The sequence below is a fragment of the Akebia trifoliata genome, chromosome 12, assembly GCF_017979445.1.
Source record: "Akebia trifoliata isolate Shusen 1 chromosome 12, ASM1797944v1, whole genome shotgun sequence".
Classification (NCBI taxonomy): Eukaryota; Viridiplantae; Streptophyta; class Magnoliopsida; order Ranunculales; family Lardizabalaceae; genus Akebia; species Akebia trifoliata.
In genome coordinates, this window is record NC_141386.1 from 35,086,591 (window position 1) to 35,158,679 (window position 72,089).

At 35.4% G+C, this 72,089-nt stretch overlaps 6 protein-coding genes and 1 non-coding gene across 7 annotated transcripts in view; 5 read left to right on the top strand and 2 right to left on the bottom strand.

The window, feature by feature from the left end:
- Positions 1-8,163: 8,163 nt before the first annotated feature.
- On the bottom strand, positions 8,164-10,299 carry ABCG8 (ABC-2 type transporter family protein). Its single transcript, XM_086419366.1, has one exon. It carries the CDS (start codon positions 10,162-10,164, stop codon positions 8,359-8,361), a length of 1,806 nt encoding a protein of 601 aa, XP_086275492.1. The 5' UTR covers positions 10,165-10,299; the 3' UTR covers positions 8,164-8,358.
- Positions 10,300-23,331: 13,032 nt separating this feature from the next.
- On the top strand, positions 23,332-36,298 carry LOC147389875 (RING-H2 finger protein ATL67-like). The gene is made up of 3 exons (XM_086417993.1): positions 23,332-24,079; positions 29,475-29,560; positions 36,158-36,298. Exons 1-2 carry the CDS (start codon positions 23,451-23,453, stop codon positions 29,482-29,484), a joined length of 639 nt encoding a protein of 212 aa, XP_086274119.1. The 5' UTR covers positions 23,332-23,450; the 3' UTR covers positions 29,485-29,560; positions 36,158-36,298.
- Positions 25,460-29,417, top strand: LOC147389876 (S-adenosyl-L-methionine-dependent methyltransferases superfamily protein). The gene has a single exon (XM_086417991.1). The coding sequence runs from the start codon at positions 26,450-26,452 to the stop codon at positions 27,818-27,820; it is 1,371 nt and encodes a 456-aa protein (XP_086274117.1). The 5' UTR covers positions 25,460-26,449; the 3' UTR covers positions 27,821-29,417.
- LOC147389877 (reticulon-like protein B2) lies at positions 35,501-37,411 on the top strand. The gene is made up of 5 exons (XM_086417992.1): positions 35,501-35,857; positions 36,158-36,338; positions 36,451-36,592; positions 36,826-36,895; positions 36,979-37,411. Exons 1-5 carry the CDS (start codon positions 35,656-35,658, stop codon positions 37,146-37,148), a joined length of 765 nt encoding a protein of 254 aa, XP_086274118.1. The 5' UTR covers positions 35,501-35,655; the 3' UTR covers positions 37,149-37,411.
- Positions 37,412-41,142: 3,731 nt separating this feature from the next.
- Positions 41,143-41,299, top strand: LOC147389878 (small nucleolar RNA snoR145). Its single transcript, XR_015171084.1, has one exon. It is a non-coding gene; the product is annotated as a small nucleolar RNA snoR145 (small nucleolar RNA).
- A 1,618-nt stretch (positions 41,300-42,917) lies between these two features.
- LOC147389879 (uncharacterized) lies at positions 42,918-52,567 on the bottom strand. Its single transcript, XM_086417990.1, is given in 17 exon segments — positions 42,918-43,503; positions 43,874-44,002; positions 44,091-44,159; positions 44,301-44,439; positions 44,539-45,107; positions 45,316-45,441; positions 45,548-45,635; positions 45,724-46,153; positions 46,156-46,219; positions 46,411-46,475; positions 47,109-47,206; positions 47,298-47,340; positions 48,168-48,261; positions 48,531-48,566; positions 48,646-48,734; positions 48,841-48,962; positions 51,647-52,567. Coding segments are annotated over 17 exon segments (2,493 nt in total). The 5' UTR covers positions 51,865-52,567; the 3' UTR covers positions 42,918-43,389.
- Positions 52,568-68,521: 15,954 nt separating this feature from the next.
- The window catches only part of LOC147389880 (U11/U12 small nuclear ribonucleoprotein), an 8,347-nt gene continuing 4,779 nt past the window's right edge, over positions 68,522-72,089 (top strand). The window contains 3 exon segments of the mRNA XM_086418577.1: positions 68,522-68,750; positions 70,151-70,234; positions 71,952-72,089. The exon segment at positions 71,952-72,089 is cut by the window's right edge and continues 43 nt beyond it. Coding sequence (XP_086274703.1) covers positions 71,978-72,089 — 112 coding nt within the window. The 5' untranslated portion in view covers positions 68,522-68,750; positions 70,151-70,234; positions 71,952-71,977.

Consider the following 72,089-nt stretch of genomic DNA (forward strand, 5'->3'; position numbering starts at 1 on the left):
ATATTTAACAAAAATTTGATATCAAAGATCTCGGTAGATTGAAATACTTTCTTGGGATTGAAGTAGCTTACTCCAAGAAGGATCTCTTCATTTCGTAGAGAAAATATCTTTTAGATCTATTAAAGGAAATTGGAAAACTGAGTGTCAAGCCTATAGATACACCAGTTGATTTTAATAGAAAACTTAATCAGTTTGATGGAGTACCTCTTAATGATGTTGAGTACCTCTTAATGATGTTGGGTATTTTCAAGAGTTTTGTAAGCCAATTCATGCATGCTCCTAGAACATGTCACATGGAAGCTGTAGAAAGAATTCTCAAATATCTAAAAACATTTCTTGGGAGAGGTGTATCGATGAAGCCAAACGGTAATGTTAATATTGAAGGCTATTCTAATGCCGATTGGGCTAGAAGCCCATAAGATAGAAAGTCTACTATTGGGTATTGCACTATGGTTGGAGGAAACTTGATTACTTAAAAAAGCAAAAAATAATGCTTTGTGGGAAGATCTAGTGCAGAAGCCGAATACAGAGTAATGGCAACAACTTCAAGTGAACTAATTTGGTTAAAGTCTTTTTTACAAGACATGGGATTCAATGAAAATGTTTTGTCACAAAATAGTTGTTGTGCACATAACTTCTAATCTTGTCTTTCATGAGCGAACGAAACACATTGAAGTTGATTGTCACTTTACTCGTAACAAAGTTCAAGCAAATATTGTCAAGATTAACTTGCTGACATTTTTACTAAGGCCCTCACAAAGAATCAATTCCATCAGATTCTGTCCAATATGGGCTCCATTTAGGGGTGTCAATGGATAGTCGAAAATTTGAATCCAATTCGACTTATTATCCAAAAATTTTGGTTATCGAATTCGAATTCGGATAGCTTTATATATTCAAATCCTTATCGGATACAGATTCAGATATTAACATTTCGAATTTGATAATATCTTATTCAAAATAATATATGATATATATTATTTTATTTGATTAAATTTTTATATAAATAATATAATATATAATAAGTTTTTTTTTTTTAATAATGAAAAATCAGTTGGATAAGGAAAAATAATATTTTTTTTATATACAAATTATTCGAATTCTAATAGGATATTATCCGATATCCAATAAGATAATCGGATTCGAATTCAGAGAGAGTTTTATAATATCTATCGGATTTGAATTTGAATTCAGATATCACATAAAAATTTCGGATTTGGATATTGCTATATGCAAACCGATAAGCATCCATTGACAGCCCTAACTCCATTGACATATTCGCTCCAACTTGAGGGGAGTGTTGAAGATGACGTGATGAAGCAATTACATGAAGCTGTATTTTAGTTGATGTCAAAAACTTATTCCTGATCTTGAAGACCACAATGGAGGCTTTTCTGATATGGATAAAATTCCTATTTGTTAGGGATTTCAAGTTGCAGATCTACTAGTAATTTAATTTCTAATTGTCTAGTTTTTACCTTTCCTATTTTTTCAATATTGTATAAATATTCATACAATGTGATTCAAACACAATGTGAAAAAAAACTCATATTCGATGGCCCAAGGCCCTTTAATTTCATAAAATTCGATTATCAAAGTATTTTTTTTCAACAGGCCAAGGCCGTCAAATTAATGAAGGATGGGAGAAATTCGATTGTTTTAAGCTATTGAATCTGAGGAACACAAACAATTTTGAGGGCCCTTAGTGGTCACAATATCGTTTCTAAAATTCGTGGGCTTTGACCCAACGAATTTTCTTGTCAAATTTTCTAGTTTTTAGATAGTGAAAGGACCTAATTAGTGTCCTCCATGGAGAGGTATACCTGTCAAAGAGTATGAATTTGAAAACACAAGGATATCTCCAATATCAAATTGGAGGGACACCTGTCAATCGCGTAAACCCGTTTCTAAAAATGTTGATCACTCCAGAAATTGGGCGTTGGAGTTCCATAGAAGAACTATTCATGTTGAATCCATGAGAAGCGGATTGGAGTTGTAAATGCGTAAGAGTTGGTTTGTGAGATCGAAACAAGACAAAGAGACGCAAAGAAACAAAGGTTGGTCATTGAATCGAGTTTATTAGTTGAGCTATCTAGTCGTGCGTGGGTAACTTTTCTATAGCCCCATTAACTCTTAGTGCATGTTAGTAGATGTCGTTCAATCTTTGACGTATTTATTTTAAATCCACAGTTAAGAGAATGTATCATGAAATTTAATCATCATCATCATCTGTTTTTTATTTTTTTTTTCTATTATAATTTCAAGCCAGGAACTTTTGATATACATTTTTAAGACAAATAATTGGAAATTTTATAGTCTATTATATACACTTATCATTACTATTTTAACGAGAGAAGGCAGAGTAGAAGTGGTTCGATACCAAATTTTGGATCCCACAATGCCACTGCCTTTCATTTAAATTTGATATAATCAAAGTCATTTTAATCAAAACAAAGAAAATTGCAACACACGACATGACCCTAGAGAATAATGTTGATTAGTATAAAAATTACAAAAATATCCTTTTTTTTATATTATATATATTTAAAACCCCTTTAATCAATGTTTTAATTACACATAAGCCCTTTTGTGACATGTGCATTTGCACATGCCATTTTCTAGTCTTTGTATAGGTCTTTTATAATTATTAAATTATATATAGCAAGGAATGAGCCAAACTGACCAACCCGATTTGGGTTGGGTTCGAGTTGAGTATTTTGTCAGGTTAGGCGGAGGCATGAGTTGGAGTTTGTAGAGTTTGGGTCGGGCTCAGGTTAATCAATACCCAATCCAATAAGTTCGAATAGCATCCTAAATGACAAATTTGAGAGTCCAACTTAAAATCAATTGACAATAAGTGGAGAGACCAAAGAGCTTATAAGAAGAGAGACAAGGTAATGAGTGTCCGATATGGGACTAAACTCAACACGCCCTTGCACGTGTGGGCCGGATTGGGCCAAAACATGTGAAGATATGAATTGGGTGACGTGAAGGATGGGAAGACCCTCTCTGATACCATGATAAATTTGGGGGTCCAACTCAAAATCAATTGGCACTGGGTAGAGAGGCCCAATGAGTGTCTGATGTGGGACTAAACTCAACACTTTTAATGAGGAAAAAATCACAAATTTTCTAAATAACAATATTTGATACTAACTGTTTTGTAAGAATTTGTTTTCTCATTGCAGTTGTTGGTTTAATGGAGAGCATCAAATCCTATTGCAATCCCTAGAAATAAAGTTTTTATCTCTAGGAAATCATTGTTTTTCCTCCTATGTACCCTAACCGTTTGATTGATGGAGAGCTTCAACCGTGGTAGAGAACTTATTAGCCTTCTCAAATCTCTAAAAATGCTTTCCTATGTCACTGCATTTGACACTGTGCTGATGTGGAGCTGCTCAGAGTCATAGATGGTTTTCCTCTAGATGTAAGCAGTGTCCTGGGCAGTCACTCTAGCAGCATTGTTCTTGACGCTACCATCAAACAATAAAAACACTTCCCTTTCTACCTTAATAAGATTTTAACTCTTACCAAGGTTCTTGGGTTCAAATGGATTACTACATTAACAATCCAACCCAACAGCCCTAAGATTTCATGGGAAAACACAGATTTCAAAAATAATAAGAAAAAGTCGTGCTGGAGTAACATAAAAATTCACATCATTTCACACATTACTGATGTCGAGGTACCCACATAACAATACATGCTCTCACTTGTATCTTCATGAAAAGCACTACCTATGATTCCATACACACATCTACTTCAGGAATGTGTGAAATATTGTCAATTTTAATGTCACTTCAGCATTTTTCGAAACAGTACTAGGGATCCAATCACGTGTCTCATTGCTAAACAAGGTTAGGTGGCACTCTATCTTATGTCGGACTCTATCTTATGTCGAGCAGCATTATTAGTGACCCACTGTATGAATATGTGGTCTATCCCTTGGTGAATCTACACATAAAGGATCAGTTTGATTGGTGATGTGCATCTATTGATTATAGTATTGTCTTAAGAATGATTATTTCTAATAGTTGGAATTAAATTATTTTTCTTTTTCAGGAGCTTAGATCTAATGGATACAAGTTATCAAATACTATAATTTTTGGTACGTAGGTTAATCAAGAGATGGAACACCTATCTATATGGTTAGTAGGTCCCGAAAATTGCATGTGCCTTAAAATGGGGCACCACCTAACCCTAGTTAGGAATGGGAAACATGTTCTTGAGGAGCACAGATCTACGGTTTTCAAATTTGTCACGTCACGTAGTCAATCGAGTATGCCACGTGGGGTAGTAAGATTATCATGACTCTTTTTTTTTTATCAATGGTTATTATAGAATTTGTCCTCATGACCCTGTGGTATTGGATCTTGTTCTCATCTTACTTGATTTGTCAACAACAAATTTACACCCATCTAAGCCGTAAGACCTTTTAAGTGATTTGGATTCTCATGAGTGCTCGATGTGACTTGACTCGTAGTCGAGTCGAAGCGTTATGTTTCTATGTTTTGGTAGTTATGGGTTGTTCTCTGTAGCGCAGTGCGCTACTAGAGGACAAAAAAGGGAGCGCTTATGGGTTCGTGAGCGCGGAAGAAGTGGAGAAACGAGTTGGAATGTTAATTGACTCAAAAGATGGGAGAGCACTCAGAGAGTGGACTCAGTTGGCTAAAGATAAAGCAATGACTGCGTTGAGGGAAGGTGGGTCGTCTCATGCCGCGTTGGATGAATTGGTTGAGTCTTGGATGAGTTAATTATTGGCCTATGTCTAATTATTGGTCTATTGTTTTCATCAACGAAATTAAGAAGGAAAATTGTTTGGTGATCGGTTTTATTCATTAATTTGAAGCTTTAAGCTGTATTTGGATTGAGAGAAATGGAGAGAAGAGAAAATAAAATAAATAGGTTTCTCTCCATTTCTCCTGATAGGATTGTTAAGTGGGGAGAGAAGAGAAAAAAATTAGAGAGAATAGTAGAGAAAAAAATATGAATTTTCTATCTCTCCAAAAATGAAGAGAAGAGGAGAGAAAGTCTTTAAAAATATTTTATAGTGCCAACTCTACTCCTAAACCTTTTTTTTAAGACATTTGAAAATTTTAAAATTATCCCAAATTCCCTCCAGTCAATCCAAACATGGTGAAGAGAAATTGAGTTTCTCTTCTCTTCTCTTAATGAGTTTCTCTTCCTTCCATCCAAAAACAACCTTAGCATAAAACACTGGGCAATGAGTTGTAATCGGTTAAACAATAAAGATTATGCTTCATAAAAGAAAGCATTGAATTGATCACTAAAATTTGATTAACCAATCAGTGATTGTGGGGCCATGGTGATTGGTGCATGGGTCCCACCATTAAAATGTTATTATTAGCACAAACCTCACTCCTCCACTAGGGCCCCATGGTCACATTTGGTGTAGGATACCACATTCATTTTACTCAATTGTCTGTTTATGCATGGTGTCCCAAAAGCAAGATTCCTCATCAGGACACGTCACTTGCTCTATAGGACTATCTTTTAACTAATGATTGTCCCCCTTTTTTTCAGACTCCCACCATACGCACCCTGATTTTTGGTAGTTACAGAATCATAAATCTTTTTCATTTGTATCCCGAGGCAAATGATCTACGATTCTAAGATGGGGGGTATCTAGAAAAAAAAAAGTTAAATTATCACAACTTACACACACACAAACACACACAAAAAACCAACTTTATTAGAACAATAGCAAAACATAGCTTTCCTAGCCAAAGACTTAAAAACATAGAACGTACGTCATAGATTATTGTGTTGCTTGTTTATTTTCTATTTGTTTGTTTATCGTATTGAATCCAAGATACCAAACTTTAATCCACACAAGAGCTCATGTTGCACCTAATAAATAAATTGGCAACTCAAGCTTAACCAAGAAACAAAGGGTCATCCTCTCATATTGAGTTCAATGGAGCTCATGTCCAAGGAGAATCGAAGAGTGAGATGGAGGCCATTTGGTGGAAGAAGTCGCCAATGGAATAAATAAAAGGAGAGTACGATGAAGGAGATAAAGGCCACCATGATTAATGATTACCACTAGCACTCGCCCAAAATCCTTGAAGAAGACTTAAAAAAGATTGTGATGTCTTCATAACAATAAGGTGCTAGTGCAGGTGTTAGCTAGCTTAATTGATAAAGTTTTTGGGTGATGATATCAAAGATTTGGGTTCATATCCCACCAGTAAGTTATTGAATTCATTAAAAACATGTTTACCTATAAATAATAATAATAATAATAGGGCTTCAAAAACAAAAGTTGGTATGGCATGGAAGAAAATTTCAAATTTATAATAGGACCAATTCTGAAGGCTCCCCAATGGTATGAATGTCAAAAAGTTGGGATCTATATCTTGCATATGTAGGCTCAAACAATTTACTAGTCGAACCTAAATGATGGATCCATTGCCCAACAAATCCAAATAATTGTGTTCGAATTTGCCTTTGGCATAGATGATTTTAAATCTCACCTGATATAAAGGTGACTTGTCCGATACATCTCGGTATCGTCCACCAACAAGATAGATAGACAAGTCAAATGTATGCCACGAGAATTAAAAATCTTGGTTCGTTTGTCTCATTATTGAGTTAGACGAACTCAAATGTATCGAAAAATTCATTCGACACGACTTGATCTCGATAATGGACAAGACTTAAAAATCTCAATACTTATTTCAGTTCAAATTATGTTTTTTAAAACCAATTTAAATAATTTTTATAAATCTAAATATTTTTATTTTAAATAATATTTATATAGTATAAAATGAATATTAACCATTTCAAGCATCGATATTATTTGATGTAGATTGCAATCATTTCCTCCTACTCTACGAATCAGTTCACGTGTTAGAAAAATATCAACCCGTGAGTCTGCACTGATTTCAATCGAAGAAACAAACAAAACAGGATCCGACAACTACATTGAATAAGGACTGGCACCTTGGTTAGATCAATGAGACATGCATGGAGAAGGACAAACCTAGGCCCTACAGTCTAAAAATTGCCACCTGACACATATTGGGTGCTAGGGAGCTATTGATTACGACAACAGTCATGGGTTAAGCCTATGCATAAAAATAATAATAAAATATTTGTGAGTGGAAAATTAAGAGAATTGCTATTGCTTGACGCATTAATTTTTATGTAAATCACCAAAATTTTTATGTAAATCACCAAAGAATTACACACAATTTGTCTTTAACTATGTGATTGTTAGTAAAAGTTCCCATGGCAATGGGACCTATCAAAATTGATTACTATATTTAGCAGTCACGATAATCTGACTATCTTATGTGGCGAATTCAATCAACTATCTAACTTGACAAGTTCGAAAATCATTGATCTATGCTCTTCAGTATATATGATTTTCTTAGGATACATTTTTTTAATTTATGGAGAAGTGTAATTATGTATATTGAGAAGCGTAAATCTTTGATTGTGAATTTTTCACGTCAAGGTAGTTGATTGAGTTTGTCACATGGGATAGTTAGATTATGACAATTTGTTTATATATGTTCAATAAAATTAATTATTAAAAATTTAAAAAATATCGACAATATTACATGTGTTGACACAACTATCATATAATATTGATAAAATATTATCAAATTGTCAATTTTAAGTGATAACTTTGTCAACATTACAGAAATACCAAAAATTTTTGTAATTATTAGAGAATTTTACATTTTTATAATTATCACAAAATTTCAAAATATTGTTCATAAAAATACCATTAAATAATGATAATAAATTTTCTTTTTTAATTGATCACAAGGAAAAAAAAAAAAAAGAATACATTTCTTGAAATATTTATGAAAAAAAACCATTGTCAGTAAAAATGACTAACGCCCCATTTGAAGGAGTAATCCTTATTCCTTAAGATAGTTTTTAAATTAGCCAAACACATTTTTAAAACTTTCCAATATTGCATGCATGGCTGAGATCAATCTAAATCTTTGTGTTCCTTATTTCCAACAGAAAGAGAGAGGAGATGGAGAGTTTGCCAATGCTTTTGTCGGCCCAAAGAGTCTGCCACGTAGCATTCAGGGTCATGCCCAACGTTGCTGTCATGGTTTATGAGGATAATTAAGAATATGGAAACAAAAAAACAAATTAGAATAAAATCCGTTAACAAAATTAACACAAATATCTTATTTTAATTTATTGAACTTTTCAAATATTCATCAAAAAGAGGAAAAAGAGAAAGGACATCAAACCAAATGAAACCTCAACACCCATTACACGAGCTTCAAAGCTTGCTAAACCCATGGAATCAAGTACCCATTAAAGAAAATTTAAAGATGGGATGGGGGATAATAATCACATAAGACTTCATTTCTTCGATTTTGATGCTCTTCTGATCAGAACCATCAAACAAAGAACGCGATAGAACACAAAAAACCCAATCAAAATATATATATTGGTCCACCTTTGCCTCTCATGGAGTCCTTTCTTCACCAACACATCACCACCAGTGATCATACACTCCTTGTTCTCTTCGAACCATATCAAACACCTTGAATGAAGGCAAGAATACTCATTGATGAGAAGAGAATCGAGAGCATACTTGTACATTGAGAAGAAGTGCATGAAGAGCCAATACTTAGGCATGCTATCTTGTGAGATGAAGTAGCCAGAGAAGAGAAAGAAAGCGCCGAGAAATATTGTTACAAGCGACGTACCCGTGACGTAATTCGGAGCAAGAGAGCTCAAGAACAACACAAAAGAATTAGCCATGAGAAGCACAATCCATATAACTAATACAAAGTAAGCAAAAGCTTGCCAAGTAGCACAAAGACCCACCAAGAAGTAAACAGAAAGAGAGTAAATTAGTGCGATTGATAGCAAGTAAGGAAAGAAAACTAGTGTGTTGGCTATAAGATGAGATGAGAGCCTGTAAACACCACTTGAAGTTTCTCTTAGTAGAATTGGTCTCTCATTAATGAAGATTGGTAGAGTTTCAGTTGTTGAAGAGAGAAGAAAAGTTAGAGTGAAGGCAAAGAGACCGAATCTCTTCTCCATTCCTTGCTTGTCAAACCCAACATGAATGTAAATAGTACCCAAGACAACACCTACTAAAAAAGCTTCTAAAGTGTTTGTTAAGAGAAGTTGTTTTGTTCTATAGATTATCTTCCAAAACCTGCAGGAAAGAATGAAGATTTCATGGATTCTTGAACTCTTATATCTGATCTCTCTTGTATCATCATCTGATGGAGATCTCGAGGAAGTTTTTTTATGATGACGATGAGGGAGTGATTGTGGTGCAATGGGTTTATCCTCATGAAGCTGATTTAATATCTCCAAGGAGTATTCTAGGGCATTGAGTTGTGGAGGGACTGTGAATCCATTGGAGAGTAAGAATGACTGAAGGGAAGAAAGTGAACCATGGTGTACAACCATGCCTTTTGATAGTAGGAGAACATTATCAATGGTGGAAAGGATTTTGAAGCTAGGTTGGTGTATGGAGAGGACTATAGTCCGCTGGCGGGACTCAGCGATCGATCGGAGAGTCTGCATTACGTTATAGGCCGATGTGCTATCGAGACCTGACGTGGGCTCGTCGAGAAGTAACACAGCCGGGTCATGGAGAAGGCTAAGGCCTATTGATACACGTCGACGTTCACCACCCGATAGGCCACACGCAAGGCGGGTGTTGGCAAGGTGGGACAGGCGGAGTTCGGTGAGGAGAGAATCCACAATTGAGGAAATTTGAGTGGTGGTGGGGATGAGGAGGCGTGCGGCAAAGATGAAGGTCTCGGAGACTGTTAGTAATGGGAGGGATGCATCGTGTTGAGGTACATATGCCGAGAGTTTTCGGTATGAGGAAGGGTTGAGAGGGGAGTAATTGAGGAGAAGAGACCCATTTGTGGGGGAAGTACGTGCCGCCAATATGTCGAGGAGGGTTGATTTTCCGGCACCACTGGGTCCGACAAGGGCGAGGATCTGCGAGGGGTAGGCAGTGAAGGAGACGTCTTTGAGGATGCAAGTGGGTGTAGATGAAGTGCAAGGTTTGAAGAGAAAGGTGGTGGTGCACTTAGTGTACGATATTGAAGATGCTGTAAGTTTATAGGTTTTTAGATGATGAGGTGGGGGTGGTCGAGGAGGATGAGGAGATGGTGGTGGTGATTGATCTTCCATGAAGGTGTTGGTTTGGGTGAGGTGAGACGAATTGGAGTGAAGAGAGAGTGATAATGAGAGAAGTTTTAGTGATTTGTTCCATGACTTTAGAATGTAATGCTGTGGAGGATAAGACCACAACAAGTATAGGATTTAAAAAGTGTGGGTGTACATGCACCAAAATAGTTCTATTAAATTACACCTATAAAATAAACACCTCAAAATTAATGAATTTAGCAGATTCCATGCATTCCCAATTAAAACAATATCTAAATCTAAATATATTTGGCCTAACTTATTTTCAATTTCTTTTTTCATCCAGGGTGCCAAGTTTGATCAATTGGTATCTTGTTGTCGTATGTAATAAAAATCAATAATAACTCCATTTAACAATCGAAGGGTTGGTGAGATGCCTAATACCATGTCTCAAGAAGTGGAGGTCTTGAGTTCGAATCCACCCTGAGGAGCCACCTTCTAGAATATCCCCCACAAATTACTTAGTGCATGTGGAAGGGGAGATTGCATGTGCCTCGAGGATTAGTCAAGTGTTCTAAAAAGTATAAATACTTAGATTTTCATAATAATTATAATAACTTCATTTAGAGTGAATATGTAAATTCAAAACTCTAAAACTATGATAAAAAGACAAAATAGAGCATAAACTAAGAGAGTTAGATTATATACAAACACACTTGAATTAATAAAAGACATGAATTTAAAGAATTGAGTTTAGGAACATCCCACATTCAATTGACCTACAATCTTTTTGGGATAAGACTTTGTTGATGATGATCTAAGGTGTCACTTGCATCCATAGGATGATACCATGTGGCCGGCTAGATGAAAATTGTACCCTCAAATGTCTTCTTGCATGTTTTGTCAAATGCTAAGTTTTCTTAACTTATTGTTGCTCATCTATTAGAGTTATCACATTATTCACAAATGCGATCATTTCTAATTTCTTTCACACATCCATCTTAGCATCTCTTTCCAATCCAAATTGTGTCGTAAGTACAATTAATCTTACTATTTACCTTACAATTTTTTCCTTTTAATCTCTAAATTTTGTAAGTAAAGTTAAATTATCTTATTAAGATTACGTGAAGAAAGAGATAAATTTGACAAACCTTGATGTCGAATTTACCTCTTTTAATTTTCATGTAGTACATGACATCCAATTTATAACATTTAGATGGAAAATTATACTTTTTTAAATTATATTGCAAGTTGGCTACAACTCACTTCGATGTGTCCCAAATTAGAGAAACTTGTGCTTTACGCATATCCAAGTAACATTTCCATTCATTAATAGTAGTGGAATTTTGTCAACTTAGAGAAAAAAGAATCACGTGTGTGCCAAAGATAGGAATCTCATGCACCAAAGTCACGAGCTCACTGTACGTACCCTCTAATCTTCTATATCCCTCCACTCTAATGAGAAATCGAGTGATTCTCTTTTTGAAAATTTTGTCTTTGTTTGAGAAAGAGCAAAATCCTCTTCACTCCACGACGAGTATTTTATGGATGAACATCCGTGATTCTTCCCCCCCCATTATATAATACTGTTTGTTTTATGGAGAGAGAGAGATAGAATTAATGTCAGGATAGTTGAAAGAGATAAACCACTGAGCCGGATCTGGATTTGGAGCCGGATCGGATTTAATCAACCCATATGAAATCTTGGACAGAGTTCATTCATACCTACCAGTATGGGGTCCATTTCTTTCCATGCATCTAAGTGAAATGTGATGTTTCATACTGAAAACAACTTTTATAGAGTCGAGTGAGGTTGGACAATGATGTGTGAGGAACAGCTGAGATAGGAACACAATTTAGAAAACATCAATTTTGGACCTAAGAAGGGGTTTATATATATCCAATAGAAAATAATATTAATAATAATAACAATAATTGGAGAGGGTAAAGGTTGTAACTCATCTAAACTTACACATGTCTAGATCCTGTTGAAAGTCAGAGAATATCAGAATGACATCCGCTCTAAGTAAGTGGTACGCAAGCAGCCCAACCCTACTCAGCTACAGATCAAGGTGAAGCTAGATGTTTGCTCTGACAACAAATCTAGGAATGATAGATCTTGATACATCCAGGGCAAAGTTTGATTAGCATGCATAGATCTTGATATATCCTTTGACCTCTTAATTTGAATTATAGATCCCAAGAATCTAGGAATAATTGTCAAAGTAAAATCTATTCCTTCTTAAATGATCAAGTTTCCTTTTGGATAAGGGGTTTTTCATGATCAGATCCCTTGATTGAAGGAATCAATGAGAGAATTCCTATTATGAGGGGATTGATGAAAATCTTATAAGAGGAAGAGAGATCGAGATGGGAAGGTTCTTTTGGCGACTGGCAAATTTGAGAACTAATTATTTCTTTTTTTTTTTAATCTAACTTGGGCATCATAAAATTATTGGCTGGTACCACCAAACGAATGGACAAGCAAAGAGTATTCATCAGAGTTGCAGAGTAGAGTTGATAGAGGTAAACCCAGAATCGTCTCTACAATAACAATTTTACCAAATCTGATATTACAATTAAATCTAATCCTAAACTTTAATTATTTAATTTGATCTTCAAATATGATTGATGTATCACAATACATTGTATTACATTGTTTTCTATAATACACTAAAGGTATGTTTGATTGCACATGGAAAATAGGGTGGAAAATCAATTTCTATGGAAAATGACATTTTTCAACTGTTTAATTGCACATAGAAATGGAAATTCATTTTCCACCCCAATAAAAAAGTCTACCAAAACATGAATTTCACTTTCCCACCTATATGGGTGGAAAAGTGAAATTCATCCATATTTTCCATCGCCCATTCTTCCCCACTCATATCTTCTTCTTTCCTACGACCACCATTACACTAACCTCGTTGTAATCGTTATCACCGTCGCCATGTCTATCATCACCATCTATGGCCACTTTCTCTCTCACTCTCTCTCTCTCTTTCTTCTTTTCCATCCCTCACCCACTACGTGAAAATTTTCAAAATTCGACGATCCAAAATCGTCGAATTATGGGACCATTCGACAGTCTCGACCGTCGAATTGGCCCATCGAATTTGGCCTTGTCGAAAAAATATTCGACAGTTAAAAATCATAGAATTTAGGGATATAGCGACGGTCTCCGACCGTCGCTATAGAGGAAAAACCTGTCACAAGTACATACTTATAGCGACAGCTGCTATTGGCCGTCACTATAGGGTATTTTATTGAAAAAATATTATATATATTTATATATAAGCCTTTAGCTACGGTCGCCGACCGTCGCTATAGGGTATTCCTTTTAAAAAAACACATTAGGTCCCCAGCTAGAACTCGCCTAATCTGGAACTCGCTGGAGGTAATACATTTTCACGTTTCAAATCCCTGTATATTATACCTGTGTAAAAACAATGATTTTCCATGAAATACTCATGTTTGTTTGATGACATAAATGGGATAATATCAGCATGTTTTTAACAATCAACAAAATTGAAAATTGATTCTATCAATCACTAGTGTTTCATCATGAACTGTCCCACAAATTCATCATCTAACTTCATCTCCTTCTCATCATCATAGTTGTTGTTGATGTTATCAGCCAAAAGGAACTGTACCATAGTGAGGCTAGTGCTCGACTTCCTAGCAATGAAATCTGCATAGGACAGCGCTTCCCGAGATTCTGCTCCACCCATGAAAATAACAGCAACATGGTTCATTGAGGAGGCCAAGGAATGGGGCAGAACATTCATGTGTGGGTTTTGATCAACAAGGATTCCAACCGAACAAGGTGCATTGGCTAGGAGGCTAGAATTCACCATGTGAGATGCATTATATTGAGTATAGTCTCTCCATCCTGGCTTGTGGAAGGGAACAATAATGAGTGATGCCTTTTTTTCTAGTGCAAGTTCACAAATATCACGGTACATCGTGTTGAAAGGGGACACAGCTGTGAATGCCTGAATGCTGCCATAGTGATTATGTGTTTGCTCATAGATCTTCGAGGCCTTTACCATGAAGTTGGAGCGGGCATACTGGAAGATCTAAGATGGCTGTCATGAGTTATAAACATGGCATTTGCACCATTGAGTTCAACAAGGTGGAGAGCATACACTGAGATTGGGCTATCTTTGTTTGAATGAGAGGCTTGAAGGAAGTTGATAAGTCCAGGGATACTCTCTTGTTCGTGAATGCAAGCAACTGCACATTCCTGCTCCTTTGTCAGTGCTCTTCACTGTTCTATCATCACAATATATGTTCACATTCATTAACTCCAAAACTGACTTCGGTGTTAGATCCTTCACAAGATGATGATGATGATGATGTATGAATCGATCATAGTAACCCATGGAGTCGATGGTACCTAATTCAAGGCTGGTGTGACCGATGCATGTTCTAACAGCCGTTCGATCTTTCTACAAGAGAAATTGCTCACACCAATGGACTTACATATCCCCATATCCAAATGTTTCTCCATTCCAGCGCATGTTGACTCCATGTCCAACTCTTCGAAGTCTTCTTCATCAGGCACAGCATATGAAGCCCATTCCTTCAATTTGGCTGGCCAGTGTACAAGGTACAATACATTCATATTAGTAAATCAAAAAAAAAAAAAAACAGGATCCAGAAGTTATAATACATTCATATTAACGTCGGAAACAATGAGACAAACATTTACTTGACAAAAAACCATCACACGTAAACAACTACTAATCATCGCTTGCCTAGCCAAATTAAAGACGTAGTGAATTGCCCTCTAAACAATTCCTCTTGTTCCTTGCAAATTAAATGATATATCATAATGGTAAATATAGGCTTATTTTGGGATAAATAAAGTACACAAAGAAAGTACACAAATCTCAAAGAGCGAAATCCCAAAAAAACCTCTACATGAGTATCTATTTTATTATTATATATGCATTTTAGATATTTCTTAAAGAAATTATATAACTACTAATTCATTAGTTTCAAAAGCAATGTATTAACCACCAAATGGAGTCTCTTGTTCTGTTTTATTGTTATATATACATGTATATTTCCTTTCCATTAGAGATACATATATACATATGTACAATGACTATAATTCTAGTGTGAAGTGGGTGGTCGTCATTGTGACCTCTTTACTCTTCTTCAGAGCACCTGGGTCAGCTATACTTTTGCCATTCATTGTGATCTATGCCATAAGTTTTACTCTAAGAACAGAAGATTAAGGCCTAGCATTGAAATATGATAACAAAGGACTCAAAACAGGTCAAGTGAGTCTTGGTTGGTGTGGGAAGGGAACAAGTTATCAAGTGTTTTAGACTTTCAATGTTATAAATGAATAGTAAGGACCTTAAGCATATCTCAAACTCATAAAAACCAAATTCGGACTTTGTCTGAACCTATTTGGATCTCCTACAGGTGGGGGCTGGGTACATGACTCATCATCTCTATATGCACACCACCCAAACAATTCTAATCCTCTAATCCAAAGCCTCTTATGAACCAAAGCCTCTTATGAACGTAGATCTATAATTAATTATCAACGTAAATAGTCTAAAAGGATAATTCACCTCAATTAGCTACAGTTTAAAATTCATACATATTGGACAATCCCAACTCTGAGGTTTGAACCCATGACCTCAAAGTTTTTTCACAATGTGTCAACCAAACTATAACTCACAATTCAAACATGCTCATATGCATACCTGAATCAATTGATGCCATTGCAAGCCTGTACTACTACAACACCAGCAACATCACCAAAGAGAATACAGGTTCCTTTACCTGTTCAACAAACATATTGGGAAAGAGAATCAACATCAATTACTAAAACATTTTTAAACCCACCGCCTCTTATATGACAAGTAGCTGAGACTAGGCACAGCACTAACCCACTACATACAACTGTAATGTCATAGGCCAAAGGACTTGTTTTACTACCCAGTGATCTCTGGATCTGAGGAGCACTGCCAAAAAGATCCTCTGGCGTAGATGTACACATAAGGATTAGGTCCACTTTATCATGATCAACTTGAGCCATCTGAAGAGCCTTTATGCACTTGTCTTCAATATTCAAGATAGCAAACTATAGACATGAGGGAGTAAACTTGAAACCATCCACAAATAGAACTGCAGGGGCCAAGAGGATGAACGACATTATATTTTTATTGAGAAGAGATTTATATATGTCTGCCCTTGCCCTTGGTCTGCAACATTCATGGCTTGGGTTCTTATGACAGAGTGTCAAATGCAGATAATACAAGGAAGAAATAATAAATATAAGTAACAGTTTATGAGATATACTTTGATAACTGGAATTGCAGAGTTCAAGATTGGAAGATCCATAAATAAGAAGCCACGTGAACATGGAAATATTTTCCACACTTCTATAAGAAAAAACCACTTCCACCAATATCTAAGACATACAATTCAAATAGTAAACACCTTGAACTAATTAAAACCCAGTGAGCTTTTTGCCACATCAAAAGAATAATTTCTAAAAGTTGGTTGGTATGTTCCATCCTACATATGCTACTTTATAAGTTATTAAATAGAACGAAGGTAAAAGTCCGTGAGTGTTGATACCACAATGTATTACACAATGTGTCAAACCAACCAAGCTATGGGTCCCTTTCCATTTCATTTACTTGGCTACTTCAGCATGGTTTCTCTAATACTATTTTTAGTTTGAGGGAGTTACAAGTTTAAACACATTGAAACATGTATATGTACATACAGTAATGTTGCTGGTAGAGTACCTCTGAGGCTAGCTACCAAAAGACTGCAAACAGCCCGTGGACCATGATGAGAAAATGACATTATTTTTTAGGATACATTCTGAAATGTAAACAGCCAAAAATAAAAAACAAGTTAGTGACTTCATCAAAATCAACCCAAATTTCTGTTATTTAGATTTCCACTTTTTTGGGTCTAGATTTTGTCCTGCATCACCCCCGCCCCTCTTTTCTTCTCTTTAATAAAATTTTCCTTTATCTATCAAAAAAAATCAAGGGGTGCACTAACTTTTTCCTAAGATCTTATTTTTGTGAATATCACAGGAAAATCAAAACAATAAAAACACTAAAAAGCAATAATAAGATATCCTGTACATGTTTATTAAGTAAAATCAGAAATTAAAATATAGTTAAAAATATCCCTATGTTTTACTTTTCAAAAGAAAATTCTAATATTAGTGGGATATTCCTCATGATAATGCCGCAAACATATCGATTTCTCACTTATCCTCATCAAAATGGTACACTTAGCAATGCCAAAGGTAGTAAGAAACAAATAAAAAATAGAATAAACATCGGACCTGTTGTCTCTCAAGCAATTATCAACCGCGGAGGGTTGATTAAAGAGCTCTTCTGCCTGTACAAATTCAGCATTCCATATCACTACAGGATCCTTTGGGATGCATGCTTGCACACTATAGACCTAAATTGAACAATTATCTTCAAATTCTTTTTTGATTTCTGCACATAAGGGATAAGAACTACACCTGAGTTAGTCTCACTTCAAGATGGCAATGTACTGATAATAAAGTTCTACTCATTCCTTTGTTAATGTCACAATAGCATCAACAAGCACATAAAAAGTTAAGCAGAGGTCCCAAGAGCCATACCAGGAAGGACACACTTCAAGTTTTTTCAATTATTTGAGTTCTTGGACATGTAAAATGGATTAAAAGTTAGGAACCAGTTTCTATTTTGGAGTATTTTTAATTATTTTTGTTTGTAACGAGATAATCAGTGGTAATGGACCGACCCTATTTGATTTGTTGTGCTTTGTCCTATCTAATCTTATCCAACATGACTAATCCTCGGATTGGATGCACCATTCCACCTTGTCAAGTGAAGTCAATTAAGTAACCACCTTTTAAGTAAAGGACATAAAGATTCGAAGTCACGACCTCGAGAGCACACCAAATTAAGTCTACTAGCATTCATTGGGGAGGTACATCAGAAGGATAACTAGGGAAGTCCAAAATAAAACAAAGCAAGAGTATCATGAAAATTCTATTAATAATGCTTGAAACCATATTTCTACAAAGAAATGCTTAATAGTCATTAAAATTATAAGATGGATGCAAAAGTTACTCCTTTCTACACAAAAGAATTAGAATCAACACTAATAGAAGCATTGTGTTTCGTTTAGCCACATAATCTGACCTTCAAGCATAAGTTTGGAAACAAGCTGTATATGGTAGATTGAAGCGTTGTTTTTTAACCAACCAGACAAGGTATATATCACTTCCAACTCACTTCCATGTTGGTCAACAAACTCTTGAAGTAGCCTAAAAATGATGACAAAAGTCACACTATGGAAATAAACAGACTAACAAAGATGCAAAAATTTCAGACACCAAGCTCTCTACAAAACATAATTTAACTCAATAAGATTATTCAATTGAAATAGCTACCATTTTTCATTGAAAACTAGAAGGCAATGTATCAACAGATTAACAACAAAGAAACAAAATCAGAAAGCAATGTATCAACAGATTAACAATAAAGAAAAAAAATCAAAAGAAATGAAGCAATACCTCAGACGAAGAAGAGAGATCTAGAGTGATTTTTTTAGGGTTTGTGATCTTCAGTTCTTAGTGTTTCGACTTGAACTTTGATTTGAGCTCCGAGAGATCAAAAGTTCATCGACGAAGTGAAAAGAGCTAGGTGTTCTTCGATTTGAGGGACGTGAGCGATTGGAGACAAAGGCGTAGAGTGAGAGTGAGAGTGAGAGATCGTTCGAAAATTCTCGAAATAGGAGATTGAGGGATTTGTGAGTTTTCGATCAAAACAGGATATCGATACAGGGATCTGTGAGTTTTCGATCGAAACAGGAGATCGAATGTGAGTTTTCGATGTATAGGAGATCGAGTGTGAGTTTTCGATCGAAATAGGAGATCGAATGTGAGTTGTCGATGAAACAGGAGATCGAATGTGAATTTTCGTTCGGTGTTCTCCAATGCCTCTGTGAGTTTTCGATGGAACAAGAGATCGAATGTCAGTTTTCGTTTGGTATTCTTCGGTGTTCTCCAATGGCTTTGAGTTTTCAATGAACAACAGATCGAATGTGAGCTTCGGTGTTCTTCAATGAAAATTCTCAGATTTTTTATTTTGTTAAAAAGAGAAATAAATCTGGTGGTTCGTTGGGCTTAGCCCGTCGAATTATTTTGTTGGGCTTCTTGTTAGAAGAGAAATAAATCTGATGGTTCGTTGGGCTTAGCCCGTCGAATTACTCATGAATTATTTTGTTGGGTTTAACTGGAGGTTTTGGGCGGCCCAAATAAACGTGAGACTTGGATTGCCGAATTTAACACTATATTAATGCCGAATTTTAGTTTTTTTGAGGTAGTGACCTCCTCCGCCACCACCACATTTTCTCTCCATCTTCCTCACTTACCTATGTCGCCGCCACCGCCACTATCACCATCATGTTCTCTCTTATTCTTCTTCACTTACCTCCACCGCCACCATCGCCGCCACCACATCTTCCCCCATCCCTTTTCCTCTTCATCTTCTCTTCTTATTTTTTCTCATATTTTTTTCATGATTTTATCTAAGTAAAATTAAACAATGGAATTTGATTTTCCAACCCTACCTATTTTTCATCACTATTTTTTCATGGATTTCAAATTCCATGGAAAATCACTTTCCATGCAATCAAATATTACTACTAGAAAACACACTCATGTCAAAAGTACATAAGGTATTCTTGTTGAAAGTGCATAAATTTTTGGTGATTATTATGAGAAAACACAAATATTGCTAAAAATACAAGCTAAGAACATGAAAAACTCAACACCTATGTGCAACTGCACATCTCTTCTTTCATGAGACATACTGACCTTTATATTTACCTTTTCGAAAAGTTGATAGAGAACCTTTATTTCTCTTTTCTACTAAAATTTCTTTAAACATATGAAAATGTATTTCTCATACAAATTTCTTAAAATATTCATAAAAAAATTGTTGAAAAGGGGGCAGAGGAATAAATCGATTGAGTCAAGAAAATTGATGAATTTAACATAAAAAATGTCGATTTACATAGAAAATTTAGTGATTCTTTTACACTATTCCCTCATGGCTCGGCTTTATTTTATTATTATTTTGACCTATCCCTCTGCCCTCAATTTTATCAAATAATTTCCTAAACTCTCCCAAATTAATTGAACTGACCCATCTTCACCAAATAGTTATTTTGTTATTGATGAGCAACATTGAGCCCTCTGAATTTCATAATTATGAGTTTCAAACCTCCTTTGCAGGTTAGTGTGAAAGCCTTAACCATTTCAATTGGGGGATTGGGCCTAATTGACAGCCTACACACCCCAGCTTTCTGCCCAAAAAGATAGAAATGTTTTCTTAAGATTCCCATAAAATCTAAAGTGGGTAATCGATTTAATATAGCTGACCTTGTCACTTCACAAACTAAAAGGACGCTGTCTCGTAGTTATCAAAGTTTATGGAGGCCCGAACTTACATGTGGTCTGGGTGAGTTAGGACTAGGACTTTTAGGCCTAATTTGCAAGGGCTATTTACTGGCCCAACTCCCATTATTTTTTGTACTTCCTTCTTTTCTTTTTCTTTTTCTTTTTTTTTGGATAACCGGGTGTCCCTGTGGACAGCAGATCGGACCCGTATATGGGCTTTATCAGTCCATAGACCATGGTCTTGTCCAAGGACTAGTATCGGGATACGTGCAATGCCCGCATGTCACACGCACTAGGAAAGTGAGGGTACGCCCTCGAGGGCCGTCCTTTAGGAATTAATGCTCATACTAGGTATCGAATTCATGACCTTGTAAATCATCACACAAAGAGTCGGTTTGGTTGATTTCTATCATCAGATCTGAACATTTTCCCCCCAAATATAGAACGATGCTTGAAATTATATAAAGTTATTTTGAAGTCTTTAATGGAAAATACTCAGATTGAAAGGCCAAAAATACATATCATGGTATTTTTTGCCCTTCATGGTTCACCAAGTAAGCATTTGTGAATTGTTGAGCTTAAAAAGCGGTAAAGGTAATGTAAGAGTAGGAGAAAATCACATTGGATATGAGACAATGGTCGGATATATCATCAAAGGTGAAATATATTTTCATGAACTTAAAAAAGACGAATTCATTCATACAAGTAGACGGATGTAAACTAGACGATAGTGTGCTCGATGATGATGATAGAAGAAAATGAAATCTCGAGTGCAAAGTACGCAGATGAACCATTCAAAAAATCAAATCTCCCATGCTCATTATGATTTGAGCTCATATAACTTGACATTTTATAGGCCGACTTGAAAAAAGGTGAAGCTGAGTTTGATGTGTAGGCTTTTCACATGAGAAAAAGACACTCACGATTAGGATTGGATTTGGCGACTTTCATAGTTAGGGATGAGCTGACGACCATGCTACACACGTAGGTCTGCTTTGAGAATGGCCTACTGAGCCTGCCTTGAGTATAATTCCCCGTCAGGTTGGAGAAACTACGACGTGTGTCTCGATCTTGACAACTGAATCACGGCCGGACGCTATATTTCATCCGGGGTCTCGTTCGTGCGGCGATGAAATTTGAAGACCAATGAAGAATCCCAACCCACCAATTGGAATGGGCTGATTTTTGGTGAGGATGATCTCCTCACCGTAGAGATCATCCTCACCAAAAATCAGCCAATTCCAAAATCTCTAACCCATGTTTTGAAAAATGTTTTGCCAAAATGTTTGTTGCTGAACATTTCCCTCTATATATATTTTGTTTTGGGGGGGGGGACAAATATTTCTAGAGATATATTTTTTTTGGGGGGGGGGGGGGGGGGGGGGACAAATATTTCTAGAGATATATTTTGCTAGGGAATCCCTAGCATCTCACCCGTTTGTTTGATGAAGAGCTTGATCACTGGGATTTGAGTAAAAAAAGTTAATTTCATAGAGATCAGTTCCTAGGGATATATTTTTCCTGGGAATCCCTAACATCCCAGCATTAATGTTGATGGAGAGCCTCAACTCATGGGTAGAGATTAGCAATTTCAAAATTTAAAATTTCCAAGGTTACACATTATTTAATGACAAGCAATTTGGAAAACTAAATGAAAAATTAATTAACCCTACATTGCGAACGATGCATGCCTTCACATCAAACTCTACTTAAATTTTATTTTTTATCAAAATATCCTCATTCCTCATCTGCTTATTCTTAAAGTCAATACATACAATCAAAGAATTCGAAACTATAAATAGGTAAAACCGTCAAAAGATAATTATAACGTATTCAAGTGAAAACTCTGCTAAACTACCGGGAAAAAACAAATTATCAGGAGTTTGATCACCATTGTCATTTAAGAGGAAGATGAAGGAACAAAAATATACTTGACATCTCTACTTGTGTCAAACATTGAGATCCTGCTAACCCAAGATTTTTCATCGTCTTAGAATTGCCCTAGTGGCAGGTGGGACCATAGACTTGAATCGGTTAGAGTTTAGTGTCGCTCTACTTTTTTCTTTTTTAATATTATTAAAAAATGAGAAATTCTATTGCCCCACCAACTTTTGCTAACACCACTCCATAAAGATGAGAAATCCTATTGATGAATGGCCTCAATCGATACATTGATGGCATGAAAATCTACAAAATCATAAATGCTTTTCATCAAGATAAGATTGAAATAAATTTATGGTTCTATGCTCACCTCCACGTTAGCGAAATGTTAATTGAGGCCAATCTTGAGTCATTCGAGAATTATTACTTTCATAATTGTAGGTGAGTCCGTTTCATTAAAGGTGGGATTAAAGTCACCCCAGTTATTATTAGGGGAGCCCCACATCATAATCATTCTGTTTTTAGTCTTATATGGGTTAAAAAAATTGGAATGAACTGATTTTTAGTGAGAATGATGTATGTGATGAAGAGATCATTCTCACCAAAATCAACTCATTCCGAATCTTCTAACACAATTAAAAATGACTTTAAATATATATATATATATATATATATATATATATATATATATATATATATTTTTTTTTTTTTTTTTTTTTTAATATGGTTTAGTCAAAGATCATTTGAAAATCTTTAACTCATATGAGAAGACGAAACAATTCGGCTTTGGTACGGGGCGCCCTTAGTAGTAATTTGGGTGCCTTTAAGACTACCCTTTCATTAATAACTCATCGGTCTCTCTCCTTCGATGCTTTATATTAAATGCTAACAGCTGGGAGAAACAAACCCACAACTCCCAATTTCAATTTCCACACCAACAACAAAACAAAAACAAAAAAATGAAGAAAAGCCCCACCCTTTCCCTCCCCCAAAAATGTCCAGCAGCAACTATGCTGCCAACTTCACCACCGGCCCAACCGGTGGCGCCACCGCTAATGGTGGCGAAACTTCCGGTTACTTCCTCCAGAACCTAAGCAACATTGGCCTTGGCTACGCCATAGCCATCGCTTTAGGTCTCCTCGTCCTTCTCTCCACTATCATCCTCGCTTCCTACATCTGCTGTCGCGCCTCTCGCTCCCGCTCCCGCTCCCGCTCTCCAAACTCTAACCCTAACCTCTCGAACTCTGAAGGAATCGTAATTCCTCGCATAATCTTTGTCGCAGAAGACGATGATGAAGGGAACAGTAGAGATGATGTTAACGTGGTTTCAGGTCTTGATCAGATGGTCATCAATTCGTACCCTAAGTTTACATTTTGTAAATCGAGGGATTTGTGTGGTAGTGGTGATTCGGTTTGTTCAATTTGTCTATGTGATTTCAAGGATGAAGAGATGATGAGGATGATGCCTGATTGTAGGCATTTCTTTCACCTCTTTTGTGTTGATGCTTGGTTGAGGCTTCATGCTTCTTGCCCTGTTTGCAGGAATTCACCTTTGCCAACTCCATTGTCGACACCGCTTTCAGAGCTTGTACCGCTCTCACATTATCCCGATAATCGAAGGAGGTGACCTTTGCTAACCTTAGAATGATTTGTTGATGTTGTTGTTCATCACTTGTTTTTGTAAAGATGCTTTTTTTTTTTTTGGTATAAATTCTCAGTAGGGAGAACTTGTGTTATCTAAAAGGGTTTCTCAGTTTTAATTATTAGTTTTGGACTTTTAACTTTCATTTCGGTTAAGTTGACAGAAAATTTGAAATAGCGCCAATTGATTTTGCTAAACATGTCGTGAGAAATCCAAGAAATTAAGAAACATGAACAAAGAATGATACTTTTATGAGTTGCATTTACATATCATGATCATCAAAGCCTTATTCCAAAAATTTCTAGTTAAGAGTACAAATCTTGACTCTTGATTCAATTCTATTCTAAAACCATCTCTTCTGTTGATTCAATTGTGTTCATAGCACCCCCCACCCACTCGGTTTTTTGAAGTGCTTCACACCTACAATCATAGTCGCAAAGTCCGATTACGGGTTTAAAACAGCAAAGGGAGAACATCGGAAAAAACGTTGAAAATGGAAAAAATGAAAGATAAAAAATAATATTAAATGTTATGAAAAATATATATGTCCAATGAAAATTCATAAAATCAAGTTATTATCATCAAATCACTGTGAAGAAAATAAGAAATTATTTAATTTTTTTTTTCCTTGGAAAATTTTTTTTGAAAAAAATAAGAGAGAATAAAATTATATATTTTTTTATCACAAATTAAAAGGACGTGTTTTTTAATCGTTTTCAAAGCTTGGGCTGATTGGGGCCACGCTTTTAGGAATTCCAAGAGACTTCTTTGGAGCATTAGCCCTTTCGCCATTTGTTTATGAGTTTTGGAAGGAACGGACTTTTATTCTTTTGGTGTATGGTTTTTAAGGAGTTTAAAGAGATTTTCTGAAGATTTCCTGGTTAGGTGGGAGCATATTTGTTGTTTGGATTCCCTTTGAATTTTCTTATTATTTTTTTCTCTTTTTGACCTTTTGGTGTCATTGTACTGTTTTTTTTTTTTTCCAGTCTTCTTGACTGCTTAATGAAATGATTTTTGCCTATTAAAAAAAAACATCGTTTTAATTGTCAGAGATGCAAGATTTGTTTTAAATGCCGTTTTTCAGTTTCTATGCCTACCTTATAAAATTTATCTACATTATATCGACCTCGGCTGAGATTGGAATGAAACATTAACCCTGTGAGGTACAGTGTTTCAGGATTGTTTCGATTTGTCTCAATGGAGACATACTCAGTTTCTCTTGAGATTGACATTGCCCCAAGACTAGATTTTAAATCTTGATATGTACTACTGGATTTGTGACTATATTTGCATTGATTCTTTTGAATCATATAGCATGGATTCAGGGTTGGGCAGAGGTTGATACGTTTGAATCGTTTGAATCATCTCGTTCAACAATGACTAGATCTTGATAGGTTTGAGTTTCAAATCTCGTCCTTGACTTGTTTATCCGTCTCGTTTGGTGGATGTTACCAAGACGTATCAGACAAGTCGTCTCAGATGAGATTTAAAACCATGCTTATATTAAAGCCAAGGAAGGTTGTATAGGATGTCATGGTGAAATAATTTTCTGCAAAGTTGGATGGAGATGGGAGAAATACATAAATTTCCTAGGGATGGGGGACAGGTTTTCCTTGGGATATATATATTTTTTCCTTCGGGTCTTGACTTAACGTTGGGGTGGGGTAAGAATTCTTTAACATTTCGTCCATATTCAATTGTGTAAGGGTACTTAAAATAACTCTGCTATCGAATCTATATTTTATAGCTTACTAATCCATTAATTAATGGAAGTACTTAAACAAGGTAATTGGCAGAATCAAGTCAATGCATTGGTTGGTGGGCCACTAAGTTTGATTGGTGATGACTGACGACCCAATCAAGAGGTAATCCACAATGTGGACGATCTGGATTAACAATTAGTTGCCACGTGTGATAGAAAGCAGGGTCACTAACTGACAACAAAGTAATTGCAAGATTACCCATGCATGGGAAATCCAATCAGGAAACATAAACTCTAAGCAATCTTGGAAAAAAAGATCAAACCCATTCACTCTGATCTCGAAGTCCTCCATTTCTTGAGGCTTTCTTTTTTCTTAATTGGTCAAATTAGAACAAACTCTTCAATATCTCTTCTGAGTTCACTTTTTCATCTCTGTCTCTCCCCAAGCTTTCAAAAATTCAGGTTCTCTCTCTACACAACCATCTCCGTCTTTATTATCTTCTCAGTCTCTTTATTCATTATGTAGTTTCTATGTTTTTCAGAATTTCAAACAAAGAGATATTTTTGTATCTGATTTTGCTCTTACATGAGAATGCTTTGGAAGTCATCTTTATAACTAGATTTCACAGTTTGAGTAACAAAGACCAATATGCTAAATCGGAATTTTTTTCCCAAGTTTGGTATACGGAGAGGGATACACAGCTTTATCTTTATATTGGGTAGTCTTGCTCTTCTCCTTAGTATTGCTACCTTGTCCAAATTCTACTCTCTTAGTTCTCTTATCAGCCCTGAGACCTTCTGTACTCATATAAACCCCAAGGGCGAAGGAGGAGCTGAAAGCGAGATTCAGAAAACCATAGAGACCATCATTCAAAAGATCCATAAAGAGATGAAGGAATCGTCGATGGAGTCCTCTGCATTAAGTCACAATGCTTTCCTTTCTGATATTTTGGGTCTTACCGAGTCGGTGCAAGCATCTCTAACACAAACCAAAGGGACTCCATTGAGGCCTAACCTACAAACTGATGAACCCGCTAATTACTTCTTGATCGAAGAAATTAGAAAATATGTGAAGATCAAGCCAAATAGACTTGGGAAAAAGAACTTTATGGGAGCAAATGGAACGTTCACTAGCATCGGACACACTTGTTTCTCTATGAAGAATGAGTTGGAAGAATACATGGATTACGACGTGGGGGATATCTGCAAGGATGATTGGAGACTTGCACAGAAGTTGATGGTTCATGGGTGTGATCCGTTACCGAGGAGACGGTGCTTCTCTAGAGCTCCTCAGCTCTATAGCAAACCATTCCCGATTAACGAGTCTATGTGGAAACTCCCCGATAATCGAAATGTTCGATGGAGTCAGTATAGATGCAAGAACTTCACTTGCCTGGCTAGCAACACAACCCAAAAAGGGTTCTTCAAGTGTGCGGATTGCTTCGATCTTGTTGATCATGAGATGCCCAGATGGATTAAAGTCATTAATCTGGACCCGAATTCAAATCTCACTACAGATTTCCTTATACCTGAAGTTCTAAATGTTAAACCATGGGAGGTCAGGATTGGATTGGATTTCAGTGTTGGGATTGGGACATTTGCTGCAAGGATGAGAGAATTTAATGTCACCATAGTGTCTGCCACTATCAATCTTGGGGCTCCCTTCAATGAGATGATCGCCCTTCGAGGGCTTGTCCCTCTTTACTTGACAATAAACCAAAGGCTTCCATTCTTCGACAACACTCTTGACCTCATCCATACAACGAGATTTCTAGATGGTTGGATTGATTTCATGCTCCTAGACTTTGTTTTGTATGATTGGGACCGTGTTTTGAGACCTGGGGGTCTACTTTGGATAGACAGCTTCTTCTGTTTGAAGGAGGATTTGAATGATTATTTCGATGTGTTTAAGATGCTGAGATACAAGAAGCATAAATGGGTTATTGTTCCAAAGTTGGATAAAGATGATCAAGAGGTGTTCTTCTCTGCAATCTTAGAGAAACCACCAAGGCCATTCTGATGATCTTATATTATCGATGTTTTGATTCCTATTTCTTCGTAATCATATCGTTGATGGCTGCAACAGAGAAAAAGGCAACTATCCCCATCTTTGCTAAGTCCATTATATGAACATTTTATTTCTTGATAGTCCAACAATCAATTCTACAAAATGTGGTTGCTCTTATTGTTGTTTTATAGAAGAATAATGCTGAATGACCTCAAGATTGGACCTCACATCGCACACCCCCACTTGAATGTGTATGGGAAGCATAGATGCTTTTCCCTGAGATCCAATCTTGAGGTCACTCTAGCACGATTCTTTATAAAAAAAATTCTTCTCGATCAAATATTTCATGTTATCCATGTAACAACAAAGTGAAATACTCTGATGGGTGGTTGCTACCTATGCAAGGTTGTTCGATATCAGGGGTGGAGCCATGCTTAGCTCATCAGACCTATAAACACAGCCAAGATGGTTTACATGGTTGTTATGAATTCCTTGGGGCCACCCTCTGGGGTACGGTTGACTATTGACTCAACTAATTGGTAGGACTTTTCGAGGGGGCGGTGCGTGTGACCATGGGATTAGTCTCACCCGAAGGGTGGGGATACCCACGATAAGTATAAAAAAAAAAAAAAAAAAAGATGACCCACACCAACTGTGCCTAAAAGCCTATTGAGCTAGCCTAGCTTGTAGTTTTAATGGTTTGAGTTATATGTAGTCTAAGCAATAAATTAGTTATGTATACTAGAGAAGATGTGGCTATAGATAGAGTGAAAAGGAAGATGTGGCTCATATGATATGTATCCCGATGCAAAAAAATTATATGGTTCTAGCACATGCCATATCCATAGAGTATTTTGAGTATGCCACGAGGGGGAGTCTGATTATCACGACTCTTATCTTAATTATCTCAATAGCAGTCCATATGTTAAAAAAATCGATCGTCTATGAAAAAAAAAGTTGCACATATCAAAGGGACAAAATGAAGATCACTTGATACGAGTTGGTATTGTTTGCTATAGCAAATTAAGATGCTTTTTATTTTATTTTTGGGTCAAGAAGACCTATGGTAGATCCATCACATGGAGCTTATCAATTGCCACCATAAGCAATACAAATTACAAAGGTACTGTTCGTTGAATCTCTTTAAGGCGCTTCTGACAGGTTTGCGAGTAAAAATGTTTTTTCGGGGTGAAAGTCCTGTTTGATAGCAAAAGCGCTTCAGATTCTGTCATTTTGTAACCAAAACTAAAAAGACGTGTTTTCTGAAAGTGGCAAGGTTTTCTAAGAATCTGTGTATCTTGGAATAACTAATTATATCCTTCCATCCCTGCCGTCCATTTGATGAAGAATCCGGCTTGGGTTTTCCAAGCATATTCTCTAAAATGTTCTGTTTTTGATCAGTGGATATACCCCGCATAAATGACAAAAATCCAAACGATAGGAAGAAACCAAACTTTTTTAAATTTTCTGACGAAAATACCCTCACTTTATGACCTTAACACCCAAGCCGTGCTAGATCCATCTTGATGTCTTACCGTAAATTCTCTAATAGACAACGGGCAATTGGTCAATTACACATTAAGGTGTAAGGGTATTTTGGTCAATACAATTATTTTTTCATGCAAATATTTGTCTCCTGAGTTCCTTACGGTTTGTCTTCTTCAAGAAGCAAATAAGCTTTGAAGCAGGTTCTGCAACTACAAGCTTCACTTTCTCAGCTCTTTGTATAGTTTCTTCACAGAGTGAAACGAGGTAACAGTTCAAACTTCATCTTTTATGTCTATATGCACTTTATTTGTAGGCAAACCATCTCAATTTGTAAAAAAATATAAAAGAATAAGAAATTTTTTTAGAGAAACTTGATTAACTATGTCACTTAAATTTCCAAAAAATTTAGTGGCTTGTTTTTTAATGTTTCTGAGATATATTAAACTTATAATCTGGTAGATCACATAATAAACCTGATTAATTTGATCCCTCCTTACAATATCTAGGTATTCTTTCCTTTGATTTTGTTGAGGTTTACAAATAGATCAATAAGGTCATGTTCTTGTTTAATGGTTTTGAAACTTAGTTTTTAATTACTAGGATACCTTTAAAGCTTCTCATTGTGATGATGAATGATGGATGATCATAATTGTTATTTGTAGCTATTAGGAGCAAATTGAAGGGATATTTACGAAAAAATGATCAACTTTTGAAGAATTTACAATTCCGGCTCATTGTTCATTTTAGTTACCAAAACATGAACGATCACGAATTTGGAGGTTTTTAAAATGACAAGTTCGCAAGTTTAACGTGACTAATTGGAAATAGTCACTTTAAAATCGTCGAATTTGTTACCATTCTGATTTTTATTTTTATTTTTCTTAACGAAAATGTGATCATTCACGTTCTGGTAATTAAAATGAACAATTAGCTAAAATAGTAAATAACTCATTTTTTGCTCCCAAAATGGTAATTCACCTCAAATTGAAATATGTCACCACAATGGAGCAACGATAGACGGGATAAGAGATTCCATAGAGGCATAAAGTTGTGGGAGAGTGTCGCAATGGATATCTTGAGTCTAGTTGGTGATTGATTACTAGTGATGTGCTATGCACTAGGAGTGTATTACACACTTATTCCCAAATTACGGATAACAGAGAAATCAGGGACAATTTGGTATTTTGGGTATATAATGTAACTCATTTTAGGGTTATAGGATAGTGAAATTGAAACAGAGGAATGAGGGTTTTAGGGTTCTAAGAGAGGTATGTGGAAAAATAGTGGAGAAAAAGGATATGGATTGAGGTAGTAAGACAAGATATGAATACTATTGAATTAGCATAAGACATAGCTTTGGATGGAATTATACGGAGGAACACAGTTGGTTCAGATGGTCTCCAATCCAAAGTACCCTTGTTGATTCGGAATTATAATTAAGGACTCATATAAGCCATGGATTTGGGCTTATTCAGAACAAGGATTGATATGCAAATTTGTGCCTTATTTTTTTTTTTTTTTTGTGTGTGTAAATTTTATTCTTCTTTTCTTTGTTTTGCTCAGCTTGATAGTGGTCAATTTAGCCACCCTATTTCACATCAGGGGCAGAGCCAGGATTTTCTTGTAGTGGGGGCAAACTATGGTTAGTTATATAGTTGAAGAACTTAAAGATGAATGGTTTAGAGAGAAATTTAGAGATTTTTATTAGAAGTTGAAGAATATGTGAAGGCCCGGTCAAGAGGCAATGCCATCAACAAAAAATTGAAAGGAGGGGGGGGGGGGGGGGGGGTGAGAGTGTGGGGGCAAATGGGGAGAGAGGTGAGGGAGTGGGGACAAATGGGGCATGTGATTAGTTGAAAATATAGGGGTTTCTCAAAGTTCTGTGGGGGCAATTGCCTCCATCAGTTCCTTACTAGCTCCGCCCCTGTTTCACATCCTTCAGTTCTCACTTTAGAATCTTGATGATTGATCTCTAATTGAACCTAGAAATTCTTGCATGAAACAAGTATTAATCCAACATGGCTAGAGCTAGTCCCCATGTTTAATGCTCAGGGTCTTAAAATAGCTTATTTTCTACACATATGTGCTCCATTGCTTTGGGTCTTAAATTGCTTTGGATCTACATCCATTCTTCAAAATGATGGGAAGTATGGTTTTTGCAGAATACCTCATATGGCTTGAAGCCCAATGTATGATCATATTCTTACTATAAAAGAAATATGTCGAATTGTCTTGGTTATTGCATTTTCTCTTTGTTACCAAATGATTCTTAATTTGATTGACGACAAACATATCTTTAGGAGTTTGAGTCTGATTCAATTAAATTAGTCCTTGATCATTTGATAAGAAGTTTGACTTTTAACAATAGACAAGGCTTTGGAAAAAATTAGGGTTCTTCCCGTGGACGACAAATTTTAAGACAAGACTTTGATGATGATGATCAGGGACAAAGCAAGGATTTTCTTATAGTGGGGGCATCCTATAGTTGTTTGATAAGGTTGAAGAACATGAAGAGTGGTTTTTGAGGTGAAAATTCACGAGTTTTTTGTTAGGGGTTGTAGAAAAATGCATGTAGGTCATTTCTTATCACCTTAGTGGGAGTCACCTTCCTCATCATACCAAAACATAAAGGGCATGAGTCACACATCTTCAGTGCTTCACATGGATGATGCATTGTTTGGATGACTAATAAAGGTCATTTTATGGACATTTTCAACCAGATGGGTTGGGATGCCTAGACGCATGAAAGCTACCTCATGTGTTCACACAAAATTTCAATCGCGTAAATATTAAATCTAACTGTTAGGATTTATCTTTGAGATTTGTTTTATATTCTCGAGATACATTTTTTTATCCTGACCCTTGGATTTCACATATACATGGTCAAGATTGTGAGTTAATACATGAATTCTCTTTCATTGTATCTACAGATCTTGGCCCCACATAGATTCCGTCAAAAGAGATTTTCTTAAGGCCCGTTCTTTTGTCTTGACATTGTTAGTTGATTACTTGAGGTAGAAAAAGGAACCTGTGCCATTAGTAGGACTGTGAACTAATTGGATCTGGATCGAATTGGGCTGCCTGGACCAATCTGATAAGGATAGCAACGAACCTAGAACCAATCCGATAAGAATTGGATTGGAACCCTTTTTGGATTCGATTATTATTGGACCTCTGTTAGGATCCAAATTTGATCAGTTGACAATTGAATCAGATCTAGTCGATTTGTTTATTTATTTAAATAAATATAATATAGTTCCACATAAGTTTTTTGTATTTTATGTCAGAGCACTGTAGATCAAAGAACCGATCCAATAGATCATCTGATCCTTATCAAAACCCAAATCATCGATTCAGATGCAAAATTAAACTGGATCGGATTTCGAGTCCAATCTGATCCATTGGAAGTCCTAGTTATTTGTTTTGGTAGAGATTTGGTCACAAAGATGATTCCGTGAAGCACATAACGTGGATTCACGATTGATATCGACCTCTCAAGTAGCTAAGCATTCTAGCAAGCACGTATGACGTACCAGGTGCCTTCAAATTCTAACGTGTAAGCAAGGCCACGCGAAGATTTCTTATCAAATGGACCCCACCATACATCATGTATTAATCTGGGCCACTCTTCTGTGGCCCACCACATATTAATTAGTGGTCACCATATATGCACAGCTGAGTAACATGTGTTAGGTAATTGTGAATTTGGGCCCACCAAACATCACTTCGTGAACGTGATTTACAATGTCTAACTTAAATGCTTAACTTACTCTTTTTAAAGATGCCTCAATAATAATACGAATCGTTATTTTTACTGGTAATGCCAGTCATCACGTTTAGGTTTCCGGTATAATAATTATGGTGTCCCGTATTGTTGGACACAAAAACGTCCAGCAACTAATATACTTTCATATATGCATCCAAATTGCTGATTAACTAGGCATTCATTTATTATGAAGATTCCAAGTATTCTTCTCGGGATATTCATAATTTTTTTCATCCAATTTGACATGCACATCTCTAGTATGGAGAGGTTTTAAAGATTTTGCTCCTCGAGATGTTTGTAATTATCAGATGATGAGTTCAATCTTGATTTTTCAATCTTTTCCTTTAGATGGTCAAACTTTAACCTCTTTTTATTTCTCTGATGTCTTCTCGGAGGATTGTGGATGGAGAGGTGGAAGAGGTGGTCAAGCTTGATTCTAGGCCGTTTTGGTAAGATTTTCGTTTTGAATTCTTCTTCCCAATGCCTTTTACTTATTGCCTTCAAACCTTCTCGAAAGTCTTTTGGCCTTTCACACATCGGGTAGAAGATTGTTGCTCAATTCAGTCGATGATCCGAGATGCCTCTTCTTATGCGTACATTTGCGCCATGACTGACCTCCTTGGCCGATGACTTCGAGTTTCGTGCTTGATCTTCATCTTCTTCTTTGGTTGAATCTTGATTCACTTCTAGCTTGAAGTAAGAGTGATTGGGGTTTCTTTTTTTTGTGGCAACTCAGCTTCTCTTCTTCGGTCGGCATCATGTTATATGCCATCCTACGTCAAAAAACTTGGCTTTGAACTACATTTTTATGTCTTGTTCTTCGGTTCGTTGATCCCTTCTCTTCCCTTACTAACTTATGACTTCCTCGTCTCTTCTCATATCAATTTTTCTCTTTTGTTGATGATAGATTAGCTAGATCATCCTTTTGTCGAATTTTACTCCACTCTATCAACTTCTTCTTGATGGCAATGGTTTGTGTCTTCTATACTTTTTTGAGGCTCTTGAATGACAAAGGACATAAGGGTAAGAGGTAAGGTCTCCAGGTATGGGGTCTGTCAATGTTTCTCTGACAACCTTGTTAGTATAGATTTACGAAAGAACGAACAAACTTAAGAATGCAATGAAGATGACGAACAATATAGTTGCAGAGTCTTGTATTACTAACTCATGATCATTTTTCCCACCCAATACTCCCAACCTTCCTATAAAAAATCTTCCTTTCTAATGTCCTCAACTTAGTTTATATAGTTGAGTTCTTCGGACAGGTGTCGTTATGCCACTGATATAGGTGTTCTCCTATGAGTTATACCATTTGAGGTTTACTTGAGTGTGTTGGGCAAAGAGTCCATTATCTGTCAGTAAGACTGAACTCGATGTGTAAGTGTTGCAGGTCATTAAATGTGGAGGAAAATATCTCTAACTCTTAACATCTTATCAACTAGATTCAAATTTTTCTTGAGCTTGTCCTTTTGACATGTTCGATCTTAGGTTCTACTTTGTGTGTTTCGTGTCTAGTTTGTTGGTGTATTTGTGGACTATGCCAAGAGCTCGATTTATGTAAAATGGCCATTCAATCTTTCTGCAGGTCGTTTCTTATGTTCATCACCTCTTGAATTTTCTATCCCACTATCTAAGACGTTTTCAATCGAGATTGTGCTTTGTACTCTTAAGTTAAGATGTAACCTATTATTCTTCTATGCTCGCTTCTTATAGTTCTGGTTTTATATTTAATGATGTACTTCTCGATGGACAAGTTTTAAAAAAGTCTTTCTAATGTTGAATTTTAGTTTCTATTTTCATTACATGTGTCCCTATCGTGTGGTGTAACAAATACGGTCCCCACATCTAGATGATCTAATGGTCTTATGTAGATGTCAAATTATGCCCGCATAGGCAAGACTATGAATAATAGTTTACATACAGATGTCGAGGAATGATGTATGTAATTTGTATTCTCTTCAATCGTGTCATCCAAATGTTTGACACACCAGATCAAAGCCCAGACTTTTACTTTCCTTTGTCCGTAAGGATGTCAAATTAGGAAAGACTAGACAAGGGTTTCACCGGCCCTGTTATTAAACTTACGGAGTATGTACACTCGAGCACACCCATCACACGTATTGAAACGGCAAAGTCAGTGTCTCTACACTACTCTCTTATCGCCACCTGTCAGTTTCTTCCGTTAGATTAACGTTAACGGTAAGGGTAACGGAAGGAATCTGCTTAAAATTTACAAAAGGTCAATTTATCCCATCCCAAGTCTAACGTCCGTTTAGCCTCGTAGTGATCAATGGAGAATTTTATCTCTTTCCGGGCAACAGCTGCCTTACTTTGTTTTGCGAGCTCTCCGAACCAATAGGCTCGTACAACCGAATCGTAGGTTCGGACATATAACAATCGAACGGCTGAGATTACAACAACGCATCCGAGCCTTTAGTTTACAACGAGAAGGCCAAGTGGCAAAACAGCAAACGCGCCATTATCATAAGGGCACATTTAAAAGCAGAGAGAGATCACTACCGAGGTATTGGTGTCTCTTTCAGTCACACTTCGACGGACGTTAGGGTTTCGATTCAGCTTCCGTTAGCAAACCATGGCTGAACACGCAGAGGATTCGCCTTCCAAATCCGAGTCGTTGATGGACAAGATAAAGGACAAGATTCACGGTGATAGTTCTTCCTCCTCTTCTGATTCTGATCACGAGAAGCCGTCGTCTCCTTCAACCGTTAAATCGGCGATTTATCGCATCTGTGGAAGGCAGAAGCCTATTCACAAGGTCTTTGGTGGAGGAAAACGTACGGAACATCTTCGATCTTTTTCTCGATTTCTCCGTTTTTTTGGTTTTTTTTTTTCCATTTGTAGTTAAAATTTAGGGTTTAGAGTTACCACAATATATTTTTCTTCTTTGATTCTGTGTTTTTATTTATTTATTTATGGTTTTTAATTTATAGATCTGGTTTGTGATTCGATGGATTGATTTGCTTAGAAGTTAAGAAATCTTTTGAAAAAGGGGTCTCCTGTTCATCTCAAACCCTAATTACATATTTTTATCTCTCTTTCACGCTTATTTACATGGCTTGGATCCTCTGATGCAGCTGCTGACGTGTTTTTGTGGAGGAACAAGAAGATCTCTGCAAGCGTTCTTGGTGGAGCAACAGCAATCTGGGTTCTCTTTGAGTTGCTCGAATACCATTTACTCACTCTAGTCTGCCATTGTTTGATTCTCTCTTTGGCGATCTTGTTTCTTTGGTCCAACGCAAGCGCTTTCATCAACAAGTAATCCTATTTGATCTTCTCGATTCCTTAACGTTTGATTGATCCATTGTATGATCTAGATTTATTCGGTTGTTATGTATTGGGATCTTATGAATCTGTGATCCATCTTTAGGTCTCCACCACGCATTCCTGATGTTCATCTTCCTGAGAAGCCAGTTCAGGAGATCGTATCTGCTCTGAGGTGCGAAATCAACTGGGGCTTATCAATCTTGCGTGATATCGCATCTGGACGCGATCTGAAGAAATTTCTTTCAGTATGTCAATTATATCTGATCTAATCCTGTTTGATTCCTAACTTATTACACAATCCCCTATTTTACTCTGAATTCGTGATCAATTACAAACGAAGTTGTAGATCTTATTAAATCGGATTAACAGCTTTAGAACACGAGACCTATCTTATTACTGTAGTTATGATTCATGAATTATTGAATGATTTACATTTTCGAATGTTAATTCATATCTGTCGTTGCTTTGGATAAATTAGGTGATTGCTGGCTTATGGGTTCTGTCTATCATCGGGAGTTGTTGCAATTTCATGACTTTGTTTTACATAGGTAAAGAAATATACCTTTTTTTTTCTCTTAAACTTATGCATATTTCCAACATTGTATAACATAATTCTGAATTTTGAATACAGTGTTCGTTTTGCTACACACGGTTCCTGTGCTCTATGAGAAATACGAGGACCAAGTTGACTCCTTTGCAGAGAAGGCGATGCATGAGATCAAGAAACAATATGCTGTGTTTGATGCCAAGGTTCTAAGCAAGATTCCAAGAGGGCCATTGAAAGATAAGAAGAAGGTGTAGAAAGCCAAGGTATTCTGTTGCCATTAGTAAATTCTGACAAACGTTGTGCAACCCTTACTCCATTATTGGCTAGAACCGTTTTTTTTTTTTTTCTCGCTTTTGTTTGTGATGCGTTTGGATGAATATGGTAATTTCTAGGATCGTTCTAAGTTACATAGATGTTTATGTTTCCACCATTTACTTATATTGCAGCATTGGCATGGTTGGCTTCATTTCCTTGTTGGAAATGTATGCTTATCTTTATAGTTAAGTTTATTGTGTTATCCTCTCTCAAGTACATGTGATTGACTTCTTGCTCGCTCTCTCTTGGTGCTGGAGTTGTTTCTCTCAAGTACCTGTGTGCCAATATCGCTTGGAGCTAATAAACTACCATAGTTTGTCTAGTTATCATGTGAAGTATGTCAGGTATTTGAACTAAAGATATGCAACTTTATGTTCGACCTTGTTCTTGAAGTGGGGGGTAATCAGCCCTGAGCCTTTTTTAATCGAAAACTCTCTTTAAAGACCATCTAAGTCTCCGACAACCTCTATTTATGTGGTGTGAGATACAAGTTAATGGGCTTCAAAACCTTGTGGTAGTGCAATTCTGTTGCGAAAATCAACAAGAAAACAAGCACTCAATGCAAAAAAGAAAGAAGAAAACATGAATCCTAACACACAGATTTACAAGGTTCGCCCTTATTTGAGCTTCATCCTCAGAGATCAATCTTTACTCGACTATATCAAGTAATGGTTGCAAAGGAATACCCCCTTTTCCTCCTCTTTTCAGATCTGTTTTCTTTCTCAACAAGAATACCCTTTGGTTGAGGTTTTATATTTATACTTCTGCTTGATTCCATAAATACCCTTAGAATTGTAAATAATTCCTGTTACGTTCCCAAAAGAATTCAGCCAGGGTTATGCCCCCTGAACCCCCACTCGCCCAGGTGAACCCAATGAGCAACAATGTGGTACTGGGATCTCAGTTACAAGCTGCACCAACAATTTCTGTTGTGTATAAACCCTTAAATTTATTTGAGAATTGACTTGTGGCCACAAACAACACTACCTATTCTGCACGCACATGAAATGAGCTTTTACTAGACAAAAAGAGAGAAGATTGAAGTGCATAAATCCTTGTTAAATGGATTAGGCCCTAAAATTGGGTGGGGTGTATCCTAGTCTTAAGATCAAAAACTTCTTCAACATGCAGGTCTGTTTTTTCCCTTGTTCCAATGGAGGTTGCATGTAACCACCCAATCTGTTTCTAAATGACACCTTCTCTGTTGACCATGGTTTCTAAACTTGTCTGAGACTGAGACGTATCGTCTGAGTTAACTCGGTATCAGAGTTGAACGAGATCAACTCAGAGTCATTTTTTGATCAAGTTTTATGTCTCACGTTCAATTTTTTGAGTTATTTCACGAGACGTCTCAAATGTATCAGAAAACTCATCCGAGATGACTCGGTATGAGAGTTGATCTTTTTGAGTTATTTCACGAGACGTCTCAAATGTATCAGAAAACTCATCCGAGATGACTCGGTATGAGAGTTGAACGAGACGAGATGGGATACCTAGTTTAAAAACCATGATGTTGATCAGTGGGACTAACTAAATCAAGGAGCCGAAGGTTTGAATGGAGAAAGAAGTAAATCCACGAAGATGTCAATGCTGGGGGCCCAGTGTTGGTGAAACGTTATCAACCAAACCTACTAAGAGACACCAGCATGAAGGGTGGAAACTTTTGCAAAAGTGCGATATAAAGTAGACAGAAATAATAATAATAATAATAATAATAATAGGGAAACAGGTTGGTCATATAAAAAAAAAAGGGGGTTCTCAGATTATTAGAGAAATTAGAGACAATAAGCCAGGGGGGCGGTCTTGGGAGAAGATAAGAATTTGACTGATGGTTGTTGTAGATGGACTTAACCTTCTTGTGATCAATATTCCCATCTCGAGAAGACATGGCCAGCTTTTTATGCTAGCAACGTGTGGGGTTTTATGTCATCATAGTAATTAATGTATGCAATATGAATTGATGGAACGATGTGGAACTCCTTTAAAATTTAAAAAAGATTATTAGATTAGTTAGTGAGTGACTTGGGGTGATAATGACCTTTTAAAGCCCATTGTTTATGGAGCATATGTTGCTGAATTGGTGTGATCAGTATGACTTTTTTTGGGGGGGAGAGTTTTTCTTGGTTTTAAATTTGAACCATGGGCAACAACTTAATTATTACCTACCTTGCGGATGGGGTCCGATCCATCATTTGGTGTTGGTTCGTCAAAACCCCCCTATTTACTATTCGTAGAGCAAAAGAACTCTCAAAAGTTTCCTGTATGTGTGTGATTTGGGAAAAGTGGGACAGCGAATCCTACTCAAAAAATCTAGGGAAATTATTTAAAAGACCCTCGCAGATGGACTTCTTTCTAAGTAATTCCTAAGTTTTGGGCGGTTTTTTAGTAGTCCATTTAGTGTATTTTTCTTTTCTTAATAGTCCTGAACTTCATCTTCAACATTTCTTAGGATTGAATGTCCTAACCGTTCAAATTCATTGTTTTCATCCAAAAAATTAGATTTTTGACATCTCAATTGAATTTTGGAGATTCTATTATGTCCAAAGGATTTAAGAAAGAAGAAGAAATCATTTTTAAGGATATTTACAAATGTATATAAAAAATTATGATTTTTTCTTAGTTTTTGGATGAAAATCGATCAATAATGATTTTTTTGGGTTGAAATCATCTAAATAAGCAACTATCTCAAGCTTTCATTGTAATTTAGTTGAAAAAACTTGAAAATTGAAAATGGGTGGGTTTTACTAGTGTCGAGTAAAGTGGTGAACTTGATAGTAAATAAAAAGCATCGAGTTTGACACTAAATAAAATGGTGCTCGACAATAAATAGTGGTGAGTTCGACAATAAATAAAAAACGTCGAACTCGATAGTAAATAAAAAACATTGAATTTGACACTAAATAAAAATAGTGCTCGATAGTAAATAATGGTGAGTTCGACAATAAAAATTGTGGACTCAATAGTAAATAAAAAACATCGAGTTTGATAGTAAATAAAAGTGGTGAATTCAACATTAAATAAAAAGGCTATGAGTTTGCCAATAACAAGGTATCATTTAGAAAATAAAAGTTTACTAAATGTCCTTCTAAATTATTGTCAAAAATTTAAGGACTATTTAGAAAGAAATCCCTCCATGAGGGTCTTTTAAGTAATTTTCCCAAAAATCTAACTTAACGACTAGAAATCACCGTCTAAGGGATAGGTTGCATGAAGTTAAATAATTCAGTCCAAGCATTGGGCAGCCAACTTTGTTCGTTATATTTAGATTTGACAGCAATTTTCGAACAACTTAAAATTGATATCCAAACAGACCCTTTAAGTTAAACTGAGGGATCTTAATTAAACGGTGGAGATGATCTATCAACACCAAGGGCTTTGAAGCTAAGTCGTAGATTTTCTCAAAAATCAATATGTGTTGGCTATTTAAAAGCGTCGATCCTCTTTCGTTAGTTATTAGGGTTAGAGCTTTGTAGCAACGCAGTCGGCCTCTCTGTGTTTTAATTTACTATTTTTCTCTGTTTATCACTCTGTATCGATGCGATGATGAGAACAGTATAAGAAATCATCGATTGCGGGACCTTTATAGCTCCCGCGAGATGATCCTTGCATCTGGTTCGTATTCACTGAGCATTCTGTGAGTGTGTGTGTGTGTGATCCGAAGGACCTATGGAGGAAGTACTTTTGTGAGATGTGCTTTCGGCCAAGTTTGCCTTCGAAAAGTATACCAAATGAATGCAGATCACCGGACCGAATTCTCTCTTCTATTTTGGTTCGGTTGGGTATTAGATCTCCTTTTTCATACATATTTTTTTTTTTAAATATCTTTTTTTGTTCAGAATTTACATGTTTAGTTAGCTAACTTGGAAGTTGTTTTTCGTTTAATATATATATATATTCCAAAAATGAATTTTTTGGTTCCCAAATAAGTAGGGAAAGCGAAGGTCCCAGCAGAGGGGTAGGATCTCTACATTGAGACCTCTCTAACACTTAATCTTACCTTCGCAGAATAAGATCATCGTCGGCCGTTTTCGTAGACGCCCAAACTCTTTCTTTGATTTTTGGAGCGTTTTTAATCTTCGGCTACATTGCTTCTGTGTTTTTTTTAAATATCCCCATTAATAACAAATAGTTGGATTTATTTTTGTAGATCAATCTTCTAGTTCGATGTATAGGACTCTCTGTATACAAAAGCATTGAAAATGAAACTAGTGTGATATTTTACTGGAAATTTTGTAATTTCTTGGACTAGAACACTAACCTTGTGTTTGGATTGAGAGAAATGGAGAAAACGAAAGTAAAAAAAAAGTGAGTCTCTCCATTTCTCTTGTTTGGATGGTTAAGTGAGGAGAGAAAAGAAAATTAATGGATAAAAAAATAGGCCAGTTTTTAATTTTTATTTTTCTTTTCTCTCCAAATCGGAGAGAAATGGAGAGAAGAAATGTATAACTAAAAATTATAATTCTATCATTTATTCTCTCTAAACTTAATTTTTTTTACTATTAAACCAAACAAGATCTCTTTGGTTTTTTTATTTTTTTCTTTTATATTAATTTCCCTCAATCCAAACAAAATATAAAGGATTCTCCAACAATTGTCTGCTTTAACCTTGATTGAGGATGAAAAATGACAATTAAGAATGAAGAATGGAGGAGAGGGGGAAGAAGCCAGATGAACCTTAAAATGCGGGTAGACCATGATTTCAACAAAACCAGTTTTAAAACCATGGGGTAGACTGTTTAACCATCAAAGGATGGTTCCATAATGATTGAATTACTCATTGATCCCCATGGCCAAAGTTTATGTGGCATTTTCTTCTACTTCCAGTGATCTATAAACTTGATGATCCCTATGGCCAAAGTTTATGTGGCATTTTCTTCTACTTCCAGTGATCTATAAACTTGATTCCCAAACTTGATGATCCCCATGGCCAAAGTTTATGTGGCATTTTCTTCTACTTCCAGTGATCTATAAACTTGATTCCCAAACTTGAGTTGTATAGAGTAAGCCAACTTGTTTAGGCTGAATAAAATTAGTTTCTCTATACAGTTACGTTTGAACTTTAAAACTCCAATGTTCTATTAATGTTAAAGAGATTCAATTTGCCTCACCAACTTTTGCCAACAATCACCAAAGAATTAGCATACATTTTGGGGTACCGTTAGTAAAAAATTAGTGTGGAAGTAGAAGCTCCCAAATTTTAGTCCTATTTCTGTATTCCTCAATTTAACAACATCAAATAATCAAACACAGGCTTTTTACCAGTTATAAGTGCTTACATCCGAACTCTATATTGATAAAACCAATCCTCGTTGCAATTGATGGGTTCATCCTGATAACACATGATCAAAACTTTTGACTCAAATTGTATCTGATCGACTTTTAGAATAATCTTCAATTTACCTATCATCGTCCTACATGGTAAAAATTGTGCTATACCCCGTTAAAACTGAGAAACTATGAATTTTGTTCCTGATGGATAATATCAGGCATCTACACTGACAATCCATGTTTTCCAATATGGAAGATTCCACTTCTTCAATACATGTGTGCATGTACAACCCACTGATAGGGTGCGAGATACAACATTGAAAGATAAAATAGATTTGAAACTCTTGCAATAAGCATAATCCAAATGCCACACTCAAGAAAAAAAAAAAAAAAAAGTGTAATCAACATGATAGTGTAATTGGTAGGTGCAAGACACAGCATTGAAAAATAGATCTGAAACATTCCAAATATCCACACTCTAAGAAAACATAATTGACATGGCAATAGTTGGGCTAAGATTGTTTTGCCGGTATATTATGACACCACCTACATAACAACACAACCTCCCTTCTTCATTAACAACAAATTGCAAGTTCGTCTATTTTGATTTGTAGAATATAATTAAGAAACTAACTACTTTACTTTCTAAAGCATGATAACCAACTTCTATGGATAAAATATATTACATGATGATTCAAGCTTTACCAAGATCATTGGGACTACGTTTGCACAAGTGACTTTTGATGGTGGCAGAGAGTTTTCAATCAATCAACGTGCCTCGAACATTTTAGAATCCAAAGCCACCAGGTTTTAGGCCAATGATCTCCATTTCACTAACATTCACCCTCTTTTTTACATAATGGTGTTGGGTGATTAGAGAAGATAAATAAGATGTCTCCTTTATCGACTATTTTAAAGGAAGTATGACAACTGCTGTTTTTTCCTTGAACCTCCTTCCCCATATAATTCATTCCACTGCTTCAACTCGCCCATTACAGATCCCTCAGATGCAAAACTTGGCGCAACCTGCATTTATAAGTTAACCCAATGTTCAGGACTAATTAATTGTGTTAAAGATGGGAGAATTATTGGAAGAATGATCTTAAACCACTGCATCCATCCTTATACATTGTTAGAAAATGGTATTTTCAGGCTGCAAACTCTGAAGTTTAAACCATCCGGTGCAGATGGTTGTGTCCAGTAAGCAGTGTTGGTTGTCTGCAGTCTACCAAATGTTCTCTCTTTTTTATTTATGAATCTCCAAAATGACCATTCATGATCGTTGGTTTTAAGAATGCCCAATGTGAAAAACAATTTAAGTGAATATTTAATTTTATGGAAATAAAAAGATGTGAAGTCTCAATACAATGTAAAGAGAGTCCCACTGTTAAATTACCTGATTTTTTGCCTGCCTCATATCTTCCATGTTTAATGGCCTGAGGGCAATTATGCTGTCCTCATTACTCTCACTTGTATCAGAAGCCTCTTCCGAGTTCTTTCCTGTCTCAGCTCTCCGCTTTTTCTCCTGCAAAGAGAACGTTTTAAATAAAAGCAGCACATAAAACTCATCAATGTGCGAAACTAAAAAGAGAAAAAAATGGGGGAACACATACCAAATCTTTTAGTCTCTCTTGTTGTATCAGCTCCCTAACAGGTCGATAAGCTGCTGTTGTGCACAGGTTCTGTTCTCAACAGTTATTGCTCAAAATTAATTACAGTGGATTAAACATCAAGTCATGAATGAAACTATGGACCAAACACTTTTTTTTCTTTTTTCTTTTTATTTTTATAGATTCTTCAAGGAACATGCCAACAATGCAAACCTTAAGATCGCTTCCACTGTATCCTTCTGTCATGGTTGCAAGCTCCTTAAAGTCTAGTCCATCTTCAACCTTCTCTTTTCCAAGAAGAGTTTTCAATATTGATTCCCTGTTCTCTGTGGATGGTAGACCAACCATAATTCTGTTCACCACACATTAAAACATTAGGATCAGCAAACATAAAGTTGTGGTAATTGTTATTACACGTAAGTTATTGGGATCCTCGAATAAACAAACATACCTGCGTTCAAATCGCCGAATAATTGCTTCGTCAAGGTCAAAAGGCCTGTTTGTTGCAGCGAGGACAAGGATCCACTCGCCAGGTTTTGTCAACAACCCATCCCAATGAGTCATGAACTCGTTCTTAATCTTCCGCATGGCTTCGTGTTCTCCAACTCTGGTTCGTTGCCCAAGCATACTATCGACCTCATCCACAAATATAATTGTTGGGGAGACTTTTGCTGAAAGGGTGAATAAAGCTCTTACATTCTTCTCATCTTCTCCGAACCATTTTGAAGTGATGGTGGACATTGACACATTGATGAAGCTTGCTCCCGCCTCATTAGCAATGGCCTTGGCCAGCATTGTCTTCCCGGTGCCAGGAGGCCCAAACAACAAAATTCCTCTGCAAGGCTTTAAAAGTCCTCCTTGAAAGAGGTCTGGCCTTCGTAGAGGAAGCATGACCAGCTCCTGAAGTGATTCTTTAGTCTCATCTAGGGCACCAATATCAGCAAATGTCACTCCAATCTCACTTGCGGGTATGACCTCCGGCCTTATACGCTTCTCAAACTCATTATCAGGGGGGACTTCCTGTTTAAAAAATAATAATAATAACATTCGAGATTGCGTCAATACTGAAACATGGGAAAGAACTGAACATAGGGAAGATATTCAACCTATGCAACTATGAAATGTGTGTCTGTCTGAAACCATGATTATAATGTCAGAGAGATTTGTGATAAAGCATGGGTTCTAGTCATAGAATTCCTGAGTACTAAATCAAAGAAATTGAACTTACTTTTGATGAAGACGATGAATTCTCGCCATCCTTCTTCCCCGATGGAGCTGATTTTTCTGCCTCACTTTTGTTTTCAGAGGCTGGAATCTCATTTTTTGCACCACTAGCACCCTCCTTTTCGGATACCTAAAACAACAAAAGAAAAGAAACATAATAAAATCACATTTTAAATCATTGATTTGTTACTACTCCAGATTGTCAGAAGAGTAAAACAAGGAGAAGTACAACAGACCTTGGCAGGTTCGGCATTTACTTCCAGCTTCAAAGAATCTTTGGCACCACACTTACCTTCCTGGAATATACTCAATCCGTGGGACAAACTGTCCCATGAGAGAAATAGTAAGAGAATAAAAAAGAAGTCAAACAAAGCTAATAGAAAACCGCAATCATGGAAACTCTGAATCTAACCTCTTGGACGAAATAACAAGCTTCCCATTTCTGTATTCAGGATCCTTGTTATTCATCAGGTGATAAGAAATCGCTGATACCACAATCTCTTCAATGTAATTACTGATAACCATCGTGTCTGCAAGGCAGATCGAACCCAGATCATCACAGTCAAGATCGTTTGCCGCAAGTACCTCGGTGATGTGGTTTCTGTTATCCTGAAATTGGATCATTTTCATGTCTTCTTCCAGTTGGGATTTCCAGCTGACAAGGTATTTCTCATCTTCTGGTGGTCTGATGTCAATGTTGTAAGGGAACAGATGGGTGAGTCTCTCGTCCACTTCACTGCAGTCGTTATCTGGATCAAACATCCGCGAACCAAGTATAAGCACTGATCCCGGTAGTTTCTTCAACATTTTCTGGAATAAGTTATATATTCTTTGTGATCGGAGAGAAGTTTTTCCACATCCCTGAGGTAGAGGACAATGGGACTGGTTTTCGATACTGAAACTAGAACCTGTATTATGGTGAAAGTCAACATTGAATTGCACCTGTCAATACCCCTATATGAAAAATTCCAGGAAGCTAAATTGAAGGGTTTTTAATCATTAAAATCTAGCAAAGGTATATGTTCATAGAAAACCTTTTAAGAATATCAAAGGCAAGTTAATATTAAACAAGTTGCAACTTAGTCCAAAACAAAACTACCTTGTAAAGTGACTGTACAAGAAGTTTTTCGTCAAAAGACCAGCTACTTGTGCGCTTAAGAGGAGCTGTAAAAAATCCAAAACCATGAGATGCAGTTAGAGCAAGAACTTTGTTTAGTAAGAGTTGCTCATGTATAACTCATACACACAATCCATTTAGAAGTTATTCACTGAAAAAATAATGATGTTCAAATGGGTAACACCAAAAAGCTTCCTAGGGACTTGGAAACTTCACAAGAGTTTAAAGAGTTTATCTTCTAGTCCCAGAATGGAATTAGAAACTTTAAGGGAACATTACCAGCAGTTTTGGGCTTGGACAAAGTTATTAGCAAAACATCAAGAAGAACCAAATGTTACTGATCTTGAATATCAATGTAAGGGCCAAAAGGTGATGCATGGCAGAGGTGAAGCATGGCTTCTTCCTATATACCCTCCCTGAGTTATAAACCTCTAATATAAAAAAAACCAATTTGATAGAACCCAAAAGACTTCTGTCTCACTGTTAGAAGATATTTTCAGTTATCTTTTTTCAAAAACAGGTTTTTCAATATATTCATGTACAAAGAATTTGAACAGAGTTATTAATCACAAATAGAGATATCAACAAATATTCAACCATAGTAGGCCATTCTTATGGATAATAAAACTGTAGTTATCCGACGGTCTACCTGGAAGAAAAAAAAAAGTTCTGGGAATTACATGGATTAGAAGTGCATTGAGAAGCAAGGCTACTGATATCAGCTGTAGAAGAGGCATTTCTACGAAGCTTTGGAGGAATACTACCACCTTCCAGTACCCTGAAAACACAGACAAATTAGATGTGATGAGGCAAGTAGCCTAAACCTTTCTCTCTTCATCAATCAGTAAGCTCCCTCTGGCGGGTTATACCTTGATCTAATATCCACTCCACTGCTTTGCCTCCGCAATGTGCCTGCAGAAGAACTCTTAACTTAGGTCTAAAAAAATGGAGTAGGAAGGCAGGGGGGTCACTATGAAAAAATGAATCACAATAATGGGAGAAGAACTACCAATACAAAAACATTACTGAAGCAAGGTAAGTTTCCATCAAAACCTTCAGGTTGGAATTAAAAAGGTATGATTCCTGCATTGTACCAACTATGTTGTTTAAACAATTTAATACTATAAAAACGCATTCTTTACTTCTTTTTTTTTTCTGATTAATATGCATTGTTTAAACTTTAAACATTAGACTTGAATGGAGGAACATAACTTGTTAAGCCAACCCTAAATTTTTTGTATAAGAATTTGATCGAGCATGATGTTCGATTGAATAATATTCTACACTGAAACCATGAGGGTGGGGTTTGGTCCCAGCTTATTTACTTCTATAATTTTTTAACTTGGAAAGCGAGATTAGTGGTCAGTGATTAGTAGTTGAAGATAAGTTTTGAACCCAAGTCGTAGCATCAACACTCACTAACTTTAACTAACTTAGCAAGCTGGCATGTTCAAGTATTTGGTCCCAGAGTTATCCACCACAAAAAAAAAAAAAAAAAAAAAATCAGAAGTAAAATCAAAAGCAGTCAAATGACAGTAAGTGTTGAGTTTAGTCCTACATTGGACACTCATTGCCTTGTCTCTCTCCTTATAAGCTCTTGGGCGTCTCCACTCATTGCCAATTGGTTTTGAGTTGGACCCCAAAATTTATCAATAAGAAAAGTGTTCAACTAAGGACTATCAAACACACATGTTTTATTTGTCAAGGACAATAAGAGGAGAATGTTCTTCCTTGTATACCATTGGTCTCTTCACTTGTCGGACGGAGGGAAAAAGACCCAAATAGGCTGGACATTCGCTCCAGTGTTGTCTCAGAGATGGATCTCTTGACAGACTGCAAAGGGGGAAAAAAGGAATAACAAGTGGGTAAGGAACAAAATCCACACTGCTTGATTCATTAACTCATCTGAGCAGTAAAAGTTCAATGTAACAAAATGGAAATGCATGCGGTGTAGGAAGTAAATGAAAACAGAATCAAAGTGGGCATATTGGAATGTGGGTTGCGGTTCTGGGGATCTTCAAGAATATTCCAAAAACTGATTATATAAATAAATCTCTACAACACAAGAAACCACATGCTTAAAATAAGGTAGAAAATCTTACGGATTCTTTATTGGAACTACCATATTTACTTTGTATCTGCAGAGGAACACTCATGACAAACATCAGTATATGATAAGCAGAAACCAACGAAATTTAAAACGCTGTAGGCACTCACCTTTAGCGAGAAGTCCGTTACATCTAACAACAACAATTTAGCTTCAAAGTGATGTGCTAAAGCCTTGGCAAGCATTTGTTGGTAAAGCTCTTCACAAAATATAAATTTGCAATCAGGCTTGGTTACAAACAAAGATATATGAACATAAATACTTTTGATTAAGAAAAAATGGGTGAAACATTCTAGATAACCTACCAGCAGGTCCTGAGAGCAAAATGGACTGGCTAGCCGGTGAGAGGTTCCGGGTGTACTTTGAGAAGTCGGCTTGCTTCAAATGAACATAGGCAACACTTGTCAATAACTCCCGTGTCAGCTCACTGTCATAAATATCAGTAACACAAGGCTATCAGAACAAATAAATATAATAAAGGAAAAGAAAATTGACAGAAAACAGTTTGCACATAAGATAAACAATATCTTAGTAAAATTAGGAATGATATTACTAAGCTACTCTAAATAAAATAATAATAAAAAGGTTAAGATAAATTGCCACAACGACCCCTAATCCAGAAAATGGTACTGTATCATCTTCATAGCATACTACTATACACACTCTGATTCTCCATGAATGACAAATTTGATCTCTCTTTGAAGAAGGGAACCATACAACATAGAACCATTATTTAGTCATAAATTAATAAGTTCCTGTTTAGCATATTGTCATCCTAAATGTAACTACTTCTGCAAGGGTGAGTAAAAGAGTACTATGATAAGAGTCAGATTGGCCTAACTAACTTAGTATGAATTTAAATCTTACTAAGGGTCATGACCTCACATTGTGGCATCCACAGAGATGTAGAGGACAAAAATTTTAGAATTTTGACGGGAAAAAATGTTATTTTTCACCGTTGAATATTACTTTTAGATTTGGGAGTTTGGTAGCTGTCCATTTTCAAAACCTTGGATGAAGCTCCAAACAGATTTTTTTTTTTTTTTTTTTTAATCTGAGTTTCTCCATGAAATCTAGAAGGTTGTAGTGTTGAATTGCAAATGTAGTAATCCATGTGGGCCCAATGAAACTTAGTAAGATTTCAAATCTTACTAAGGAAAGTGTTTTTCCTATGATAATGTATGTAGGTGGCATACCATGCTCCTTGTCATCTTATCCTATAATATCATAAGTAACTTGTTCCATTATAGATCTTGGGACTTGGGTTTAAAACCTTCCCAGCCTTGATTCCATCTTCCTGTTTTCTTATATCTCAGCCATTTAACTAATATATAACTGTGGAATAAATCTGTGGTCCAACCATGCTGGTCAAGAACTGGTCTACTCGCATTTTCCTTTCTGCCATGTGTCGGCTAAGTTGGATAGCCTGTGAATTTAGTCAAAGTTATACAATACCTAGATTGATGGAATCATGAATGAAGAAATAGATGACTTCTAAAGTAAATCTAATAGTTCACTAACCAAGTAAGATTACTTAAACTTCTAAAGCTAAGAGTCGTGCTGGGGTGACACAGGATTTACTGTGATTCTCACAATTCTGATGTGGACATGCATACATAACCGTAGATGGCTTTTACTCATATCATGAGGAAACACATCCATGGTTATGTGCACATCCCTCGTCAGACTTGTGAGATTTGCAGTAAATACCCTGCGTCATTCCAGCATTTTCTTAAAGCTAAACAAGGGCTGTTTTACAATTTTATATAGAGTCGTGCTGGAGTGACCTCAAGATTGGATCTCATATTGCACATCTTGACTTGGAAGTGGATAGGAACCATAGATGCTTTTTCACTTGTATCTCGAGAAAAAGAATCTATTGGTCCATACACTTTCACTTCAGGATGTGCGATGTGAGGTCCAATCATGAGGTCACTTCAGCATAATTCTTTTATATATAGGTCTTGTTAACATGGCACACGTTAAAAGTACAATAAATATACTTGAGAACTTGAATTTTGCATCGAAAATACCCTTAAAATTATTTTTACCAAAATACCCCAGATTCCTATTTCCCATGTGTATTTATTGCTCGGGACATCTTTAACAAAATCCTTTTATATATTTACCAAGTGAGAAAGAACTAAATTTGGAGATCATTAAAATGTAGAATCATAAAGTGAGCAAGAAAATCCACTAAAAGTCCAAATCCCAAAATAGAGATTAAAAAAGGACTCGCACATGAAAGGTTACAGAAGTGATTAAGTCCAAGCATGACAGATATAAGCACGCCCATGAAACCACAATTTTATATAGACCACCAGCCTATCCACATGCCTCGAAAACGAAACCCACAAGGCTACAACATTAATATATGAGTTGTTCTAAACTGACTTCCTTAGACACTGTGCTTACGTGGCAGTGTTGAGAGAACTATAATTTTTTTCCTCAAGATAAAACCAAAAAAAACATTGGTCATCGAGATACTAAACAGAAGGGCGGTGTACGCCTGATACTATATTATTGCACGGAAACCTACATCTACATTCTCGAGGTCTGTTCGAAGCAATAAATGTAACAAAAAAGTATTAAGGGTATTTTAGACATACTCTGTGTTTTGATGAATATTTTAGACACCCTCCTGAATATTCCAAATTGAAGAGACGCCCTAATAACCCGTCTTATATGAATGATTGATGAACATGACCTAAATGCCCCCATCTTCAATCCTCTGATTTCTTTTTTTCTTTTTTTCCAAAAACCAGTCGTCTTCGACCTTCAAACCTCTTAAAAAGTTCGGAATTTTGGGGAGAAGAAAATTCAAGGGTTTTGGGAAGGAGATTGAAGATGATGGATTCAACCCTCAAAGGTTGAAGAGTTCGATAATGCCTTTGTGGGAAATAAAATGAAGGATTTTAGGCTGTTTAAGATAAGGACATTTAAGTCATTTACTTATTATTCATTTGAGTAGACTACCGCCATGGATGAATCATCAATTTGAAAAACACACCAAAATGGAATGGATATGAAATCTCTAAATGACTAAATCACCATTAAATTAATGAAATTTAGAACTAAAATTAATGTAATTTTAATTATTCTCCCTCTTACCTGAGATAGTAGGGAAATTCTTCGAAGGTAACGTTGCTCTCGTGTCCATCGACGATCTGCCTCATCATTTCCTGCTCGATTCGCTCTGCTGTAATGGCGTTTGCAGAAGAATTCAATCCAGCCCATTTACTTACAGTCTGTCCAGAAGCCAAACCAAGACCGACACCAACACCGAGTCCTACACTCAATGCCGACATTAGAATCCGTTTCTGCTCCATCGCTTTTGAAATGTCGAAACCCTGAATCTCTTCGTTCGAACTTCAACTTGATCTCTCTTCCAAATTTTAACATACAAAATAACCTCCCCAATCCTTTCCTCTCGACCTTTATATATAATTCGTTTAGATTAACAATCTCAATCTCTCGATCAGGGAAAAATTAAAACTTTACGAGTTTACAGACCAAACGAAGCACTAAATTGGTCGAAACAGATAAAATTTGCGAGAAATTTCAACCTTTCAAAGATTTCTCAAAGCTTTCAGAAGCCAATTTCGTTAAAAAAAAAAACATATCAACGAAGAGTGATCTGGTTCAAATTCATCAAAATCTCTAATCAGAAACTGATTACGCAACCAGAAAACTTATTAAAGAAGAAAACCACACGAGACTTATTTCCACATAAACAGAACAAGATCTAACCAGAAAGTACAAAATTCCGACACGAAACCTAAATTCTTTCTCTCAATCGAAATTTCTTTGTGTTCCTCTTTGATCGCTCTCACGACCTATTTATAGACACCGAGAGTAGCCGATCTCAAACCCTAAAAGCAGACAGGAACACTTTTTCTAACTTTCGGTACCCAAAATGTGAGTTTTTTTAGGTATCAGAGGCAGCGTTCGTTATATACCTTGCGAAGGGGTTGTGAATCGGAATCGGTTCCCGCTTTTTCAGGTTTCTCCTTTTCTTCGTCTTTTAAGTTTTTTTTTTTTTTAACAATCGATGAGTATTTACGGGGAAATTTACGTGTCCAGACTTTGACGGTCCGATTTTGTGGTTTGACGTCTTTTGACGCTTTCGCCGCCTTACGCGCCGAAATGCGAAGCCGATAAGCTCAGAGGTTTGCTGCTACGGACAAGGAACGAAAAATTTACAATAATATTCTTACATAATCTTAAATTTACTTACGCATCCCTCTGTGTTTTACCCAATTGTAATGGATTTTTAATCTTCTATGTAGTCTAAGAGTACGACTCATTGGAATCCCACAATTTGCTATGCTTGTCTCGAAAAAGTTTGATGTCATCTCATACTATATCTTTGAAATATTTTGTTGGGCCACTAACCTTATATATAGGGATAATGCCGAAGTAAAATTAAAATCTACATCGTGGGCCGACATTTTTTACGTGGATGTGTGTCGATGATTTTTCAACGAGGCTCTCACACACATCCACGTCAAAAATGTCGCCTACGATGTACATTTTAATGTTACTCCAATACAACTCTATATATATGTTGCTTCTTTAGTGTACTTACAGATATAATTTTAAAACTCTATTTCTCATCCAGGCTAGATATTGAGTCATCTCAAAAATTGACTTGTCCTTTCGTCTCGTTCATGCTTGATATAGAGACAATTCGGACGATATATCTCCATCTCAGGTGAATTTTGAGACCATATTTATTGACAAATTATTATTACTTTTACTTCTGACAAGATATGATCTTAATATCATGGATTTAATAAAACTTCATTAAGTGTGGAGATGGGAAAAGTATTTTAGCAAATTTATGCCATATTAGAAGGACAAAATCTATTAATTCACCCCCAACTTTTTCTATTTATAATTGTGATGTGATGCCAATAAAAATTGGGCCTTGTTAACATGTGTTTTAAAGTGCAATGAATACACTTTGAAATTTGTATTTTGTATAAAAAATGAACTTAATAATATTATTTTTTTATCAAAATACCTTTATATTCCAATTTCCAACAACTAGAACCATCGCTCCTTTGGCATAGTTAACCTTATGAAATGTGAACTACTAGTAATCAATGTCAATAAGACTGATGAAGAATATTAGAATACATGCTTATGACAAAATACTAACTCGAAATCTTTTTGTAGCTTTTGCAGAGAAAGGGGGGTTCAATATGATATACTGCAAGCTTTACCTAAACAGATATTGTTTTCCATTCCACTCTATCAAAGTCCAAGTCATGTGTTATTGAGGAGGGATCCTATCTATTTTCACTATCCACACTTGATCTTTTTAGATCTTTCTCTCGTTCTTGTAGGGTATTCAATTTTAATATTTGTTTTAATTGGAATTGTAATTGACCTTCACTAAACATTTCTAAACCATCTAGTCAACTTTTTCTTAATGTATAACTTTTTTATCTCAATACTAATCATTTCATGGCATGAAAATATTTTGTTGTTTTTCATCATTGGGGTGAAGTCTAATCTCACAAGTGGTTTTTATTTTCATGCAAAATGATTTTACTTCTTAAATGGATAAATCATCATGTAGTTTGATATGGCATGATTTGCTTGTTTCTTTACTTGTCTCATACTTACTCCATTTATTTCGCTTGTTGGAGGGCATTCATGTCAAATTTGATTGATTCCATGTTTGATTCTGACAAGTGTAACATTATATAATTATGCGCAAAAATTAAATACTTTCAAACAAAAGGTTAGTTATTATAATAAAATTTAAATAAATTTCCATGAACACATAATTATCAAACCAAAAAATTCAGATGACAATGATGAAGCATAAAACAATGATTAGAATGAAGTTGAAGTTGCATTATGAGATGTGAAGGTTTGTTTCACATGTTGCTCTACCGGCAAAAGTTGCTTGTGACTTGGGACCCAAATTGTACTATAGAGGGATGTTGATTAACAATTCTCAATCTTTTATGAGTGCTGGTTTTCTAATTCATTCTAATAGAATAACTAAAAAAACTCACTGACGTGGCTTGTACAAGAACCGTAGATTTTTCCCCTGGATACACAACTGCACGCACATGTTTATCTGTCAAAGTTGAGTTAGAAAATCATTACTCGTCTTTTATTTTTAAGTTATTATCTAAGTACTCCTTATGAAAATCATTAATTAATTAGTACTATAAAATATGTTTTATATGTTAATTGGAGAAGTTGAATTGGTTTTTATTTTTTTTCTAATACAAGGACATTGGAAAATTTCTAACAATCAATGAGACAATGATATGCGGGAAGCAACTAAGCATATCAAGGACGTTAGTTTCTCTTTTTCTAAAAACCAAAGAGAAATCTGATTTTTTAATCAAATTGGATTCCATCGGAGATATTTTTTTTTGTAATTGAGAATATTTCTAGTATTGCTCAAGAGTTATCGAGAATGTTAGTGAAAGATCTTGTTGTAACTATTCTCGTTGTTTGATAATCATTCGTTTTTGTCTAATTTTTTTTAAATACTATTTGAAATTTGATGAACATTTTAAGAATGGTTCAATAAAAAATAAAATAAAAATAGATAAACTTGATTTTGTATATAATAGAATGAAGGGATAGCCGATCAAAAATCTTTAATTAAGAATTTATTGACATTGTTGTTCTTGTATGTATGATCTTGAGCATCAAAAGCTTTATTATTGAAGGATTTTGAAGTTGATCAAAGCATAATGTGTAACGAGATATATTGACCTTTATACCCTTATCAAGTTGATAGGAACATGAGCACTAAGTGATCGCCTGATAGATGGATGGGATGTCCCTCCTTTTTTAAGAATTCTTTACATCATGGGTCCTCCAAAAAGTTTGAGTACTACACCACCAGTAGAAATCAATAATGTACTTGGAAAACCTAGTGAACGTACCTAACCCCCTCTCCCCCACCCCACACACACACTTGAGAGGGGACACTTGCTTTGGGGTTATTCCACTAGACTATGGTGACAGGTTTTATAGGACCACACAATAATTTTAGAAAAATTACTAAGGATGATTTGGAGGTACCCATGGAGGTTTTAATGAATATTACCTGAGTTTTCAAATTGACGACATACCCCTTGATCTCGGTCTTCTCTTAAGAGACCAAGAGAAATTGACCTAAATGCCTATCTCTTAACCTCTAACCAAAATCAATTGATTTTCACTCAAAATTTGTCAGATTTAGCCTCTTTGGTAAAATCTTATACACTCTACTTCAAACCTCATCAACAAGATTGGTGATTGGTGCAATGCAATCTTCTAATGGTTGTGGATTCAAGTCTACTTTATTAGAAGGGGTAACAAAGTTGAGGACGAGTCAAGTATTTATTTATTTTTATTTTTTTAAGAGGGAAGGGCGGAATAAGTTGAGGTTTTTTTTTCTTCATATTCTAATAGTCTCTCAGAAAATACCAAAGTCAAGGAATGTCTCATTAGTTTAATAACACATGAGTTTCTCTCAAATTATCCATAATTCAGAGGGTTTTGTCGTCAATGTATATTTATGTGGTGGTGTTCAGAGGCCTTAAAGAGAGCCAAATATTTTTCCAATGTATGGGTTAGAGGTTTTGGAATGGGTTGATTTTTTAGAAGATGATCTCTAACCCCATCAAAAGTTGTTTAAAAAATCGAACGGTTCACGATTCTTCAACTTGTAAATTAGGGTTATAAGTTTTAGAATGAGTTGATTTTTGGTAAGGATGATCTCTTCACCATAAAAGCCATCCGTACAAACAACCAACCCATTCTGAAACTTGTAACCCATATTTTAAAAAATGTTTGGCTCTTTTTAGGGTCATCAAACGCCTCCCATATATATATGGGTAGTGTTCGGGAGCCAACGTTGTCTTATATGACTTAAAAGTTTTTTATTAAACTTATTTTTTGTGAGGAGGTCATCCTCACAAAAAATTAACTCAATCTAATACTTCTAAGTCCATCAAAAGTGGTTTGTAAATTTTTAGTAAAAAATCAACGGTGCACAATTTCTAAATCATTTTTTTTTTGGATTAGAAGTTTCAGATAGGGCTAATTTTTTGCAAAAATGATCTCTATGGTGAGGAGATCACTTCTAATCGCATCAAAAGTGATTTATAAAAAATTGACTATCTATGATTCTTCAACTTGTAAACCAGGGTTAGGAGTTTTAGAATAGATCGATTTTCTGTGAGGATGAAATAATCTTGTTTCTTTCGTTCGTTCTCAAGGAGAAAAAAATTTAGACATAATATTTTATTAGAATATTTTTTAAATAATTATCAAAGTTTTCAAAATATTGAAAATATTATATATGTTGACACAATTATGACATACTATTAATAAATCTTTGACATAGTGTCGACACTATGTATAGTTCAGTCAACATTTGTAATACTTGTTCAACAAACAAAAATGCATGTAATTCTTTAAGAAATTTTCTTTTCATATTGTGGCATTTAGCCAACATTTATTTTTAAAAATCGTACATACACAGGTGTATTGAGCCGTGAGCGAGCGAAGCCGAAATTTTTGTAGCGGCTCATTCTTCCTTTCTTCAAAAATTTCTTCTTTTTTTTTTTTTTTTCTAAAAACTTCTTTTTACCCTTTTTTTCATTTTTCTTTACTTTTCTTCCTTTCTTTTTCCATCGATTACTTTCCAAGACAGCAACAACCACCACCACCACCAGGAATGCTTTTGACACGTTTCTAACTTGTCAGATTTCCACGTGTAACAAAACTGCTACAACAATGGGCGGCTAACACGTTGGAAGCCATTATTTTTAAACCCTTTTTCTTGATTTTGAGACATTAAAAACAGATTCTACCAAAAAGCCGAGAAATCCAAGTGGAAGCTACGTCAGAAGGTATGCGGAGCAACCGTGCACTACTGTATTCAACCTAGTTAATTGACACGTGTCATATGTAGAGGAGTCCTGACAACATTCCAACTGGAATCCATGTGGTTGATGGAGAGAATAGAGAAAAAAATATAAAAAACTAAAAAAGTACAAATGATGAACGACGTAGATTGGGTTGTCAGCTCAGCTTTCATGTTTCGAAGGGGAGGCAAAGATGATGGCGATTAGAGTACTTGATGAGCAAGTGGAGGGGAAGCTGATCTACGTTTTTGTTTTCTTCTCAAGACAGCTAGCCAAAAGCGGCATAATTTGTCCAATAAGTGGGCCTTAAATGCCTACGTTGATTCACAAAAGAATCATTTACTGGGTAAAATGATAAGAGTCGAGATCCCATACGGTGTCCCGCTTCTATACAACGAAGGTGTCTACATGGCATAATTTGATTAGAAAATAAATATTTCATACTGCGTCCCGCTTCTATACAACGAAAGGTGTCTACATGGCATAATTTGATTAGAAAATAAATACATTAGACTAAGCCTATGATGTTTTAAACATGAATTAAACTGTGCCATATACACACCTAATCTATTTTATAGGAACGAGACACTTTATTGGATTCTGAGTCTAATGATTAATCATAGTTGACGACCATGGTCAAACAAGTAGATCCCAAATGAAGAGTACTTACAAGAAGAAAGATCGATGGTTCGAACATATGTTATCTGGTTTGTAAGTTCGCTCGACTCAGATCCAGATTTATGGTTCGTCACTCTAGAATAAATTCGGTTCGTAGGGGTAGGTAGAGATAATTCGTTTCTTGATTCACTTTGGTTTGCTTGTGTATATATATAATTCAAGTATATAAGTCATAAGGACAATTATAATATTAAAACAAATTCTAAATTAATTAAAAATAAATTGATAAAATGATTTACACTTTAACTATGAAGGGTGAAAAAATATAATAAATTGATTTGATTTACCGAATAAAAAATCAATTAAAAAATTATATGGTTCATCGAACCCAACTAAAATTCAGTGGGTTCATGGTTCGCTTTGTACTGAGCCAGTTTGTGGTTCAGACTGATAGTAATGAATTGGGTAACAAAGGTTCGAATAGACAGATGTAAAGACAAAGACACCTCAAGGACGGGTGAAGGACATGGTGTCCCAAGCACAATACATTTTTCTCAAAAAATCATGAATCTCCTATGCATATTATGATTAATAAACTCATACCACATGACAATATTATCATGATTGACTTAACAACCTTTATCTAAAAGTGTTGCATGTCAATCAAAGGTGCGAACATATGCCAAAGTTCCCAAGAATGATGTTTACAAGAAAATAAAGAGTTAATCAAAGAAGACAAAGGATACAATTCTTTTATTCAAAGTCGAAACTCTACCCAAATTGATACTTAAGTTGATCGTGAGAGCACGATCGTGGTAGGTACTGTAGACACCCAAATTTGAGCGGGCCCTCGACGTAAAATGCCCCAAAAATCAAAAAAATTTGGAATGGGCTTTGAGGCCCAAACCTAAAAAAATCCAATGAATTTTGTAATTCATTTTTTAATAAATGGCCCAAGGCTTCTTACGTGACCCACGGACCAAAAACTAGCCCACTCAACTCAACCCCCAAACCCATTTTTATTCTAACCAAACTTAAGCCCACTCAACTGAATTCCCAAACCCATTTTTATTCTAACCAAACCCAAGCCCACACCCAAACCCAACATAAGCTAAGCCCATCACCCAAAGCCCAATTCACTACCCAAACCTAATCTAACCCATCATCCTCATCAAACCAATCACCAACTCAATACCAAAAAAATGACACATGTCATCACCCCCTTCCACCTCCCTCATCTAATCAACCAACCAACTCCATTACTTCCCTCCAAAAATTAATTCAACCCATAACCCTACTCTAACCTATCTTATCCATTCATTCAAATCAAACACTTACAACCTACACCCTCCCTAACCTATCATATCCATTCTCTCAAATCAAACACTTATAACCTATCACCCTCCCCTAATCTACCCCCATCATTCCCTACAAAACCCATCTCTACAATCTACACCTACACCCATCCTCTCAAATCAAACACTCATCATTTCCCATCAATTCATCCCAACCCTTCATTTCCGTTCACTTTGACACATGTCATCATCTCCCTCACCCTCCCAACATATCATCAACCACCCCATTAAATCTTCTATTCTCTTAAATCAAATACCATTTAATCACAACCATCATCTTAAACTCACCTCACCAAACAGTCCACTCAAATGGGTTGGGTAGGATCCAAACCATTTGGGTCAAAACTCACCCATTTAACCTTCTTACACAAATACCCTTCAATCCCCATCAAATTACACCTACCCCTCTCTTAAACCCCATACCATTCTACCACTTCCCAATCCTTCACCCCATTATACCTCTAAAATAACTCTCCAACTTCTATAAAAACCCCTCCATTCTCCCCTTACAATAACTAATGAAAATTTGATAAAAAATCCCCTAAAAAGACAACTCTCCTCTCACTACTCTCAATCCTCAACTCACCTTACCATACTCAACACTTCACTCTCAACTCTCTAGGATTTCCAACTCAACTCAATTCTCTACACTCTCAAGGAAGTCAAGATCAAGGCAAGGACTTATCCTTTGAAGATCAACTCAAGATCAAGGTGGGTTTGAAAGAGGACACCCCCTCCAACTTCCCTCTTCTAATATCCCCCTCTCTACACCTTTGCACACACCACGGTGATTTAAATCACCAAAGGACCCCTTCTTCATAAGGGTGCCCTCAATGATTTGAACCGACATCGAAAGCCCCTCACACTTGAGGGCAAATATCGAATCCTTTTTTATTTTATTTTCTTTTATTTTTAAAATCGAATCCGAGGTTACCACATGACGTGGATGGAGTAGGGTGCCTAACACCTTCCCTACTCCATAAATGGACCCCCTTACCTTGAATCAAGGTTGGACCATGCACCTTATCCTACGAGAGTCATCAAAAACATGTCAAAATGACGTATTTTTTTCAAAAATACAAATTCGGGTGACCATTCACACCCATTTCCGAAAATGAATGGTCGCGACTCCAAAACACCCCAAAGTGGAGGGATGTTTGAAAATATTGAAAATCCCATGTCCATAGGTACTACTTTAATATAACCTAGGAGTAAAAGATCAAGTTTGTTGAAGGAAATCAAGACTTAAGAGTTGAACCAAAATTTGTACTTACCTACGGTATTAATATGACATGTATTTTGGAGATATATATATATATAGGGAGGCGTTCAGCGCCACACAATTTAACAGTCATTTTAACAAACAAAACTCCATCGTTGGATATAGAGCAATTGGACGGTCGAGATTGAACTAAACAGCATCTGCGTTTAAGTTATGAATTTATGAGCTTTTTACAACGTCATCCCTCATTTTTACCGTAATTAATACCACCTCCCTGGCACAATTAAAACGCAGATGTTCATGAGAACAGAGAGTTCTCATTCTCACCTCTCTCTTCTTCTGTTCTCATTCTCATTCTCTCTAACAGAATCTCACTCTCTCCTTTTCTCTTGCTCGAGCCCTCTTGTTGAAACCCTTGAACCTCACACACACACACACACTCTCTCTCTCTCACTCTGTTGAAACTCTCAAGCTTCACTCTCGCTGAAACCCTCAAATGACTACTATATACTCACTCGATCTCTCTCTCTCTCTCTCTCTCATGCGTGCGCACTCGCTCCGCTGAAACCCTCGAACCTAACTCTCATTCTCTCTCGCTGTGTGTTGGGTATGAATCAAAGAAAGACTGGGTGGGTATGGTGCGTTCTTGACTCCCTTTCTTTCAAGGGTAAAAATGGAACAAATGTCTTGTAAAAGATTTGAAGAGTTGTTTGTAGTCTGTTGTGAAGCTTCAGCTCTTGAGGAAGAGCATTCAATATCAACCAAACCATTTAGAGAACCATTTCTTCCAATTGAATGTCACCCAACAAGAGCCTCTTAAATTGTTCTGGTCTTCTATATTTAAGAACCATTGTTGTTTAAGAGAGCTGAAGGAGAGAGTGAGGTGAGAATGAGAACAGAAGAAGAGACTGAGGTGAGAATGAGAACTCTCTGTTCTCATGTACATCGACGTTTTAATTGTGCCAAGGAGGTGGCACTAATTACGGTAAAAATGAGGGATGGCACTGTAAAAAAATCATAAATTCAGAACTTAAACGCAGATGTTGTTTAGTTCACTCTCGACAGTCCAATTGCTCTATATCCAACGATGGAGTTTTGTTTGTTAAAACGACTGTTAAATTGTGAGGCACTGAACGCCTCCCATATATATATATAACATTTGATTGTTGAATTTTATGTTTAAATGGTCAGGATCACATGTTTTTTCACGAATCACTTGATCCTAACCCATATGAATTAATTGTTGAGGGATATCTTTTTTCTTTTATTTCTCCAGAATACGAAATACCCGTTATTTAAAATGGATGAGGTATAATTTCTTTATAGATAATATACATGATGATATAATTACCTAACAATATTTTTTTGATAGATAAAAATTTAATGATTGGAAAGATGAAGTTGGATTTAAGGTGGTTTGAACCTAGGACAGAGGAACAACACTCTACACTTCTTACTAACTTAAGTCTTGACAAAATTCTCTCCCATTTAATCTTTTTTTCTTCTTCTTTTTTCTTCTTACCATGTATATATCTAAATAAAAAGAAGAAAAATCCTTCCCTTACTAATCGTTGAGCTTAAATGAATTATCAAATTGACAATCCAATATCACAATCTTTTAGATTTCATGGAAAAACTTAGATAAAAAATAATAATAAAATTAAAAAAAATTCTTTTGAACTTGATCCAAGGTTTTGAAAATGAATAGCTATTAAATTCCCAAATTCAAAATTAAATTTTAATGATAAAAATAATCATTTTTAAAGTTTATAGAATTTTGTGATCTACATCCCAATGGCATCGGATCATGATTTTGAATACCATAAGGTGAGTTCAACAACCCTAAGTAAGATTTTAAATCTTACTAAATTAGTAAAGCTATCCTTACTCTAAAAAGAAAGATTAGATTTTTCGTCTTTGTTTAAAAAAATAAATAAATAAAGAGATTGTATTTCGCATCTTTTAAAACTAAAAATATTTTGTGGGGTCAAAAGAGGGAAGAAAGTATTAAGTTGCTTACTAGACTCTGATGTGAAGTGTGAATACGTTTAAAACATCACTGTTAGTTTAAAACCATTGATTCATGAACCAATGGTATTGGGTCCACCACATTTACCTCGAATTCGATGAACTTTCGTTTTTTTTATTATAGGAAAATATTTGATCGTTGGAGTTGAAAAAGGTCCTTGTGAGCCTATATTGCACGAAAGCTCGTATCAGTTATCAAGTTAATAAGAGAATCTTAGGGTTTACCAAGGATGAGAATGAGAGATCCCTCTCAACATCCTTATAAAGGTCATTGTCGGATAAAGAAACGTGGGATCCCCGCACCATGCTTCCTTTTATGATCAGTTCATGCACTTTGGTAGTTTGGTGCAATTGCAAGTTCAACCCTACTTTCCCTTTCATGATCATATAGTGCTTGGAAAACTGAACCAAACCGGCCGGTTCAAATTTTTAACAACAAATTAGACCCCTAAATTGGTCTCAAGAAATTTAGACGTACCCTTCGACATTTTGATAAATATTTTAAGGATCTTGTTAAGGGCACACGTTAAAGTGCAATAAATACACTTTGAAAATTGGAATATGAAGGTATTTTAGGAAAAAAAAAGGGAATTTTTGATATAAAATTCAATTTCCGAAGTGTATTTATTACACTTTAACATATGCACTTAAGGCACATGTTAACAAGACCCATATTTGAGATGCTTCTCTATGTTTTCAAATAGATGACATGGTCTCTTGAATTCGGTCTTTTCTAATATATTAATTGAAAAATAATCTAAAGTCATCTTCAATCTCTTTTATAAAAATAATTTATCATAGAGGTTGAAAAGTTCAACAATAAACAATTTTAAGAGAAAAATCAAGGATTTTTTAAATTAGAGGACAGAGATAAGGGCATTTAAAGCATTTTATTAGTCTAAAAGAGAGGCCTACCGCCATAAAGTGTTATGTCGTCAATTAGAGAGCTTTCTTTAAAACTAAGCAAGCAAGATTAATATTCAATAATTAAAATTAGAGTCATGCTAATCTAACTCTGTTTTTTGTATGCTCCCTTCATAGAACCGTAGATCCTTTGCTTCGAGATAAATAAGTAAAAAACATTTTATGGTTCTGTGAACTACCAGGCCAAGGAACATACAAAGAGCGTACAAAAAAGAGAGTGAGATTATCATTAATCTTAAAATTATCAGGTGAAAGTTAGTTCTGAACTTAGTTGTCTTATCAACAACACACAATGACTTTTCATCTCTCTCTCTCTCTCTCTCATAATCTAGGGTTTTTCGAGAAATCCTTGAAGAAGATATTTGGTGTTTACATTATGTTAATTCACATGTAACATCATAAGTGATTTTATTAATGGTGTGGTGATATCATAGCCCTTTCTTTCAAGCAATTAAATTTTATTGTTTTCAGAGATAGATAGTTTAGTTAGTGATACAATATTTTTACTCTTAAAAAGAAGAAATTATTTTTCTTTTAATCAAATAAATTTGAAAAATTACTTGCAATGAATCAAAAAGACTGGTGGGGTCTTTAATAGAAATAAAGAAAGAAAATTTTCTAATGTTTGCCTTTTATTTTATTTTTTATAATTAGTGATCCTAAAGAAATAAAGCAAGATATTTTCTAATGCGTCGCCCACTTGACTAAAAAGGTGTTCTAAAGCCTCTTAAACACATTTTTGACTAAAGCATGCTTTCGATTTTGGGGAAAGTAGGGGATCTATGGATGTTGACACAAACCAAATATTCCACCAATTACATTACCATCACCATTACAACTTCACGACACTAATGCGTTGAATCATCACTAATTCTTTTTGAATAAGTTGGTAATTATAAGATCAATTATACTTTATGGAGTTAAGTGTTGAGCATTGATGAAAAACATCGTATTAATAAGAGTCATGATAATCTGACGCCCCCCTCCCCTTCTCTTTGACATACACCCCCTCACAAAACTGTGGATAATTTGCCTCGGGATACACAAAAATTATGATTATGCTTATCCCGAGGCAAATGATCTAAGATTTTGTGATGGGTCGTAGGGGAGAGTCATAAAATCATTATTCTATTAATAAATTGCATATATTAGAGATGAAGATGGATAATTGAAAGATTAGAAAAGACAAAATTAGAAGTAAATGAATTCAGAAAAATGTTAACGTACCCCCAAAATAGACGTTAAACTAAAGAGAATTTGGGCATGCTCAACAAAATCCGATTAAAGCCCTAATTAAAATATTCAAGTTGAAGATCTTAAAGGAGTGAGAAGATGGATGGAGATCGTTAAAATAAATATGAACTCTTTTTCAATAACCAAAGACTTGGTTCTGGACATAACAAAATGGAAGAATTGGATTTGTTTAGCCGATCACAAAATTTTGGGTTAAGATTTGTGGTTATTTCCTTGAATTTTTTAAATAAGACTTTGATGATGATTGTAAAGGGAAAATCTACCAATTTGTGATTAATTAAAGTAGAGAAGAAAATAGGTCCACTTAAACAACAAAATGGCTATTGGGGTAAAATAACAATGGGAATTGAATTATCTCACAATTTCTTTGGACCTATTCTCTATCTTTTCATGATGTGTTATGTCCTCTATTCATTGGTTTCATGGGACAGCCATTGGCCCAATTTTCTCATGAAGGAGACAGACACATATCTTTGCCAGAGTTCCCCTCTATTTAGTGCATAGTGTGTTATGCCCTCTATTTATTGGTCTAGTGGGACAACCATTGACACAATTTTTTCATAAAGGTGCGACACATTTCTTTTCTGAAGTACCATCTATTAATATACAACAAAATTTTAAGATCTTATTTGATCCTCTTTTTTGGGTCGAGGTTACAGTTTCCCCCCCTTTTTCAACTTAGGTGGTGTTTGTTTGCGCTATTTTTTAGTGCTTATTGCTGAAAAAAATTAAATTCAGCACTTTTGTCAAAATAACACGTTTGTTTACTCTATATTTTCAGCGCTTATTGTTGAAAATAAGTGAAAAAAATTCAGTACTATTTTGATGCTGAAAAAAAGTGCTGAAGCAGTAAGCACTTCGCTTTTTTCAACACAGACAAGTATGCCCTTTGTTTTTTTGAACATGGATAAGTATGCCCTTATTCTTAAAAGGATATTACCTCTTATATCCCATGGATAAGTATATAAACACCACACAAATTAATAAACCCACACCATAGCTAAATTATTTTGTCTTATATGGGTTAAAAGTTTTGGAATGAGTTGATTTTTGGTGAGGATGATCTCTACAATGAGGAGATCATCCTAAAAAAAAATTAGCACATCTTGAAACTTCTAACCCTATCAAAACAAGTTCAAGAACCGTAAATTGTCCATTTATTTTTTGAAAACTATTTTTGACGAATTAGAAGTTTCAAAATAGACTGATTTTTGGTGAGGATGATCTCTAGACCATATAGACCATCCTCACTAAAAATTTGCTCATTCCAAAAACTTTAACCCATATAAAACAAAACAAAAAATGACTATAGTGTGGGTTGCCCTTATTAATTCATAGGGTGCTTTTATAATTACACATCCATCATTTCCATCGAAAATTATTCATCCAAAATTAAGTTCTTTTAAAGTTGATTTCAAATTTTGGTGACTTGTATGACATTATTATTTTTAATTTGAAATTTGTGGACTTTTATAAATAGAAATTATTATTTATAAATTGAAGATTTGAATATTATTTATTATTTAAAAATAAAGTGTATTTTAATTTTATAAGAAATAATATATTTTATTGTATTTGATAATAAATAAGCATTTGAAACATGCAAACAATGTATAATATGATTGTAAGGGTAACAAAGACAATTTATCAGTTTCATTAATGTGTAACAAACATGATTCAACATTTAAACAAACAACTTTTTCAGCACTTAAATTCAGCGCTTATAAATTTCAGTGCTTAATGCTATTCAGTACTTATTGTTTTCAGTTTAACAAACAACACCTAAGCTTCTTATGGTGTGTGTGTTTTATGGGTCGTAATTGTATTTAATTAGTGCTAAAGCATACATTAAGACTCCTAATCCTTAGGTTGCATATACATTTATCAATTAAATTTAGCTTGAAAACTTGAGTTTCTAGCCTCAAGCCATGGCTGTCGCTCTCTAATGTGACCATTGAGTTTCTAGAAATCAATTCCTAGGGATACACATTCTCTTGGGAATCCCTAGCATCCCAACGGTCATGTTGATGGACAATTTCAACCTGTATCCCTAGGAAAATGTTGGTATTCCCTAAAAATCAAATACTAATCTCTAGGGAATTTAAACTTTTCCTCACATACTAACTGTCTGTTTGACAGAGATTCTCAACAATGGGTTGGGGCTAGAAAAATCTTATTTTTATGAGTCGTGATTGTCTAACTCCCCCCTATGCACAAAACCATTAATAAGTAACTATTAAGTATATAGCCTTAAGAATAATGATTCTCTCACATACACTCGCTCACTGATGTAACATGTGTTAAAATCATAGATTTTTTTTCTCGGGATACACAATTACATATATTTAAAATATTATAATTATGTATCCCGAGAAAATCTATTATTCTAGCCCATGCCACATCAGGGAGCATATGTCATAGGCGGCTTTAGAAAATCACGACTCCAGTCTTAGAGGAGGTCGTGGCACGTGGGTTTAACCTTATCAAGAGTTTAAAAAAAATAAAAAAAAATCAAATTCCAATCCGATGGTCAACAAAGTCCTTGGCATAGGATTCCCTCATCTGAAGGTTCAGATTCATAATGTGATGAACTTTCTTAGTCTAAACCTTCAGAGGCTTGAGCAAGGTTCCATGTAGTACCTTAGTGCTGATCCTCTTTTCAATTCCATGTAAAGTGATGTGCCGTATAGACTGGTCCAAGTCTAACAGATCACACTTGCCTATCGATCTATCATCAGTGAGAGAAAAGTAATTTAAAAAAAAGACAAAAAGTATAAAAGGTTTTAAAATGTTAATTATGGAGTGAGCTTTACCTAGTCAAGCTGATTATGCTTGGCACTTGTTCCACTTTTTTCTTATAGAAGATTTGTACTTTTAAACCAAACGAGAGAAACTAAACAAAGATGATTGGATTGGGCCACTCAATGGGCCTAACTTCAAAGCCCAAATCCTATACTAAACACAGATAAAGGAGTGTGCGATAAACCAGATAACTAAAATTTGACACAATAATGTTATCAAAACCTGATCCATGGTGGAATGGGTCATAAAAAAGCCCGGCCTATTATCTACCTAATATAAACGGTTAAGATATTTCCACGTCATCCAAACAACAAGTCGTAATATAATATGACTGGTCAAGTGGCATACTCAACTGACACACGGTTCCCTCGGGATACACTTTTCATGGGGAGTGCAATTGTGTATCCCGAGACGTACGGATCTAAGGTTTCCCAACTTGTCACCGTAGAGGGAGTTGATTGAGTACACCACCTGGCGAGTCATATTATTATCACTACTCAATAACAAACATAAGGCACCATTATTATTTGTAACCGAGATTTATTGTTTTAAAGGTTCGGTGTTAAGCTGTTAAATCAATAGCAGCCGCACAAATAAACCTTGAGATACACATCAAAAGGCTCTGATAAACCCGTAAAAGTAAATGTCGACTTATAAATAATTTTATAATTTTTACAGGTTTGTTTATAAATAAGAAAATGCTGCAACATGACAAAAAGTATTTACTGCGATTCTCACAAGTCTGACGTGGAATGTGCACATAACCATAGATGTTTTTCCTCGCGATACGAGAAAAAACCATCTACGGTTTTGTATGCATGTCCACGTCATAATTGTGAGAATCACAGTAATCCTGTGTTTTTAGACATGTATGTCAAGGGTCGAAAGCTTTAGCTCCTAATCTTTAAAACCGTAAATTCCGGTTCTGTTATTCGGGGTTTCAATGATCGTCTGTGTTTAAAACCTTTGATGTTGGCTTAAAAAAGGCTTTTGTTATTGTTAAGGTACTCTATCTTGATTCTTGACTGTGGAACTACAGGAAAGAAGTGCAACAGAGGATCCTCTCCCCCTCTCTCGACTCTCTCTGTGGATCTCTCGATCTTTTGAAGGCTCCTTTGGTGAGTTACTCTGTATCTTCTTCTACTTTTCTTTTTCTTCAATATGATACCAACAGTGGAATGAGATTTTCCCTAATTTATTTATTTTTTTTTGTTGAAAATTTGAGATCGATTTTTCACCTAAAAATCTGAAATCTATAATCTAGAGAAGTTCAACCTCACCTTTGAAAGCCATAATCAAGAATAAAATCTCCAGATGGGTTCAAGTGGATGATGGTTTCTTAATTCCTCCTTGAATTCAATTAGTCCTTAGCAGCCTCAACGTGTGGTAGTGTGTAAGAGACAGAGATGGTGGGTCGAAACCCTAGAAGAAAAAATAGAATAAGTAAAAGTTGGGGTGTCAATAGGAGTTTCAAAACTCTTTTTGACGCCTCGTCTCGTTCATGAACGAGACCGAGTCGTCTTGAGTGAGTTTTTCAATATGTATAGAAACTCTGTTTCATTTTTTTTTATTAGATTTTTATTTATTGATTTTAAGATTTTATATGAGCCTAATCATAAATGTTAACAACTGCTAAAATTGTTTGAATAAGTGTTATAATGTTTTCTAACGTTGAGATAATAATTTGAGCCAAACCCTTGTAACGATTGAATGGTAAGTTTTAGTTTATAATTTGGGTGTAATAAGTAAAAGTTGGTTTACACAATATGAGGATGAAAATGTTGACATTGATTGAGGATGCGCATATAATACGACACCAAATAAAGTTGATGATGATTTGATTACTAACATGAATATTGTACGAGATAAGATTGCTCAGCAGATTTATAATGCCATAAATACATGATGATGTAAATTTTATTTAATTATGTATTTTTTATTTGATAGACATTAAGTATGTTAGTAAAGAAAAATGAAATTGAATTTTATTTTTTTATTTTTTAATGTTAAATCCTATGTTTATGTTTATTATTAACATCTTATTACTTATATGAAATAAATAATCTATTTATTTTTAATTTCATTCAGTAAATTCTAGACAACAGGTTACCAAACAATTCAACATCTTGATGGCACAATTAGACAACTTGTTATCAAACAATATACTCAATTTAACAAGTTGCTTCAGCAGCAACAACAACAACAATTTTCTCTTAGTTTCAACAACTTAATTCAGTAACAACAACTTTACACACAACTTTTCCAAACAGACTAAGCAACTTCTCTCTCCTCACTTTCTCCAACTTTTCACCCTTTCAAATCTAAACCCTAGTTTTTGGGTTTATAGTTTTTTTATTCCTTTCCCTATAATGATTTTTTTTTAACTAATTAGGTTTAAATCTAATTATAGTATTGATCTCTCAACTTATCCATATATATATGTATATGTGTGTTAAGAATTCAAATTTCATTTTTTTTTTTTTTTTAATTTATGTCTGATTTCATTTCTTCTCCTCAGGAAATATTCAAAAATGCAATATTGGAACCTGGGCTACCTTCAATTTTTGTGCTCCATACATTGCAAGATGCTATAAAACCTCAGGTCTGAACAGTCTTAATTAGAACTCTTTCCATCTAGATAAATTTAAGTTCCTTTAAAAATAAAAATTCATGTAGAAAATACAAATGTATGAGTAGACTGATGTTATTCACGTTTTATTAGACTGTGAATGATTAATATATGTTATTGGAACATGTGACATTCACATGTTATATTTTATGTCAATTTTAGGGGATATGTTGTCGGAATTTTAAGGAGATTATTGCCATCTTTTATGTTATATGTTACCAATTTTTTTTAAAGAAAACTAAAATAAATATGATTTTATTTAAATAAAAGTTCATATGTGAACTTTAGGCCCTCTGTATCTCTCTTCATATGTGTTCTTCTGTAGATGTTCTAAATTCATTTGGTCTTTTAAGATCTTCTCTTCAAAGAGTAACAAAGATACGAACTTCTACTCTCTTCGAATAGTAAAAATGTCAAGACCAACTCTTCGAATCTCATTTCCTACTCTTTTAACAAACAAATGGGTATGTTGTTCTCTTCTCTCTCTGAAGGATCTAATCAAGTGTATGTGTGGTCAAAGGAAATGAAGTATTTCTTCCTCCTCGTTTCGGTCGCCGAGAATTTGTAGAAGATCCATAGCTTGACAACAAGAGTTCGACTTCAATTAAGCCGGAATTGGTTGACAGATTGTTGGCAAATCCTCAAGAAAATTCCATGTGTTGATCTGAGTAATTCAATTGACGCATGGATCAATATGCATTTAGGGTTAGGATTTTTGTTTTTGAGATAGTTAGAGCTTCTTTTTCCATTCCCATTTGCACTTTGTATTAGGGTTTTAAATCTTACCATAATTATTTTAGAATTATGAACTATTTGTGTAAGCGGAGATGGGCATTCTATTCTTAAAGTATTTCTTCCTCCTCGTTTCGGTCGACAAGAATTTGTAGAAGATCCATAGCTTGACAACAAGAGTTCGACTTCAATTAAGCCAGAATTGGTTGACAGATTGTTGGCAAATCCTCAAGAAAATTCCACGTGTTGATCTGAGTAATTCAATTGACGCATGGAGCAATATGTATTTAGGGTTAGGATTTTTGTTTTTGAGATAGTTAGAGATTCTTTTTTCATTCCCATTTGCACTTTGTATTAGGGTTTTAAATCTTACCATGATTGCCCCTGAAATGTTTCATTCGTTTTCCGTATGGTTCATTTGCCTTGAATAACAAATTTTTATTTGAATGTTGTTGTGTTTTTAAATCTTACAATTGTTAATGTTTCTATTTGTAATCACTTTATTACTTGCATCCCATATCAATCCCATACTCTGTTTAAATTTGTTTGTAATCCCTTTGTTTTGTGTTTTCTTTATCAAACAAGCCCAATAAAATTTTGTGAGAATTTTCCTGAGATACAACCAAGTGCTTGACCAACAAAAGGTTATAAAAGACTATAATTGTAAAATGCAAAGTTTTTTTTTTACGACGTACTAAGCAGGGCCTAAATATTGTTCTTATGTTTTTTGGGGGGAGCAATTTATTGGAGCTAAAATCTGAATTTGATATATATTCTTGATTAATTTTGATTCTGGTTTCGCTCCAAAATTTTATTACATTTCCCATCTTTTTTGTTAGTTATTCCAATTGGTTAGGATTTACTTCAGTTAAGTGGATTGCAACAACGATTGTACCCATATCTTGGCAACATGGAACATGGTTATATTCTTGTAGATGATAATGGTTTATCTATGCAGATGGTCTTTCTTCCACCATTGTAAAGATGAATCCAATGCCGTATGGATCCGGGGCTGCACCTCCTCCCTGGTTCCCAATATTGCAACCCAATCCCTTAGTCACCAGCTCTTTTTGGGATTCAAGAAATGTGCACGATC

Excerpts from the sequence above, each read along its gene's own strand:
- ABCG8 (XM_086419366.1), bottom strand. The coding sequence starts at position 10,164 with ATGGAAGATCAATCACCACCACCATCTCCTCATCCTCCTCGACCACCC.
- LOC147389875 (XM_086417993.1), top strand. The coding sequence starts at position 23,451 with ATGTCCAGCAGCAACTATGCTGCCAACTTCACCACCGGCCCAACCGGT.
- LOC147389876 (XM_086417991.1), top strand. The coding sequence starts at position 26,450 with ATGCTAAATCGGAATTTTTTTCCCAAGTTTGGTATACGGAGAGGGATA.
- LOC147389877 (XM_086417992.1), top strand. The coding sequence starts at position 35,656 with ATGGCTGAACACGCAGAGGATTCGCCTTCCAAATCCGAGTCGTTGATG. Across the intron at positions 35,858-36,157 it reads GGTCTTTGGTGGAGGAAAAC|CTGCTGACGTGTTTTTGTGG; the intron begins GTACGGAACATC and ends CCTCTGATGCAG. Across the intron at positions 36,896-36,978 it reads CATGACTTTGTTTTACATAG|TGTTCGTTTTGCTACACACG; the intron begins GTAAAGAAATAT and ends TTTTGAATACAG.